We start from the raw sequence: 72089 nt of genomic DNA, 5'->3' as shown, positions 1-72089 counted from the left end.
CTGTAGATAGGCTGTGCTGACAGAGGTGTCCATGGAGAAAACAAATCGACCGGAGAAGCCCTGGGCATATGTTGGATTCCCAGTGTTCGTGTTGATCCATCCCATGTACTGCAGGCTCTTTCCTGGTGCCTGTCGCACCCAGTTCATTGCATAGCTGGTGAAGGTGTACCCAGATGCCTTGCAGGAGACCTTCACAGATTCCCCGGGCTTCCTCACCTCAGCCTCAGACTGCACCAGCTGCACCTGGGAGTGGACACCTGTGGAGAGGGAATAGGAGGTGATGAAGTCATGCTGACTGGCCCTGTTCCCCTCCTCTGCCAAAGGACTGGGGGAATCCCTTACCTGTAGCCAACACCACCAGGAAGAGGATTCTCCAGCTCCAGTTCATGGTGAGGTGCTGTGCTCTCATGGTATCTGCAAAGGATTGTGTGCAGCTGTTGGGTGAAGTTCTCAGGTCCCAAACATATATTTAAGAGAGTATACCTTGGCTCATTTGCATATTCACAAAGCAGAATATTTCATATCAGGAAATGGCTCATTCAGAGAGAAGACACATCAGAGGGGAAACACATTCCTGGGATGCTAAGGTCCCACATCTGAACATCTCTTTGAGGATATACACCCTTACCACATCCCCAACTCTGTGTTACCCGGGCTCTTTCCACTGAGAATGAGCCCGAGTACAGAGCTGTGGAGGCTACTGGGTAAGGCAATTTCCTTAGGAGCAGAAATGAGTGCTGATATGGAACCAGGGGACCAGGGATGGCAAACCTGATGTGTCAGTCCCTGTGGACCAGTGTCTGTGATGCCCTGTGCACCTACCTTCTCAGGTGGAGACGTGGGGTCTGGGTAGACAAACACCTGAACCTGAGCCAGGTCACCGGGATGATGTGTCTGATAGACCCAAATGCACATATTATAATGAAATGCTGGTAAACCTAACATAAGCACGTGTGTAAAAATTACATATTCCTGCAGAGTCTCTTCTAATCGTAATGTGTTCAAATGTTAACATCAAGAAGTCATCTCCGTATTTAAGATAAAAAGTCATGACCATCAAACTAAAAATAATTTAATTAATGAAAGATGTCTCATTTAATGGTAAATGACTAAACCACTTCCTTGGAAGCCATGAACAAGGTTCCACCATACCCTGTATCATTATTTTCATGGATAAAGAAGATATACATGGATATACAATGGAATGTACTTCTCCATAAAAAAATTAGCAAAGACATTGATGGAACTAGAAAGTATTATGCGAGGGTGAAATAAGTCGACCAGGGAGAGAAAATTATCATACAATTTCACTCATATGCGGAACTTAAGAAACAAAACACGATCATGGGGGAAGGGAGGGAAAAATAAAATAAGACGAAATCAGAGAATGAGACAAACCATGAGAAACTCTTAAATCTAGGAAACAAACGAAGCGTTGCTGGAGAGGAGGGGCTGGTGTCTGGGGTAAGTGGGTGATGGACATTGAGCAGGATATGCGATGTAATGAGCACTGGGTGTTATATGCAACCGAAGAGTAACTGAGCTTTACTCCAAAACTAATGATACACTATGTGTTAATTAAGTGAATTTAAATTAAAATGAAAAAACCTTTTCATTTGGAGAAGCAAAGTAACAAGTACTAAATATGTAACAACAAACCAAATCCCTATTATTCACGTGTGACATGAGGAATCTGGTTTCTGGTCAAAGCCTGGACGTCTGTAGTTTGACCGTAAGCTAAACAACTGGAAGTCACCAGCTCTTCTCAGACCCACCAGAGATGTTGTGATAGGATATCTTTGTCTGATCTGGTGGCTGTGACAAATACCACAGCCTGGGTAGTGTATAAACTGTGGAAATGAATTCCGTCAGAGTTATGAAAGATGGAAGTCTAAGGTCAAGTCATGCAGCCCATCCAGGCCACCTTGTTCAGCCTGTGCTGGGAGGGGGTTAGTCCCATTGATCTCCAAAATGTTGTGGAGAGTAGGTCCAGGCTTCTCTTTAGAGGCTCATATTGTTCTCAGGGTCTTGACGAGGAGCTCCAGGGTTATGCTGAGATGGTCAACCCATAACCACCCCCTCATCAAGTATTTCCACATCCTCCCTGATTTCTCTGGAACAAGATCTCTCCTTCCTTCCAGTAGGAACAGGCTGAGGATTTTCCAAAATTTTCAGTTCTGCTTCATACTGATTAATGATTATGTCTTCATATCATTTGTTCATACCACACTTTATCATAAGAATTCCAGAGAAGCCTTCTGATGCTTTAAGCCTTTGCTCAGAAATTCCCTCAGCCTCTTACCAAGTTGCACCTCTCCCTAATTCTTCCTTTCAGATCTCAATGCATGCATGCTCTCTACCAGTCTACAGCATAGGTCACCTCCCCTCTGTTTCCCCAACGCACATTCCTCATCTTGTCTATGACAACATCAGAATGGCCCATAATGTTTATGTCTTACCACATACAGTCCTTAAGCATTTAGATACGCTCTAGGAAGATTGGGGCTTTCATTGTAGGTCTCTTCTTTCCTTCTGGGGTCTCCCATGAATCACCCTTTATGACCCCTTCCTGGCAATGTAGGCTGCTTCTGCACACATCACAGAAGCCTGCTAGCCCTTACCCATTATTCAGATCCAAACGGCTTCCATGATTTAGGTCCTTGTTAGAGCAGCTCTACACTTCTCAGGATGGTATAGCAGAGCGCATAAACCAAGTAGCTTAGAAATAAATTTCTCACATTTCTGGAGCCTTCCAAGTGCAAGATCAAGGTATTGGCATATTCATTGTGTAGTGAGTGCCTCCATCGGGATCATTGGGCATGTGTTTAAACTGTGTCTTCATATGGTAAATGGAAGGTTTTGAGGATCCTGTGGGATCACAACAGCTCTGATTCCATTCTTTTTTTCCAATTTATTTATTTTCAGAAAAACAGTATTCCATTCTTAACCAAACATTCTCCCAGAGCCCTTACTCCTTTGCCATCTCATTGGACATTACATTAGAACACTTGAATGTGCAGGGGACACATATATTCAGATCATAGTTCAGGGAAAACTGTCACCTAACAATTGAGTTTACAAATGGGTATATGCAAGGAATCACAACTTACTAAGGCAAAAGCCACCTGAAGATATATCCACAGGACCCACAGGAAAGTAGAGAAATATCTATGGGACCCACAAGAAAATAGGAAAATTGAAAGGCAGATGGTGAATTGACGAAGGTTCAGTGTGGAGATGTCTGAGTTGAAGCTCCTGTGGAATTGGTGACAACCTTAGGGTTTCCTACAAGTTTGTGTTTTAAGTCTAGAAGCCCCACCTCATTCCCCCAGGAATGAAAGGATGAACATTTGCTGTGCTTCCGAGGTGGGGAAAGATCCTCTTAAGAAACTTGCCAGATAATTCAAGAACTGGAGGAAGTTATATGCCAACATCCAGTTCATTCTAGATTTTGCGTGGGGTAAGGGAAGTACGCCCTCCTCTCCCCTCCCCTTAGGCCTTCCTGTGTCAGCTCAGTGAAGTGTCACCTGAGATTTCTTGTGAGGGTGACATCAAGGGTCTCAGGTCAGAATAGAAAGACCAACCATAAACTACAAACACCTGTCTATACCCACACCTTATCCCCCTATGATAGGGATCTTCTATAATAATAACAACAGGAAAAAGCAAAGAGACCTAGAAAACCAGAAGTTATTTTTGATTTCTATATGGAATCCAGATCAAAATGAGTCAAAAGCAGGGGCATGAGAGGAAATGTCAATGTTGTCTCATCAGTGGTTGGTTCATTATTTTTCTTCTGAATCATATTTTGGGCCAGAGTTCCCAGGTTAGCCCCACTTTAGGGTTCTGTCATCATGGTAGACATTCGTTATTGAGCCTCACTCTGCAACTGGCACCTGCTGGGGATCAGGAAAGAGTGACAGGACTCCAGCCCCATGGGGCTCAGGGGCCAGGACAGGTTGAGGGAGAAGTTACAATGGGGCAGAGAGAGGACATGGTGACTCTCTGTGGGATAGTTGAAGAATAGCAACAGATGGGCAAGGATCCACACTGTGCCAGCCAGATCTGATGATTCATGTGGGTTTCCTGTGTGGAAGCCCAGAAACACGTTTCAGACGCATCCCCCAAGGCTGCTCTCATAGACTCCAGAACAGGACCCAGCAGTACTGCGATGGGTTTTTGTCTCTGCTTGTCAACTTTCAGGTCATCCTGCCTGTTTCTTTGGGGGAAATCAGAGAGCGTATCCCATCAGGTGGGCTGCCTTTCCACCGAAGAGATGGAGCGGTGCCTCCAGAAGGACAGTTCCTGATCACCAGTGTCCACCCACTTGGTTAATGAGCGAGGATAAACTGTACCTAGGAGGACAAGGACCCATTTTGGGTAGATGTCCTGGGGGTATTTTCTTTAAATTAAATTAATTTATTTATTTTCAGAACAACAATGCTATTCTTGGGATTTTTCCTCAGAAAAACAGTATTCATTATTTTTTCACCACACCCAGTGCTCCATGCAATCTGTGCCCTCTATAATACCTACCACCTGTTCCCCAACCTCCCACCCCTCCCCCACTTCAAACCCCTCAGTTGTTTTTCAGAGTCCATAGTCTCTCATGATTCACCACCCCTTCCAATTTACCCCAACTCCCTTCTCCTCTCTAACTCACCTTGTCCTCCACGCTATTGGTTATGCTCCACAAATAAGTGAAACCCTATGATAATTGACTCTCTCTGCTTGACCTATTTCACTCAGCATAATCTCTTCCAGTCCCGTCCATGTTGCTACAAAAGTTGGGTATTCATCCTTTCTGATGGAGGCATAATACTCCATAGTGTATATGGACCACATCTTCCTTATCCATTCATCCGTTGAAGGGCATCTTGGTTCTTTCCACAGTTTGGCGACTGTGGCCATTGTTGCTATAAACATTGGGGTACAGATGGCCCTTCTTTTCACGACATCTGTATCTTTGGGGTAAATTTTTATAACCATGTGGAGACAGTGTGTGCCCGATGAGGGCAGAGAACAGGAACAAAGCTCTCAGAAAGCCTGGGCTGTGCAGGTGCTTCTCAGGGATGATTAGAATTCCTGCAGGTCCTTTTTGGAGAAAGAGAAACAGGATATGGATGAAGTTGATGAATGAAAGTTCCCTAGGGATCGGTGAGATCTCATCTGCATGTAGACAATGTTATCTCGTTCTGGTTGGCTACATGGACAAAATGAGAAATTAGAGATCAAAGAAATAACCTTATATATCCATGAGTGAATCTAGGGAGGCTAGAGGGGAAACCCCCACTGCTCCTGGGTCTGATTTGTGTCTGTGTTTCTTGAGTGCACCGTGCTGAAGTGAGCACCCCCTGGTGTCCTGAGCACCTTTAGAGCACTGAACTATGGGATCCTTCTGTCCTAATCACTCCCTGGTGCCCTGAGAGCCCCTGTGCCCTGAGAGCCCCCTGGTGTTCTGACTGACTCCTGGTGACTTGAGCACCTGTTGGGGACCTGAGCTCCCTCTGGTGACCAGAGAGCCTCCTGAGGCCTTGAGAAGCCCTGCAGTCCAGCTACTCCTGTGTCCCTGCAGGAAAGTTTCTGTCTTGGCTCACCCCAAAGTGTACACACTGGGTACACACATTACAGTGACACACAGTGGTGTCCTCAGCTCTCAGGCTGTTCACCCGCAGAATCAGCATGTTCTTGCCATTGTCTCAGGAGATGGTGAATTGGCTCTTCACAGTGTCTTCATGGTATATGTAACTACCACCACTCACAAGACTCAGAGGGAACCTGAGTTCCCTCTGATGACCAGAGAGCCTCCTGAGGCCCGAGACCCACTGCAGCCCGTTCCCTAGAGCCTGGCAGAACCAACTCATGCCATAGTAACTGAAAGTGGACCCAGAGGCTTCACAGGAGATTTTCAGGGACCCCCAGGCTTCCCCAGGTCTCCCCCAGCCTCCACCAGCTGCACCTCCCACTGCACACCTGCAGACACAAGACATCCTGGTCGGGAAACTGTCCTTCACTCACTATTTTTCTTACTGATATCCACTTTCCTATTCAATGTCTCTTGTTCTCTGTAAATGGCCTTTTAAAAGAATCCCAAGTCATCTCTGGGATTATTTCCTTTTAACAAGGAAAATCCAGAAAAGAATAAACTCCATCATGAGCTGTCTCTGTTCAGTTCTGAACACTGAATGGAAAACATGGGAATCCCAAGACTGGGGCTCCCATCCCAGCTGCAGGCTTGGGGCTGGGCTTGTTTAATCAGCAGAAGGTGAACCCTATTTGCATGACCCTTGATTATGTAGCCAGCATGGTATCTGTACTGACAGAGAGGACAGAAACCAGAGCAGCTGTGACTGCCTTTGATTTGGTGATACTGACAGGATTTGGGAAAAGATGAAGTTTAAGTATATGATTTTCAGAGTACCTGCTTGGTTTCCATTTACCAGTTTGATTTCACAGAGTCACACATATTGGGGTGTAGGTATCATGTTTCCCCTTAAAGTGACTACACCCAGAATTGTACAAGAACACTGGGGTGAGAGTGAGCCCTGGGATTTGGACCTGTGCTCCTCTCACAGGACCTACTCCCCACCCTGCTCCCCCTGCAGGACAGAGTGCACAGGTTCATGGAGAACGTAGGATGCTGCCTGTAGTGAGGACAAGATGACTTTGTTCTAGAATTTATCTGAAATACAGAATCAGGGTGCATTCAGGTGCTCTTTCAAGTCTCTAAGGTTTCACTGTCCCTGGGTTCATCCCAAGTCATCTCTGGGATTATTTGTAATCGTTTTGATGAGTGTTCTTGACGCAGGATGGACTGCACACAGGCAGAGAGTGCAATATGAGAAACACAGGTGTCAGAGTCAACAGTACCCAGAGCAAGAAAATCCATTTTCCACAAATTTTCCTGTATTTGCAATTCTTCCTTCCTCATTCCTTCTTCGCTCTGTCCTTACATAGCTATTGACCTTCATGTTACCTCACACTAGCTTTAATTTTCTAGATTTTATAATTTTGTAATTGTGTGAAATGTACCTTTATATCTAGGGCTTCTATTGGTGAACAAAATACCTGACAATACCTCCATATTTATTATGTTTTTTTAATGATGGTCAACTTTCCAAAGATGACATAGAACACAATATGTCCACTTTTAAGCCGATGATTGGGCTTGGAATTGTTCCCATGTTTCTGTATTTTTATTTATTTATTTATTTATTTATCTATCTATTTATTTTAGTTACCATATGGACATCATTAGTTTTGATGTAGTGTTTCTGTATTTCAATATACTCACTGCTTAGATTGGAGTAGCAAGAGCTAAAGAAATAAATAGAATAAACTTCAGATCAACAAATTAATGTCAATATACCTTGTAATTGTGGCCAAGAGACAAGCAATAATCTTAAACTCTCAGGAGTAACAAGTACTCACAGGGGCTAAGAACCAGCATCTTGTCATATTGTGAATGCAGATCCCTGATGACAAATAAACTATCACCAGGTTTAGATAGAACATTTAATGGATTTCTTGACATCACGTGTGCTAATGGTGTTATAGTGTGAGGTTCTCCAGGACCACATCATTAAATCAGTCCTGTCCTCATGCATTCCTATCCTGTAGGATGGGGACAAATCATAAAAAGCCTCCCCACACCCTGGTGGTCCTTGCAGGATGGGAGGAAGATGACTCAGAGCAGGAATGCATGGAGATCCATGCATCCTGAGTCCACCACAGAAATAAAGAATTTACCTGCAGAGGAAGCCCTCAGAAGAACCATCCTGGGGTCACAGGTGGAGCCCCATAGGCTCTGGGATGGGAACAGACGTCACAACCTCAGTTCTGTTGAGCACCACACACATTTTTCACGTGGAATGAAAGCCTTAGTCTTCAGGGGAAAGTAGGGAAACAGGAAGCTGAGGACACCCAGGGACCACTGGAGCTGTGGGAGGGGACAAGAGGGAAGAACAGAATGACTGTGTACGCAGAGACAGGCAAAAATACATGGACTTGGACCACTGGTGGAGGAGGGGCAGTGACACATGAAGGCCTCCCTCGACCCAGCTACCTGGGAACACCTGAGGCTAAGGCTACTTCATCAAGTCAGAGTCCTTGTAGTCTGAAGCCTTCCACCACACTAATGACTCTCACCTGAGTAGAGCAGAGGAGTGTACTGGAGAGTGGAAGTAGATCCTACATGGGGGAGCTCAAGGAGATCACAGTGCTGATCTGGGACCAAAAACAGGAGCTCTCTGGAGGAATCTGAACTCTTGTGTGGCTACAGCAGAGACACATTTCACTGCTGCTACCCAGGCAGCCCATTTACCAGTGGAGCCAGGAAGAGAGTCACACACTCTATAGCATAGGCTTCACAAAGAGAGGGTGTGATCATCCACAGGAAGCATAAAACACAACAATATAATACCAAGTGCCCTGTGCATGGTAGACATTCATGAAACCCCACCATTACCAGGGGCTCCGTACTGTTAGGGAACCTCTCTGTTCCACCCGCCCCTCTATTCTCTTGTGGTTCAAGTCCTGAGTATGCAAGTTTGGGGACAGCAGCTCCATGTACAAATCATGTGGACATTTGTCAAAGCTGAGTCACTCCACTGTATTTGGCTGTATCAGAGCTGCTCCACTCATCATGAGTGGATTTAACTTCCCTGAAACACCTTCACTACCAGGAATGTTCATGTGTAAAGGACAGAGTAGGATGGCAGAGCTGTCAGATTTTGTCATCGCTCCAATCAGTGTCACCTCCCTGGGAACTTCCTGGGTGAACCCTCACCTCTCAGTGACACATTTACACAAGTAACGCTTTCTCTGGTCCTGCAATGACACTTCACACCTGTGTGACAGGGGCAGATCAGCCCCCTTATAACCTGTGTCCTCATCACTGCACTCAGTGGATTATATCAGTGCTCTGTGAAGACTCTTCTCTCATTGTCTTCATGAACAGAGCTGTGGATGCAGGATCTTGTCTCCTGGCTCCCCTGTAGGTTGTTAATATGAATTAAATAATAAACACACTTCCTGCCTGATAGAGGGATTGAAGACCACGAGAAGGTGGCAAATCCAGTTATGAGGACACATCTGGACCCTGTCTTAGGGCCTGGAAGATTGGACTGACCAGCTCGGGGACTGCAGACAGGAAGAGACACCCACAGCATCCGGGTCAATGGGAGTCTCAAACTCACAATTTGTTCTCTCTCTGCACAGAGGTGAGTGTCCACCCTGGCTCCAGAGTGTGTGTGGACCTGGATATAGAGCAGCTGACATCACAGGTCAGAGGGAAGGTTCACATTTATGTGGGTGTGGGTGGGTTGCTATGGGCTTCTCATCCCCAGGAACTAAACAGCTGGCATGTGGTGGGTAACAGGTGTCTGTGATGTGGACATTGTCAATGACAACTTTGTCTGGATACTAGGGTGTGTTACCTAAGTAGTTCAGAGACCCATTAAGAAAAGGACTGCTTAGGTGCGCCTGGGTGGCTCAGTGGGTTAAAGCCTCTGCCTTCGGCTCAGGTCATGTTCCCAGGGTCCTGGGATCGAGCCCCACATTGGGCTCTCTGCTCAGCGGGGAGCCAGCTTCCTCCTCTCTCTCTGCCTGCTTCTCTTCCTGCTTGTGATCTCTCTCTGTCAAATAAATAAATAAGATATTAAAAAAAAAGGAAAAGGATCACATCAACATCTGAGGGGAGAACACAGGCAGTAACCTTTTAGATCCTCAACTGCAACAACTTCTTGCAAGATGGGTCTCTAAAAGAAAGAGAAACACAAACCACACAAAACAGACAATCATATCAAAAAATGGGCAGAAGATATGACAGACACTTCTCCAATGAAAACATACAAATGGCTATGAGACACATGAAAAAATGTTCATCATTACTAGCCATGAGGGAGATTCAAATTAAAACCACATTGAGACCTCCTCTTCCAATTTCCCCCAACTCCCTTCTCCTCTCCATCTCCCCTTGTCCTCCATGCTATTTGTTATGCTCCACAAATAAGTGAAACCATATGATAATTGACTCTCTCTGCTTGACTGATTTCACTCAGCATCATCTCTTCCAGTCCCGTCCATGTTGCTACAACAGTTACTCTGGAGGTTTTTATGTTTGTTCACTAGTTTTCTTTCGCCTTGACAGCTTTTGATGGTTTTGGGGGGTTTAGAGGAAAGCCAACTGCACCCCGACCTCCCTCTCAGAGAGAAGCCTCAGTCTGCTACCCTGTGGGTGCTGCAGAGCACGTAAGATCCCCCTCAGCTGCTGGCAGAGCAGGTTCCGAGGCGCGGTCTCTGGGGACACAGGTTCTTCTGCTTGTACCCAAAACCATGGCAGCGGTGACTGTCTGGGCTGCTGTAGACCACTGGAGAGGTTCCAAGCAGTGATCGCACACTAAGATTTTCCCGCTGGCCTGAGCTGGGAGTGCCTGGTCTTTCCAGGTCGAGAACACCAGGCTGGCGCCTGCATGCTCCTCTCTCAGGGAAGGGTGTGGGGCTCACGAGTCTCAGGCTCTGATAGCACGGTGAGGCGTTCTGCTGTCTGGCCAGGGTCCTAGCCCCTCAGGGAGCCAGACCCACGTGTTCTCAGGTGCAATGGAGGCTCAGGCACCAAGACAAGGTTTCTTCACCACACTCTCTCTAGTTCGGCTCCAGAGGTGGACGTCCTTGGTCCGAGGACTTAAGCCCCTGTCCCTGCTGCCCCATTTCCCACAATTTACCCCTGCGATCCTTTGCTCCTTTTGATTGGTTTCAACCAGACTGCAAGTTAATGCTGGTCCCCAGACGCAGGGCGCTCTTGTATTGGGGTATTACTTTCCAATCAGTCTCCTCCGTTGGCTCCCTCCCCCTTTTGTTTATCTTCCGATATCAGTAGGACGTTCCCACTCTGCTTTACCTGCCCATTGGTGTCTTCTGCCCCTGTAGAGATCTAGATGTGTATAATTCTGATCTCAGACTGATTTCATGGGTGATTCAGTTGTTTGGTAGGTAATCAGTTCACTTTAGGTTACAGGTTGAAAGGGCACCTCCTCCTACTTCCCCGCTATCCTGTCTCCCCACCTTGGCTAAGTGATTTATAAAAAATGAATCAGAGCCTGGTTTCTTTCATCTCTTCTATTGTTTCCTAGTCTTTATATAATTTATTTCTGCTCTAATCTTGCTATTTCCTTCCTTCTGCTATATACAGGTTTCAACTGATTTTTTTCAAGCCCCCAAAGGTGTAATGTTTGTGATTTATTTGATATTTTCCTTGCTTCTTGAGGTCTTCCTGTATGCTGTGTATTTCTGTCTTAGGACCACTTTTGCTTCAGAGAAATTACATGATTGTGATAGAGGTTTTATACTCGTGTGTGTGTGTGTGTGTGTGTGTGTGTGTATGTGTGTGTGATATCTTCTGGCTCTGCTGGAGGATTTTGTGATCCACAGAGAGTGCCCACTGTGGTTCCTTTAAAGGTTTTGTTACCTGCATCAGGATATTTGTAATTTATTGGTATTTAAATACAAGGGGAAACTAATGTACTTGACTCTGTGTTTTTTTTTCCCAATTTATTTATTTTCAGAAAAACAGTATTCATTATTTTTTCACCACACCCAGTACTCCATGCAAGCTGTGCCCTCTATAATACCTGTGTTTTGTGCATGTTAGTATATTTGTCTTCCTGCTACAACTAAGTTTCTAAGTCAGAGAGTGAATAGGTAAGCACAGAATAATGTCAAGGAGGCTCCCTTGAGGAAACTGCTCTATGGAGAGGAAACCCCAGACCCACACAGGAAACCTGCCATAGCTTCCTCTGACCTGCTCCTGGGATTACAGACAGCATTGATGAATAGTGTGCGCCCTCTGATGGTCTGATACTCTTGTAGTTTGAGGTTTGTGTCTGGGCTCACACTGAGGGCCCCTCACTGTGTCCTTCACACAGTAATACACGGCCGTGTCCTCGGCTCTCAGGCTATTCATCTGCAGATACAGCATGTTCTTGCCGTTGTCTCTGGAGATGGTGAATCGGCCCTTCACAGAGTCTGCATAGTATGTTTTACTTCCATCATCCCAAATAGCTGCGACCCACTGCAGCCCCTTCCCTGGAGCCTGGCGGACCCAGCTCATGGCATAGTTACTGAAGGTGAATCCAGAGGCTGCACAGGAGAGTCTCAGGGACCCCCCAGGCTTCACCAGGTCTCCCCCAGACTCCACCAGCTGCACCTCGCACTCGACACCTGTAGATACAAGACATCCCAGTCAGGAATCTGTCACACACCCATGGTTTTGTTCACTCCCATCCACTCACATCCTCAATTTCTTTTGTTCTCCATAAATTACCTTTTAAAAGAACAACAAGGAAAACCCAGCCAAGCACAAAGTCCATGGTGAGTTCTCTGTGTTCTGTCCTGATCAGTAAATGTGGACACGTGGAAATCCCAGGCCTGGGACTCCTCTCCCAGCTGCATGGTCCGGGCTGAGCTGTTTTATTCAGTGGTGGGAAGACCCTATTTGCATGTCCTCTGAGTATATATTTAGCTCCAGACTAGGTTCAATTCTTTACAAGTTAAAGACAAAGATTCAATTGTTTGTAGATCACTGTTTAGACGGCACTGTGTCAGTATGTAGCATTTTAATGTATGAACAGAATTGTCTTTTCTTCTTTTTTCTATTACAGCATTTTAAAAATTGTTGTGTTATGTTACTCACCATACAGCACATCATTAGTTTTTGATGTAGTGCCATGATTCATTGTTTGTGTATAATGCCCAGTGCACCTTGCAACCTGTGCCTTCCTTAATACCCATCACCAGGCTCATACATCCCCCTACCCTCCTCCATTCTAAAACCCTCAGTTCATTTCCTGGAGACTGTAGTCTCTTATGGTTCATCTGACACTTTGATTTATCCCCTTCACCCTTTCCTTCTGCTAATGTCCTCCACGCTATTCCTTATGTTGCACAAATATGTGAAATCATATGACAATTAGCTTTCTAGTTTGACTTATTTCACTCAGCATAATCTCCTCCAGTTCTATCCATGTTGAATCAAAAACTCAGTATTCATCCTTTTTTTTAATAGGTAATATTGGCAGTATACTTTATTTTTTTAGATGCAAAAATCTAACTTTTATTATTCTGCATGCAGAAGATATGTATTTTGTTATTTCTTTGCAGTATTTTTTAAATTTTTTCAATTTATTTATTTTCAGAAAAACAATATTCATTATTTTTTCACCACACCCAGTGCTCCATGCAATCCATGCCCTCTATAATACCCACCACCTGGTACCCCAACCTCCCACACCCCCGCCACTTCAAACCCCTCAGATTATTTTTCAGAGTCCATAGTCTCTCATGATTCACCTCCCCTTCCAATTTACCCCAACTCCCTTCTCTCTAACACCCCTTGTCCTCCATGATATTTGTTATGCTCCACAAATAAGTGAAGCCATATGATAATTGACTCTCTCTGCTTGACTTATTTCACTCAGCATAATCTCTTCCAGTCCCGTCCATGTTGCTACAAAAGTTGGATATTCATCCTTTCTGATGGAGGCATAATACTCCATAGTGTATATGGACCACATCTTCCTTATCCATTCATCCGTTGAAGGGCATCTTGGTTCTTTTCACAGTTTGGCGACTGTGGCCATTGCTGCTATAAACATTGGGGTAGAGATGGCCCTTCTTTTCACGACATCTGTATCTTTGGGGTAAATACCCAGGAATGCAATTGCAGAGTCATAGGGAAGCTCTATTTTTAATTTCTTGAGGAATCTCCACACTGTTCTCCAAAGAGGCTGCACCAACTTGCATTCCCACCAACAGTGTAAGAGGGTTCCCCTTTCTCCACATCCTCTCCAACACATGTTGTTTCCTGTTTTGTTAATTTTGGCCATTCTAACTGGTATAAGGTGATATCTCAATGTAGTTTTAATTTGAATCTCCCTGAGGGCTAATGATGATGAGCATTTTTTCATGTGTCTGATAGCCATTTGTATGTCTTGATTGGAGAAGTGTCTGTTCATCTCTTCTGCCCATTTTTTGATGTGTTTGTCTGTTTCGTGTGGGTTGAGTTTGAGGAGTTCATTATAGATCCTGGATATCAACCTTTTGTCTGTACTGTCATTTGCAAATATCTTCTCCCATTCCGTGGGTTGCCTCTTTGTTTTTTTGACTGTTTGTTTTGCTGTGCAGAAGCTTTTGATTTTGATGAAGTCCCAGAAGTTTATTTTCGCTTTTGTTTCCTTTGCCTTTGGAGAAGTATCTTGAAAGAAGTTGCTGTGGCTGATACCAAAGAGATTACTGCCTATGTTCTCCTCTAAGATTCTGATGGATTCCTGTCTCACGTTGAGGTCTTTTATCCATTTTGAGTTGATCTTTGTGTACGGTGTAAGAGAATGGTCGAGTTTCATTCTTCTACATATAGCTGTCCAGTTTTCCCAGCACCATTTATTGAAGAGACTGTCTTTTTTCCACTGTATATTTTTTCCTGTTTTGTCGAAGATTAATTGACCATAGAGTTGAGGGTCCATATCAGGGCTCTCTACTCTGTTCCACTGGTCTATGTGTCTGCTTTTATGCCAGTACCATGCTGTCTTGGTGATCACAGCTTTGTAATAAAGCTTGAAATCAGGTAAGGTGATGCCGCCAGCTTTATTTTTGTTTTTCAACTTTTCCTTAGCGATTCGGGGTCTCTTCTGATTCCATACAAATTTTAGGATTATTTGCTCCAGCTCTTTGAAGAATGCTGGTGGAATTTTGATCGGAATGGCATTAAAAGTATAGATTGCTCTAGGCAGTATAGACATTTTAACAATGTTTATTCTTCCGATCCAAGAGCATGGAATGGTCTTCCATCTATTTGTGTCTTCTTCAATTTCTTTCATGAGTGTTCTGTAGTTCCTCATGTACAGATCCTTTACCTCTTTAGTTAGGTTTATTCCCAGGTATCTTATGGTTCTTGGTGCTATAGTAAATGGAATCGATTCTCTAATTTCCCTTTCTGTATTTTCATTGTTAGTGTATAAGAAAGCCACTGATTTCTGCACATTGACTTTGTATCCTGCCACGTTGCTGAATTGCTGTATGAGTTCTAGTAGTTTGGGGGTGGAGTCTTTTGGGTTTTCCATATAAAGAATCATGTCATCTGCGAAAAGAGAGAGTTTGACTTCTTCATTACCAATTTGGATACCTTTTATTTCTCTCTGTTGTCTGATTGCTGTTGCTAGGACTTCTAATACTATTTTGAACAAGAGTGGTGAAAGTGGGCATCCTTGTCGAGTTCCTGATCTCAACGGGAAGGCTGCAAGCTTTTTCCCATTGAGGATGATATTTGCTGTGGGTCTTTCATAGATAGATTGGATGAGGTTCAGGAATGTTCCCTCTATCCCTATACTTTGAAGCGTTTTAATCAGGAACAGATGCTGGATTTTGTCAAATGCTTTTTCTGCATCAATTGAGAGGACCATGTAGTTCTTCTCTCTTCTCTTATTAATTTGTTGTATCACATTGATTGATTTGCGAATGTTGAACCATCCTTGTAGCCCAGGGATGAATCCCACCTGATCATGGTGGATAATCTTTTTAATGTGCTATTGGATCCTGTTGGCTAGGATCTTGTTGAGAATCTTAGCATCCATATTCATCAGTGATACTGGTCTGAAATTCTCCTTTTTGGTAGGGTCGTAGCCTGGTTTGGGGATCAGGGTAATGCTGGCTTCATTGAAAGAGTCTGGAAGTTTTCCTTCTGCTTCAATTTTTTGAAACAGCTTCAGGAGAAGAGGTGTTATTTCTTCTTTGAAGGTTTGGTAGAATTCCCCAGGGAATCCGTCAGGTCCTGGGCTCTTGTTTTTTGGGAAGTTTTTGATCACTGCTTCAATCTCGTTATTAGATATCGGTCTATTCAGGTTGTCGATTTCTTCCTGGCTCAATGTTGGTAGTTTATATTTTTCCAGGAATGCATCCATTTCGTCTAGGTTGCTAAGCTTATTGGCATATAATTGTTGATAATAACTTATGATGATTGTTTCTACTTCCTTGGTGTTCGTTGTGATCTCTCCCTTTTCATTAATAATTTTATGAATTTGGGCTTTCTCTCTTTTCTTTTGGATTAGTGTGGCCAGTGGCTTATCAATTTATTGGTTCTTTCAAAAAACCAGCTTCTAGTTTCATTGAAATGTTCTACTGTATCTCTTTTTCTCCCTCATTGATCTCAGCTCTAATCTTGATGATTTCCCTTCTTATGTGTGGAGTTGGTTTGATTTGTTGTTGATTCTCCAGTTCTTTAAGGTGTAGAGAGAGCTGATGTGTTCTAGATTTTTCAATTTTTTTGAGGGAGGCTTGGATGGCTACGTATTTTCCCCTTAGGACTGCCTTTGCTGTGTCCCATAGGTTTTGGACCGAAGTGTCTTCATTCTCATTGGTTTCCATGAATTGTTTCGGTTCTTCTTTGATCTCCTGGTTGATCCAAGCATTCTTAAGCAAGGTGGTCTTTAGCTTCCAGGTATTTGAGTTCCTTCAGAACTTTTCCTTGTGATTGAGCTCCAGTTTCAAAGCATTGTGATCTGAGAATATGCAGGGAATAAACTCAGTCTTTTGGTATCGGTTGACTCCTGATTTGTGACCCAGTATGTGGTCTATTCTGGAGAAGGTTCCGTGTGCACTTGAGAAGAATGAGTATTCTGCTGTTTTAGGGTGGAATGTTCTGTATATATCTATGAGGTCCATCTGGTCCAATGTGTCATTCAATGCTCTTGTTTCTTTATTGATTTTCTGCTTCGATGATCTGTCTAATTCTGAAAGAGGCATGTTAAGTTCTCCTACGATTAGTGTATTCATATCAATATGACTCTTTATCTTGATTAACAGTTATCTTAAGTAATTGGCTGCTCCCATATTGGGAGCATAGATATTTACAATTGTTAGATCATCTTGGTGGATAGTCCCTTTAAGGATTATGTAGTGTCCTTCTGTATCTCTGACTACAGTCTTTAGTTTGAAGTCTAATTTATCTGATATGAGAATCGCTACCCCAGCCTTCTTTTGAGTCCCATTGGCATGAAAGATGCTTCTCCACCCCTTCACTTTCAGTCTGCGTGTATCTTTAGGTTCAAAATGGGTCTCTTGTAGACAGCATATGGCTGGGTCCTGTCGTTTTATCCAATCTGCCACCCTGTGCCGTTTTATGGGTGCATTTAGGCCATTCACATTGAGAGTGATTATTGATAGATACGTTTTTATTGACATCGAGTTACCTTTGAAGTCTTTCTTTCTGTAGACTGTCTCTATATTTCTGTTCAGTGCTATTCTTGGGATTTTCCTCTTTTATAGAACCTCCCTTAATATTTCCTGCAGTGTCGGCTTGGTGGTTGCATAGTCTTTTAAGCCTTGCCGGTCTTGGAAACTCTTTATCTCTCCATCCATTTTGAATGTCAGTCTTGCTGGATAAAGTATTCTTGGCTGCATGTTCTTCTCATTTAGTGCCCTGAATATATCTTGCCAGCCTCTTCTGGCTTGCCAGGTCTCTGTGGACAGGTCTGACGTTATTCTGATGGGCTTCCCTCTGTAAGTAAGGAGCCTCTTTCCCCTGGAGACTTTCAAGAGATTATACCTACAATTATAATTCCTCAATTTGACTATTAGGTGTCATGATGTTTTTTTGGAATGTATAATCTTGGGTGGAGACCGTTCAGCCTCTAGTACATGAACGCTGGTTCCATTCACGATATTGGGAAAATTTTCATGAAGGACTTGTTCCACTCTATCTTCTAGACTTCTTTCTTTCTCCTCCCCTTCAGGGATTCCAATAATTCTGACGTTGGAACGCTTCATGGCATCACTTATTTCCCTGATTCTGCTTTCGTGGTTTCTAAGCTGTTTGTTCCAGGCTTCCTCCCGATCCTTTCTCTCTATCTGTTTGTCTTCCAGATCACTAATTCTATCTTCTGTCTCAGTTACCCTAGCTTTGAGAGAGTTTAGATTGGATTGGAACTCATTGAGAGCATTGTGGACCTCCTCCCTGGTAGCTTTAAGCTCCGCCCTAACATTGTGAACATCCTGTCTGGTCGCTTTCAGTTCGGCCCTAATCAATTCTGTTTGGTCATCCATGGCTTTCTCCAACCTAGCTATTGCCTGGATAATTGTTAGCCTGAATTCTCTTTCCGACATATTGTCTATGTTGATAGCCGTTAGCTCTGTTGCAGAAGGTCCATCCTCTGTATTTTTCTTCTGTTGGGCATTCCTCCTCCTAGTCATTTTGGTGGGAGATGACTGCACAGATGTAGCTGGATGTATCAACTCTTGTGCAGTCAAGGTGCACTCTTGAACACTTCAGAGCAATCAGGATTCCCCACCCAAACAAGAGACAAAAGAAAAGAAAAAGAAAAAGAAAAAGAAAGAAAAAGGAAAAGTAGAAAAAGAAAAAGAAAAAGAAAGAAAAGAAAAAAGAGAGAGAGACAGGAAAGAAAGGGAAGATGAAAAAGAAGGTTCATCCCAGATGGGCCCCTGGGTAAGATTTATGAAGTAGACAAACAAAAGAGATAAAAAGACTGATACAAGTATATGGCAAGAGAAGGAAAAAGTATATATATGCAAGCAAAGAAAGAACCTCGTCAAAAAGAACCAACAGTGTAAAATTTATATGCTATCAAGACAAACACAAAAAAACACGGAACCACTGGTGGAAGAAGATGTGGGAGTTCTTATAAATTCTCAGTGTGTGTGAGGAAGGTTGTTTTGATTCTTCCTGGATGTATCTTGATATCTTTGTTAAAGGACTCAACTTTCCTAAGATAAAGGGGATTAAAAATTGGTTTACCTATAGGGGTAGCATTGATTGGGAAAAGGGGATTACTTTGAAGTTAACTCTATATGAATATTAGAGGATAAAAATAAAAAGGAATATACTAGACTAAACTAAAATTTTAAAAAAAGGAATTCAAAAAATAAAAATGCAAAAGCAAAACATAGGTGTATGTATCAAAAAGTTCAGGTTATATTCCTGTCTCACGTTGAGGTCTTTTATCCATTTTGAGTTGATCTTTGTGTATGGTGTAAGAGAATGGTTGAGTTTCATTCTTTTATATATAGCTGTCCAGTTTTCCCAGCACCATTTATTGAAGAGACTGTCTTTTTTCCACTGTATATTTTTTCCTGTTTTGTCGAAGATTAATTGACCATAGAGTTGAGGGTCCATATCAGGGCTCTCTACTCTGTTCCACTGGTCTATGTGTCTGCTTTTATGCCAGTACCATGCTGTCTTGGTGATCACAGCTTTGTAATAAAGCTTGAAATCAGGTAAGGTGATGCCGCCAGCTTTATTTTTGTTTTTCAACATTTCCTTAGCGATTCGGGGTCTCTTCTGATACCATACAAATTTTAGGATTATTTGCTCCAGCTCTTTGAAGAATAACAGTGGAATTTTGATCGGAATGGCATTAAAAGTATAGATTGCTCTAGGCAGTATAGACATTTTAATAATGTTTATTCTTCCGATCCAAGAGCATGGAATGGTCTTCCATATTTTTGTGTCTTCTTCAATTTCTTTCATGAGTGTTCTATAGTTCCTCAAGTATAGATCCTTTACCTCTTTAGTTAGGTTTATTCCCAGGTATCTTATGGTTCTTGGTGCTATAGTAAATGGAATCTATCAGAATATTAGAGGAGAACATAGGCAGTAATCTCTTTGATATCAGCCACAAGAACTTCTTTCAAGATACGTCTCCAAAGGCAAAGGAAACAAAAGCGAAAATAAACTTCTGGGACTTCATCAAAATCAAAAGCTTCTGCACAGCAAAACAAACAGTCAAAAAAACAAAGAGGCAACCCACGGAATGGGAGAAGATATTTGCAAATGACAGTACAGACAAAAGGTTGATATCCAGGATCTATAATGAACTCCTCAAACTCAACCCACACGAAACAGACAAACACATCAAAAAATGGGCAGAAGAGATGAACAGACACTTCTCCAATCAAGACATACAAATGGCTATCAGACACATGAAAAAATGCTCATCATCATTAGCCCTCAGGGAGATTTAAATTAAAATCACATTGAGATATCACCTTACACCAGTTAGAATGGCCAAAATTAACAAAACAGGAAACAACATGTGTTGGAGAGGATGTGGAGAAAGGGGAACCCTCTTACACTGTTGGTGGGAATGCAAGTTGGTGCAGCCGCTTTGGAGGACAGTGTGGCGATTCCTCAAGAAATTAAAAATAGAGCTTCCCTACGACCCTGCAATTGCACTCCTGGGTATTTACCTCAAAGACACAGATGTTGTGAAAAGAAGGGCCATCTGTACCCCAATGTTTATAGCAGCAATGGCCACAGTCGCCAAACTATGGAAAGAACCAAGATGCCCTTCAACGGATGAATGGATAAGGAAGATGTGGTCCATATACACTATGGAGTATTATGCCTCCATCAGAGAGGACGAATATCCAACTTTTGTAGCAACATGGACGGGACTGAAAGAGATTATGCTGAGTGAAATAAGTCAAGCAGAGAGAGTCAATTATCATATGGTTTCACTCATTTGTGGAGCATAACCAATAGTATGGAGGACAAGGGGCGTTATAGAGGAGTAGGGAATTTGGTAAATTGGAAGGGGAGGTGAACCATGAGAGACTATGGACTCTGAAAAACAGTCTGAGTGGTTTGAAGTGGCGGGGGTTTGGGAGGTAGGGGTACCACGTGGTGGGTATTATAGAGGGCACGGCTTGCATGGAGCACTTGGTGTGGTGAAAAAATAATGAATACTGTTTTTCTGAAAATAAATAAATTGGGAAAAAAAAAGTTCAGGTTAGAAAGGTATTATGGAATTTGATGTACTGTACAGCTCGCTGTGATGGTAAATAGGTTAAAATAATTACATATGTGTAAAAAAAAATGAACCGGAATAGTGGAAACGAGTGAACAATGCAAGTTTTCCTATGAAGTAGTGGTGGTTCTCTTGTAGTCCTTTTTTTTTTTTTTTCTTTCTTGGTTTGTTTTCTGGAGCAGGGGCCTGCCACGTGGGTTGTCAGTCAATGATGTTTCCTGAGTTGAGTCCTCCCGCCCCCCTTAAGGGGGTGGGCTCTGGGGAAACTGGTTTTTTTCAGGCTTTTGTTTTCTGGCGGTTTTTATGCTTGTTCACTTTTTTTCTTCTCACCTTGACCGCCTTTGATGGTTTTTAATATTAGAAGAAATCATACCGTGCCCTGATCTCCCTCTCTGAGAGAAGCCTCAGTCTGGGTGCAGAAGCTGAATAAATTCCCCCTTGGTTTAAGGAAGATGTGGTCCATATACACTATGGAGTATTATGCCTCCATCAGAAAGGATGAATACCCAACCTTTGTAGCAACATGGACAGGACTGGAAGAGATTATGCTGAGTGAAATAAGTCAAGCAGAGAGAGCCAATTATCATATGGTTTCACTTACTTGTGGAGCATAACAAATAGCATGGAGGACAAGGGGCGTTAGAGAGGAGTAGGGAATATGGGTAAATTGGAAGGAGAGGTGAACCATGAGAGACTATGGACTCTGAAAAACAATCTGAGGGGTTTGAAGTGGCGGGGGGGGTGGGAGGTTGGGGTACCAGGTGGTGGGTATTGTGGAGGGCACGGCTTGCATGGAGCACTGGGTGTGGTGAAAAAATAACGAATAATGTTTTTCTGAAAATAAAAAATTGAAAAAAAATTCCCCCTTGGCCGCTGGCAGAGTAGGTTCCAAGTTGCAGACCCTGGGGCGCAGGATCTTTTGCTTGTACCCAACGCCAAGGCAATGGCAGCTGTCTGGGAGCTCCCGACTGCCAGAGAGGTTCCAAGCAGCGATCGCACAGAGATTTTGCCGCCGGCCCGGGCTGGGAGTGCCCGGCTTGCGCGCACCTCTTTTCAGAGGCGTATATGGGTCGGGCGCGCGTCTTGGGCACTGAGAACGGGGCGCTGGCGTAAGACCCAGGCTGGGCTTTTGCGCGCCTTTGTCAGGGGAAGAGTTTGGGGCGTGCGGCTTAGGCTTTGAAACAATGGCGCGGGTCAAAGAGCGCCGGCCGGGCCTTTGTAACTCAGGGGAGCATGAGGGACGTGCGCGCATATCTCAAGCTTTGTGGTAGGGCTATCGTACGTTCTGCAGACCGGTGTGGCTCCCTTCCCCTCACAGGAACTAGAACCCACGCATTCTCGGGTGCGCTGGCGGCTCAGGGACCAAGAGCGGTTTCTCCACCACAGTCTCTCTGCCTCAGCGCCGGGGAGGCTGTCTGGGACCAGGGACTTAAGCCCCTGTCCCTAGCCGCCCCAATTCCCACAATTTCCCCCCGCAATCCTTTGCTCTTTTGGAGTGCTTTCAACCAGTCTCCAAGTTAATGCTGGTCCCCAGACGCAGGGCACTCTCGCTGGGATTGGGGTATTACTTTCCCTCCGGTCACCACTGGTGGCTCCCTCCCCCTTTTGTTTATCTTCTGATATCAGTCCGCTGTTCCCATTCCGCTTTACCTGCCCACTGGCATCTTCTGCCCCTGTAGAGATCCAGACGTGTATAATTCTGATCTCAGGCTGATTTCATGGGTGATAGAGTTTTTTGGTAGGTAATCAGCTCACTTTGGGGTACCTGCTGAAAAGGCGCCTCTTCCTATTCCCCCGCCATCTTGTCCCCCATCCCTTTCTTGTTTCTTGCGAAAGGCTTGTACCGCTATATATATTTCCTCTCAGGACTGCTTTTGTTGTGTCCCACAGATTTTGAACCATTGTATTTTCATTTTCATTTGTTTCCATGATTTTTTTTTCAATTCTTCTTTAATTTCCTGGTTGACCCATTCATTCTTTTTTTTTATAGTTAATTTTTTATTATTATATAGATTTTTTTCCCAATTTATTTATTTTCAGAAAAACAGTATTCATTATTTTTTCACCACACCCAGTGCTCCATGCAAGCTGTGCCCTCTATAATACCCACCACCTGGTACCCCAACCTCCCACCGCCCCGCCACTTCAAACCCCTCAGACTGTTTTTCAGAGACTATGGACTCTGAAAAACAGTCTGACCCATTCATTCTTTAGAAGGATGCTGTTTAGTCTCCATGTATTTGGGTTCTTTCCAAACTTCATCTTGTGGTTGAATTCTAGCTTCAGAGCATTGTGGTCTGAAAATATGCAGGGAGTGATCCCAATCTTTTGATACCGGTTGAGCCCTGATTTAAGACCGAGGATGTGATCTATTCTGGAGAATGTTCCATGTGCACTATAGAGGAATGTGTATTTTGTTGCTTTGGGATGAAATGTTCTAAATATATCTGTGATGTCCATCTGGTCCAGTGTGTCATTTAAGGCCTTTATTTCCTTGCTGATCTTTTGCTTGGATGATCTGTCCATTTCAGTGAGGGGAGTGTTAAAGTCCCCTACTATTATTGTATTATTGTTGATGTGTTTCTTTGATTTTGTTGTTAATTGGTTTATATAGTTGGCTGCTCCCACGTTGGGGGCATAGTTATTTAAAATTGTTAGATCTTCTTGTTGGACAGACCCTTTGAGTATGATATAGTGTCCTTCCTCATCTCTTATTATAGTCTTTGGCTTAAAATCTAATTGATCTGATATAAGGATTACCACTCCTGCTTTCTCCTGATGTCCATTAGCATGATAAATTCTTTTCCACCCCCTCACTTTAAATCTGGAGGTGTCTTCGGGCTTAAAATGAGTTTCTTGGAGGCAACATATAGATGTGTTTTGTTTATTTATCCATTCTGATACCCTGTGTCTTTTGATTGGGGCATTTAGCCCATTAACATTCAGGGTAAGTATTGAGAGATATGATTTTAGTGCCATTGTATTGCCTGTAAGGTGACTGTTACTGTATATTATCTCTGTTCCTTTCTGATCTACTACTTGTAGGCTCTCTCTTTGCTTAGAGGACCCCTTTCAGTATTTCCTGTAGAGCTGGTTTGGTGTTTGCAAATTCTTTCAGTTTTTGTTTGTCCTGGAAGTTTTTAATCTCTCCTTCTATTTTCAGTGATAGCCTAGCTGGACATAGTATTCTTGGCTGCATGTTTTTTTCATTTAGTGCTCTGAAAATATCATGCCAGCTCTTTCTGGCCTGGCAGGTCTCTGTGGATAAGTCAGCTGCCAATCTAATATTTTTACCATTGTATGTTATAGACTTCTTTTCCCGGGCTGCTTTCAGGATTTTCTCTTTGTCACTAAGACTTGTAAATTTTACTATTAGGTGATGGGGTGTGGCCCTATTCTTATTGATTTTGAGGGACATTCCCTGAATCTCCTGAATTTTGATGCTTGTTCCCTTTGCCATATTGGGGAAATTCTCCCCAATAATTCTCTCCAGTATACCTCCTGCTCCCCTCTCTCTTTCTTCTTCTTCTGGAATCCCAATTATTCTAATGTTGTTTCGTCTTATGGTGTCACTTATCTCTTGAATTCTCCCCTCATGGTCCAGTAGCTGTTTGTTCCTCTTTTGCTCAGTTTCTTTATTCTCTGTCATTTGGTCTTCTATATAGCTAATTCTTTCTTCTGCCTCATTTATCCTAGCAGTGAGAGCCTCCATTTTTGATTGCACCTCATTAATAGCTTTTTTGATTTCAACTTCGTTAGATTTTAGTTCTTTTATTTCTCCAGATAGGGCTTTTATATCTCCTGAGAGGGGTTTCTCTAATATCTTCCATGCCTTTTTCAAGCCCGGCTAGAACCTTGAGAATTGTCATTCTGAACTCTAGATCTGACATATTACCAATGTCCATATTGATTAGGTCCCTAGCCTTCAGTACTGCCTCTTGTTCTTTTTTTTGTGATGAATTTTTCTGCCTTGTCATTTTGTCCAGCTAAGAGTATATGAAGGAGCAAGTAAAATACTAAAAGGGTGGCAACAATCCCAGGAAAATATGCTTTAACCAAATCAGCAGAGATCCCAAATCGTGAGGGGGGAGAAAGGGGATAAAAAGAGGTTCAAAAAGAAAGAAAGAAAAAAAAAGAAAAAAGAATTAAAAAAAGAAAACAAATAAAGAAAAATATAAAAAATTAAAAATATATATATTAGATAAACTAGTTAAAGAACGTTAAAAAAGAGAAGGGTAAAAGTTAAAAAAATTTAGCAGAAGAAGAGAAAAAAATGAAAAAGAAAAAAATTAAATTAACTGCAAGACTAAAAAAATCACAGGCAGAAAGCCATGAGTTCCGTGGTTTGTTTTCTCCTCCTCTGGAATTCTGCTGCTCTCCTTGGTATTGAAACTGCACTCCTTGGTAGGTGAACTTGGTCTTGGCTGCATTTCTTGTTGATCTTCTTGGGGAGGGGCCTGTTGTAGTGATTCTCAAGTGTCTTTGCCCCAGGCGGAATTGCACCGCCCTTACCAGGGGCCGGGCTGAGTGATCTGCTCGGCTTTGCTTTCAGGAGCTTTTGTTCCCTGAGCGCTTTCCGTAGAGTTCCGGAGGACGGGAATACAAATGGCGGCCTCTTGGTCTCGGCCCGGAGGAGCCGAGAGCCCGGGGCCCCGCTCCCCAGTGCGCCCTCAGAGAACAGCTCCTAGTAACTCCGTCTGCCTAACCTCCGGCCGCGCTCGGAGATCACCGAGCTTGCGACCGGTTCAAGGCAACCCCGAGCTGCGAGCTTACTGTCGGCTCTGTCTCTGCAGCCGGCTTTCCCGTTCCAATACCCGCAAGCTCTGCGACACTCAGACACCCCCGATCCCTCTGTGACCCCGCGGGACCCGAGGCCACGCCGACCCCGCGTGGGCTTTGCCCCGGTTTAGCCTCTGTAGCGATGTCCCTCCGCGGAACAGACTTTTAAAAGTCCCGATTTTGTGCTCCGTTGCTCCACCGCTTGCTGGGAGCCGGCCCTCCCCCCGCGGTCTATCTTCTCGTCGCTTTGGATTCACTTCTCCGCTGGTCCTACCTTTCAGAAAGTGGTTGTTTTTCTGTTTCTAGAATTGCTGTTCTTCTTCTCTTCGATCTGCCACTGGATTTGCAGGTGTCTGCAATTTTTAGATAAGCTCTCTAGCTGATCTCCTGCTAGCTGAAGTAGTCTCAGCCTGCTACTTCTCCACCATCTTGACTCCTCCCCCGGATTTATCTTTATATCTTTGTTAAAGGACTCAACTTTCCCAAGATAAGGGGGGATTAGGAATTGGTTTACCTATAGCCGTTTAATTGATTGGGGAAAAGGGATTACCTTGAAGTTTAACTCTATATGAATATTAGAAAATAAAAATTTAAAAAAGGAATAAGCTAAACTAAACTAAAATAAAAAAAGAAATTTAAAAAATAGAATTGCAAAAGGAAATCACAGGCGTATGTATCAAAAAGTTCAGCTTAGAAGGTTATTATGGAATTTGAAGTACTGGACATCTCACCGTGATGGTAAATAGCTTAAAAATTATCTATATAATAATAAAAATTAACTATATAAAAATGAGCCAGAATAGTGGGATCAAATTAATAATAAAAATTGTCCTATTAAGTAGTGGTGGTTGTTCTCCTGTCATCTTTTTTTTTTTCCTTTCCTGGTTGGTTTTCTGGGGGAGGGGCCTGCCACGTGGGTTTTCAGTCCCTGAAGTTCTCTCAGTTAAGTCCTCCCGCCCCCCCTCATGGGGGTGGGTTCAAGGAAACTGGTTTTTTCAGGCTTTTGTTCTCTGGAGGTTTTTATATTTGTTCACTTTTGTTTTTCTCTCTCGCCTTGACCACTTTTGATGGTTTTTGTAGGTTTAGAGGAAAGCAAACTGCACCCTGACCTCCCTCTCAGAGAGAAGCCTCAGTCCATCTGCAGAGCCCATATAAATCCCCCCTTGGCAGCTGGCAGAGCAGGTTCCCAGTCGCGGTCCCTGGGGACTCAGGATTTTTTGCTTGTACCCAAAACCACAGCAGCGGCGGCTGTCTGGTCAGCTCCAGACCTCAGAGAAGTTCCAAGCAGCGATCACACACTGAGATTTTCCCCCTGGCCTGGGCTGGGAGTGCCTGGTTTTTCCGGTCCAAGAGCACCCGGCTGGCGTTTGTGTGCACCTCTCTCAGGGAAGGGCGCGGGGCCGACTCGGACTCTGATGGCACTGCAGGGTACTTGCGTGGGGACTGCAAAAAGGCTGTGCTTCTGTTGGCTGGCGAGGCTCCCAGCCCCTCATGGGAGCCAGGCGACACACACTCTCAGGCTTGCTTGTGGTTCAGGGACCATGACCTGGTTTTTCTGCCACACTCTCTCTGGCTCTGTGCCAGGGGTGGCTGTCCTGGGTCTGGGGACTTAAGTCCCGACCCTAACACCCCGATTCCCACAATTCCCCCCCACCCCCGGTGATCCTTTGCTCTTTTTGAGTGCTTTCTACCAGACTCCCGAGTTAATGCTGGTCCCCAGGCGCAGGGCACTCTCGTATTGGGATATTACTTTCCAACGGGTCACCTCTAGTGGCTCCCTCCCCCTTTTGTTTATCTTCTGATATCAGTCCGACTTTCCCACTCCTCTTTACCTGCCCACTGGCGTCTTCTGCTCCAGTAGAGATCCAGACGTGTATAATTCTGATCTCAGGCTGATTACGTGGGTGATTGGAGATCTTTGGAAGGTAATCAGCTCACTTTAGGGTGCAGGTCGAATGGGCGCCTCCTCCAACTTCCCCACCATCTTGTTTCCCCCAGGAAGTTCTATTTTTAATAGAACACTGTTCTCCACACTGTTCCCCACACTGTTCTCCAAAGAGGCTGCACCAACTTGCATTCCCACCAACAGTGGAAGAGGGTTCCCCTTTCTCCACATCCTCTCCAACACATGTTGCTTCCTGTCTTGCTAATTTTGGCCATTCTAACTGGTGTAAGGTGATATCTCAATGTAGTTTTAATTTGAATCTCCCTGATGGCTAGTGATGATGAACATTTTTTCATGTGTCTGTGTGTGGTGCAAAAATAATGGATACTGTTCTGCTGAAAATAAAAAATAAATTTAAAAAATACCGGTGGAATTTTGATCGGAATGGCATTAAAAGCATTGTATGGAGCACTGGGCATGGTGCCTAAACAATGAATCTTGGAACTCTGAAAAAATAAAATAAAATTAAAAAAATTATATTCACTTTAATGTGTGTGTGTGTGTGTGTGTGTGTGATCTTCACATTTGTACCCACACAACATCCTGGTGCAGGTTTCCTCTTCTTTCCCACATTGCCATTAACATTGATGCTGTGAGTACAGTTCAAGATTGAGGCTTGCATGGAGCACTGGGTGTGGTGAAAAAATAATGAATAATGTTTTTCTGAAAATAAATAAATTGAAAAAAAAGTATAGATTGCTCTAGGCAGCATTGACATTTTAACAATGTTTATTCTTCCAATCCAAGAGCATGGAATGGTCTTCCATCTTTTTGTGTCTTCTTCAGTTTCTTTCATGAGTGTTCTGTAGTTCCTCGAATACAGATCCTTTACCTTTTTGGTTAGGTTTATTCCCAGGTATCTTATGGTTCTTGGTGCTATAGTAAATGGAATCAATTCTCTAATTTCCCTTTCTTTATTTTCATTGTTAGTGTATAAGAAAGCCACTGATTTTTATACAAACGGTTTTTGGCATCAATGGAGAGGATGATGTAGATTCAATCCTTCACTCTGTTGAAGCAGTTTGTCCCATTTATTGATCTGTGTGTGTTGAAGGAACCTTGCATCTGAGGGATGATTCACACTAGGTCATCATATACGATCATTTCAGTGTGCATTTGCGTTCAGTCGGCCAGGATTTTTGTAGGTATGTTCATTGGAGATAATAACCTGAACTTTCCCTTCTTGTGCAGTCCTTGCCTGGCTTTGGTGTTGGAGTAATGCTGGCATCATACAATGAATTGGGGCATATTTATTTCTCATCAGTTTTTTGGAAGAGATTGTGATGCATTAGCCTTAATTTTTCTTTAAATATCTTAAATATTTAATATTTAAATATTTATTTAAATATCTTAAATATCTATCTTCCACAGAGAAAACCATCTGATGTTGGAAATTTTTTTTTATACAGATAGATTTGATGAAATTCTGGAATGTTCCCTCTATCCCTATACTTTGAAGCGGAAATTTTTTTTTGTTCCTTACTTTTCTTTTCTTTTCTTTCCTTTTTTTTTTTTGAGACTGAAGGTTTTATTTTATTTTATTTTATTTCTTTAATTTAAATTCAATTAAAGGAGGGGGAAAAGGTGTGGAGAAGTATGAGACACTGTTTCAACTGGTCCCCTAAAGTGAGCTGATTATCTACCAGAACACTCTGAACACCCATAAAATCAGCCTGAGATGTAGGATTATACACTTCTAGATCTCTATGGGGGCAGAAGACACCAGTGGACAGGTAAAGCAGAGTGGGAAAGTTGGACTGATATCAGAAGATAACAAATGCCAGTCAGCTGGGGAGGAGTTTGCTCCATGAGGAAGGCAAGACCACTTCCTCTGCACTCTCTCTCAGTGTGCCAGCTACCTCGCAGTCCACTTTCAGGATACTTCCTCTTCTCTGGAATGTTTGAATAATTACTGCTATACCTGATAAACACCTTTTCTCAGGAAACAGGTGGCATAGAAGTAGGAGATACTGTTCCAACCAGTCTCCTAAAGTGAGTTGATTATCTACCCAAAAAACTCTGATCACCCATGAAATCAGCCTGAGATTAGAATGATACACTTCTGGATCTCTACAGGGGCAGAAGATGTCAGTGGACAGGTAAAGCAGAGTGGGAACATCTGACTGATATCAGAAGATAAGTAAGAGGGGGGAGGGAGCCACCAGAAGTGTCCCATTGGAAAGTAATACCCCAATACAAGAGTGCCCTGTTATTGGGGGAACATCATTAACTTGGGGGCTGGTTAAAAGCACTAAAAAGAGCACAAGATATCAAGAGGAAACTGGTGGAGTTGGGCACTCCGGGGCACAGGCTTAAGCTCAGGGACCCAAGACAGACACTGCTGGCACCGTGCCAGAGAGAGTGCAGTGAAGAATCTAGGCCATGGTCCCTGAGCCTCTGGCACCCATGTGTGAGAGTCTGGGTGGATGCCATCCTCCATTCTTTAGAACCACAGGCTTTTGCACACTACACAGGCACTGCACAGCTGGGATCTGAGCTGTGTACCACACTTTCCCCAGAGAAAGGTCCGTGTGGGTACTAGCTGGAGGGCCCTAGGACCGTCAAAGCGTCTGAACACTCCCAACCTGGGCCGAAATGAAAATCTCAGTGGGCTGTCTCTAGTTGGGATCCGTAGGGCAGTCTGGACCTGGCCAAACAGCAGCCCAGCAATGGCAGCCACTGGAAATGAGCTCCCTGGATCAATATCATGGTTTTACTAGCACCAGGGTGTAGAAACAATCCAGAGCTCCTGCAACCCCTGAGAAAGTGGCTGAGAAGGAGCTCTGCTGGTGGGAGGTGGCAGAGGGGGAGTTGATGTTCTCTGGACCACCCAGATGGGAACAGACTAAGCTTCTCTCTGAAACAGAGGTCTGGGTGCAGTTTGCTTTCCTCTAAACCTCTGAAGAACTGCCAAAAGCTTCGGGGGGGTACCTGCAGAGAACAAAAGCCTGAAAAACAGGTATCCTCAGAGCGCATGATAGGGGGCAGGAGGACTCAACCTAAGCAAGGGGGCAGGAGGACTCAACCTAAGCAAAAACAACACAGAAGGCCCCTCCTCCAGAAATCCAGCCCCCCCTCAAAAGGAGAGGACAACCACAAGTGTCCCCATAAAACTGTAAAAGCCCAATACGAGGGGAAAAGAAGATATTAAGCTCCCAGTATTGGTCTAAAACTTGTGTATTTCATAGATAAAACTTTTATTTTTAATTGTTCCCACTATTCTCATTCTTTTTAAATTTAAAATTTTTTTGACCTATTGACCATTACAACGTGATGTTGAATACAAGAATTTCCATAATAACCTTTCAACTTGAATTTTTTTGATACATATACATGTGTTTTTCTTTTGATTTTTTATTAAAAAATACTCATATAGAGATAAGCTTCAAGGTAATCCTCTTTCCACAATCAATGCTACCCCTATATATAAACCAGTTTTAATCCCCCTTCATCTCCAGAAAGTTGAGTCCTTTAACAAAGAATCAAGATATACCCAGGAAGAATAAAAATAATTGTCCTCACTCACACTGAGGATTTATAACCACCCTCCCATCTTTTTCTTCTGTTAGTGTTTCTGCATATTTGTTTTTGTTCTGGTAGTATATAAATCTTATACTTACAGTTAATTTTGGCTGGGTTCTTTTTTTCTTGTCGTTTGCTTTTGTTGGTCTTTTTTTGGTCCGTTTTTGTTTGTATACATTATAAGTCTTACCTTTGGGGCCCATTCTGCCTGGATCTTCTTTTTTTTTCTTACATTTTTTTCCTGTCTCTCTTTCCCTCTCTGTTTCTTTTATCATTCCTTTTGGTGGGGACTCCTGATTGCTCAGAAGTGTTCCAGGGTGCACGTTTCTTGGATCACAGTTGATACATTCAGCTACACATCCCCTCAGCCATCTCTCACAAAAATGACTAGGAGGAGGAATGCCCAACAGAGGAAATATACAGAGACTGTGCCCTCACCATCAGAGTTATTGAATATGGACATAAGCCACATGTCGGAAAGGGAATTCAGGCTAACAATTTTCCAGGCAATGGCTAGGTTAGAGAAAACCATTAATGACAACATGGAATAGCTTAGGGCAGAAGTGAAAGCAACCAGGGATGATGTTAACAATGCTCTCAGTGAATTCCAATCTAATCTAAGTTTTCTACAGCTAGGGTAACTGAAGCTGAAGATAGAATTAGGGATCTAGAGGACAAACTGATAGAGAATAAAGATCAGGAGCAGGCCTGGAACAAACAGCTTAGAAGCCATGAAAAGAGAATTAGTTAAAGAAATGATGCCATGAAATGTTCCAGTGTCAGAAATTTTGGAATCCCTGAGGGGGAGGAGAAAGAAAGAAGACTAGACTAGAGGATATAGTTGAAGAAACTCTCCATGAAAATTTTCCCAATCTGGCGAACGGAACCTGGGTTTGTGTCTCAGAGGAGAAAGGTCTGCCCCCAAGATCACAGAAACTAGAAAGACCTCGAGACACCTGATTGTGAAACTGCGGAATCATAATTTTAGACAGAAGCACTTGAAAGCAGATAAGGGGAAGAGATTCCTTATGTATAGAGGAAGGTCCAGCAGAATAACTTCAGACTTGTCCACAGAAACCTGCAAAGCCAGAAAGGGCTGGCAATACATATTCAGAGCACTAAATGAACAGAACTTGCAGCCAAGAATACTTTATCCAGCATGACGGACATTCAAAATGGATGGAGAGAAAAAGAGCTTCCAAGACTGGCAAGGTTTAAAAGAGTATGTGACCACCAAAACAGCACTACAAGAAATATTAATGGAAAGGTCTATAAAAGAAGAAAGAGCCCAAGAGTGTCATAGAACAGAAATTTATGGAGACAGTCTATAGAAACAAGGATTTCATGGGCAACTCGAAGCCAATAAAAATGTATCTCTCAATAATCACCCTCAACATGAACACCCTGAAAGTTGCAGTGAAATGGCACAGGCTTGTAGATTGGATAAAAGGACAGGACCTGTCCATATGTTGTCTACAAGAGCCCCATTTTGAACTTACGGATGCATCCAGACTGAAAGTGAAGGAATGGAGAAGCATGTTTTATGCCAATGGGCCTCTAAAGAAGCCTGGGGTAGCGATTCTCATATCAGAGAAATTAGATTTTAAACTAAAGACTGTAATCAGAGATACTGAAGGACACTACATCATTCTTAAAGGGTCTATCCACCAAGAAGATCTCATAATTGTAAATATTTATGCCCCACCCCCTTACAGGAGCATCCAACTACATAAGACAACTGTGAATCAAGATAAAGAGACATACTGATATGAATACATTAATCATAGGGGATCTTTACACACCACTCTCAGTAATAGGCTGATCATCCAAGCAGAAAATGAATAAGGAAACAAGAGCATTGAATGACATATTGTACCAGATGGACCACATCGATATATAGAGAACATTCCACCCTCAAGCAACAAAATACTCATTCTTCTTGAGCACACATGGAACAAATCTGGACTCAAAAAAATACCAAAACATTGATATTATTCCATGTATATTCTCAGAGCGCAGTGCTTTGAAAATGGAGCTCAACCACAAGAAAAAGTTTGTAAGGAGCTCAAATACCTGGAAGCTAAGACCACCTTGCTTAAGAATGCTTGCATCAACAAGAAAGTCAAAGAAGAACTTAAGCAATTCATGGAAACCAGTGAGTATGAAGACACTTCAGTCCAAAACCTGTGGGATACAGCCAAGGAGGTCCTAAGGGGGAAGTACAGAACCATTCAATCCTCCCTCAAAAAAGAACAGAAAAATCCAGAATACACCAGCTGTGTTTATACCTTAAAGAACTGGAGAATTAACAACAAATAAGCCAACTACGCACATAAGAAGGGAAATAATCATGATTAGAGCAGAGATCAATGAGATAGAAACTAGGCATACAGTAGAACGCATCATTGAAACTAGAAGCTGGTTTTTTGAAAGAATCAATAAGATCAATGAAACACCGCCAAATTAATCTAAAAGAAAAGAAAGGAGACCCAAATTAATAAAATTATGAATGAAAAGGGAGAGATCAGAACTAACATCAAGGAAATAGAAATAATCACCAGAAATTATTATCAACAGCTATATGCATAGTTAAGCAACCTTGATGAAATGGACGCATTCCTGGAAAACTATAAACTTCCAAAACTGAATCAGGAAGAAACTGACAACCTGAATAGACCAATATCTAGTAATAAGATTGGAGCAGTGATCAAAAACCTTCCCAAAACCAGAGCCCAGGACCTGTGGATGCCCTGGGTAATTCTACCAAACTTTCATAGAAGAAATAAAACGTATTCTCCTGAAGCTGTTTCAAAAAAACTGAAGCATATGGAAAACATCCAGACTCTTTTTTAAAATTTTTTATTTTTTTTCAGACTCTTTTTATGAAGCCAGCATTACCTTGATTCCCCAAACAGACAAAGACTGCACCAAAAAGCAGAATTTCAGACCAATATCCCTGATGAATATGGATGCTAAGATTCTCAACAAGATCCTAGATAATCAGATCCAACTGTACATTAAAAAAATTATCCACCATGACCAGGTGTGATTTATCCATGGGATGCAGTGGTGGTTCAACATTTACAACTCAATTAATGTGATAGAGCAATTCAATTAGAGAAGAGAGAAGAACCATATGGTCCTCTCAATTAAAGCAGAAAAAGCATTTGAGAAGATACAGCATCTGTTCCTGATTAAAACACTTCAAAGTATAGGGATAGAGGGAACATTCCACAATTTATCAAATCTGTCTATGAAAAACCCACAGAAAATATTATCATCAATGGGGAAAAGTTAAGAGCCTTCCCTTTGAGATCAGGAACACGACAAGGATGCCCACTCTCACCACTCTTGTTCAACATAGTATTAGAAGTCCCAGCAAGAGCAATCAGACAACAAAGAGAAATAAAAGGTATCCAAATTGGCAATGAAGAAATCAAACTCTCTCTCTGTGCAAAGGACATGATACTTTATATGGAAAACCCTAAAGACTCCACCCCCGAACTACTAGAACTCATACAACAAGTGAGTAGTGTGGCAGGATACAAAATAAATGTACAGAAATCAATTGCTTTCTTATACACCAACAATAAAAATACAGAAAGGGTAATTAGAGAATGGACTCCATTTACTATAGCATGAAGAACCATAAGATACCTGGGAATAAACCTCACCAAAGAGGTAAAGGATCTGTACTCAAGGAACTACAGAACACTCATGAAAGAAACTGAAGAAGACACAAAAAGTTGGAAGACCATTCCATGCTCTTGGATCGGAAGAATAGACCCTGTTAAAAAGTCTATCCTGCCTAGAGCAATCTATACTTTCAATGCCATTCCAATCAAAATTCCAGCAGCGTTTTCCCCAATTTATTTATTTTCAGAAAAACAGTATTCATTATTTTTTCACCACACCCAGTGCTCCATGCAAGCTGTGCCCTCTATAATACCCACCACCTGGTACCCCAACCTCCCACCCCCCCGCCACTTCAAACCCCTCAGACTGTTTTTCAGAGTCCATAGTCTCTCATGGTTCACCTCCCCTTCCAATTTACCCAAATTCCCTACTACTCTCTAACACCCCTTGTCCTCCATAGGAGCTGGAGCAAACAATTGTAAAATATGTATGGAATCAGAAGAGACCCTGGATCATTAAGGAAATGTTGAAAAAGAAAAACAAAACTGGGGGCATCACATTACCTGATTTCAAACTCTACTACAAAGCTGTGATCATGAAGACAGCAGGGTACTGGCATAAAAACAGACACATAGACCAGTGGAACAGAGTAGAGAGCCCAGATATGGACCCTCAACTTCATTGTCAAATAATCTTTGACAAAGCAGGAAAAAAATATACAGTGGAAAAAAGACCATCTCCTCAATAAATGGTGCGGGGGAAATGGGACAGCTATATGTAGAAGAATGAAACTCAGCCACTCTCTTACACCATACACAACGATAATCTCAAAATGTATAAAAGACCTCAACATGAGACAGGAATCCATCAGAATACTAGAGAAGAACATAGGCAGTAACCTCTTTGACAATGGCCACAGCCACTTCTATCATGACATTTATACAAAGGCAAAGGAAACAAAAGCAAAAATGAACTTTTGGGACTTCATCAAGATCAAAAGCTTCTGCCCAGGAAAGGAAACAGTCAATAAGACAAAGAGGCAACCCATGGAATGGGAGAAGATATTCACAAATGACAGTACAGACAAAGGGCTGATAGCCAAGATCTGTAGACAACTCCTCAAACTCAATACACGCAAAACAGATAATCATGTCAAAAATGGGTAGAGGACATGAACATACAGTTCTCCAATGAAGACATACAAATGGCTATCGGACACATGAAAAAATGTTCATCATCACTAGCCATCAGGGAGATTCAAATCAAAACCACATTGAGATACCACCTTACACCAGTTAGAATGGCCAAAATTAGCAAGACAGGAAACAACGTGTGTTGGAGAGGACATGGAGAAAGGGGAACCCTCTTATACTGTTGGTGGGAATGCAAGTTAGTGCAACCACTTTGTAGAACAGTATGGAGATTCCTCAAGAATTTAAAAATAGAGCTTCCCTATGTCCCTGCAATTGCACCACTGGGTATTTACCCCAAAGATACATATACAGTGAGAAGAAGGGCCATCTGTACCCCAGTGTTTATAGCAGCAATGGCCATGGTCTCAAAACTGTGGAAAGAACCAAGATGTCCCAACTTTTGTAGCAACATGGACGGGACTGGAAGAGATTATGCTGAGTGAAATAAGTCAAGCACAGAGAGTCAATTATCATATGGTTTCACTTATTTGTGGAGCATAACAAACAACATGGAGGACATGGGGAGTTAGAGAGGAGAAGGGAGTTGGGGGAAATTGGAAGAGGAGGTGAACCATGAGAGACTATGGACTCTGAAAAACAATCTGAGGGGCTTGAAGTGGTGAGGGGTGGGAGGTTGAGGGAATCAGGTGGTGGATATTAGAGAGGATACGGATTGCATGGATCACTGGGTGTGTGCAAAAATAATGAATACTGTTATGCTGAAAATAAATAAAATCCCCCCAAAATAAAAAAATACTGAAAAAAAAGAACTAAGATGTCCTTCAACAGATGAATGGATAAGGAAGATGTGGTCCATATATACTATGGAGTATTACGCCTCCATCAGAAAGGATGAATACCCAACTTTTGTAGCAACATAGACGGGACTGGAGGAGATTATGCTGAGTGAAATAAGTCAGTGCAGAGAGTCAATTATCTTATGGTTTTGCTTATTTGTGGAGCATAAGGAATGACATGGAGGCCATGGGGAGATGGAGGGGAGAAGAGTGTTGGGGGAAATCGGAGGGAGAGACAAACCATGAAAGACTGTGGACTCTGAGAAACAAACTGAGGGTTTTGGAAGGGAGGGGGGTGTGAGGTTAGGTGAGTCTGCTGGTGGGTATTATGTAGGGCAGGTATTGCATGGAGCACTGGGTATGGTGCATAAACAATGTATCTTGGAACACTGAAAAAAATTAAAATTAAAAACATTGAATAAAATCCAAAAATATATGAAATATATAGACAGTAGGAAATAAAAAGGGTGCAAGTAAAGAGTGGCTGTAACTTTCATTCTGGACCAAATAGAGTGCTTCATTGTTCCTGGGTGAATTTTGACCCGTATGTTAGAGGACACTAAATCTCCAAAATCACTAGAAAATTAAAGGATGGATATATAAGAAGGTAAAACTGAATAGAGTGAACAACTTTCTAAGATAAAGCATGTACTTGTTAAAAATATAGGTTTGTGGGGGGGGACAAGATGGCGGGGTACTAGGAAGATTCGTCTTTTCAGCTGGTACCCCAAAGTGAGCTGATTACCTACCAAAGAACTCCGATCACCCATGAAATCAGCCTGAGATCAGAATTATACACATCTGGATCTCTACAGGGGGAGAAGACGCCAGTGAGCAGGTAAAGCAGAATGGGAACAGCGGACTGATATCAGAAGATAAACAAAAGGGGGAGGGAGCCACCAGAGGCGACCAGTGCAAAAGTAATACCCCAATCCGAGCGAGAGTGCCCTGCGTCTGGGGACCAGCATTAACTTGGAGACTGGTTGAAAGCACTCCAAAATAGCAAAGGATTGCAGGGGGAAATTGTGGGAATCGGGGCGGCTAGGGACAGGGGCTTAAGTCCCCGGTCCCAGACGGCCTCCCTGGTGCAGAGGCAGAGAGAGTGCGGCGGAGAAACCAGCTCCTGGTCCCTAAGCCACCAGCGTGCCCCAGAGCGCGGGGGTTCCTGCTCCTGAGAGGGGATGGGAGCTGCACCAGTCTGCAGAACGCGCGCTAGCCCTACCACAAAGCTTGAGATGCGCGGGCACGTCCCTCCAGCTTTCCTGGGTTTCTAAGGCCCAGGGGCGCTTCTTGACCTGCGCCATTGTTTCAAAGTCTAAGCGGCGCGCGCGCGCGAAACTCTTCCCTGGACAGAGGCGCGCAAAGCCCAGCGTGCGGCTTACGGAGCAGCGCCCCGTTCTCAGTGCCCCAGACGCGCGCCCGACCCACAGCCGCCTCTGAAAAGAGGTGCGCGCAAGCCGGGCACTCCCAGCCCCCGCCGGCGGCAAAATCTCAGTGTGCGATCGCTGCTTGGAACCTCTCTGGCGGTCAGGAGCTCCCAGAAAGCCGCCACTGCCTTGGCTTTGGGGACGAGCAAAAGATCCTGCGCCCCCAGGGTCTTTAACTTGGAACCTGCACTGCCAGCGTCCAAGGGGGAATTTATTCAGCTTCTGCACCCAGACTGAGGCTTCTGAGACGGAGATCAGGAAGTGTTCCAGGGTGCACCTTGACTGCACCAGAGTTGATACATCCAGCTACATCTGTTCAGTCTTCTCCCACCAAAATGACTAGGAGGAGGAATGCCAAACAGAAGAAAAATACAGAGGATGGACCTTCTGCAACAGAGCTAACGGCTATCAACATAGACAATATGTCGGAAAGAGAATTCAGGCTAACAATTATCCAGGCAATAGCTAGGTTGGAGAAAGCCATGGATGACCAAACAGAATTGATTGGGGCTGAACTGAAAGCGACCAGACAGGATGTTCACGATGTTAGGGCGGAGCTTAACGCTACCAGGGAGGAGGTCCACAATGCTCTCAATGAGTTCCAATCTAATCTAAACTCTCTCAAAGCTAGGGTAACTGAGACAGAAGATAGAATTAGTGATCTGGAAGACAAAAAGATAGAGAGAAAGGATCAGGAGGAAGCCTGGAACAAACAGCTTAGATCCCACGAAAGCAGAATCAGGGAAATAAATGATGCCATGAAGGGTTCCAACGTCAGAATTATTGGAATTCCTGAAGGGGAGGAGAAAGAAAGAAGTCTAGAAGATATCGTGGAACAAGTCCTTCATGAAAACTTTCCGAATCTCGCGAATGAAACCAGCGTTCATGTACTAGAGGCTAAACGGTCTCCACCCAAGATTATACACTCCAAAACAACATCACGACACCTGATAGTCAAATTGAGGAATTATAATTGTAGGTATAATCTCTTGAAAGCCGCCAGGGCAAAGAGGCTCCTTACTTACAGAGGGAAGCCCATCAGAATAACGTCAGACCTGTCCACAGAGACCTGGCAAGCCAGAAGAGGCTGGCAAGATATATTCAGGGCACTAAATGAGAAGAACATGCAGCCAAGAATACTTTATCCAGCAAGACTTACATTCAAAATGGATGGAGAGATAAAGAGTTTCCAAGACCGGCAAGGCTTAAAAGACTATGCAACCACCAAGCCGATACTGCAGGAAATATTAAGGGGGGTACTATAAAAGAGGAAACATCCCAAGAATAGCATTGAACAGAAATATAGAGACAGTCTACAGAAAGAAAGGCTTCAAAGGTAACTCGATGTCAAAAAAAACGTATCTATCAATAATCACTCTCAATGTGAATGGCCTAAATGCACCCATAAAACGGCACAGGGTTGCAGATTGGATAAAACGACAGGACACATCCATATGCTGACTACAAGAGACCCATTTTGAACCTAAAGATACATGCAGACTGAAAGTGAAGGGGTGGAGAAGCATCTTTCATGCCAATGGGACTCAAAAGAAGGCTGGGGTAGCGATTCTCATATCAGATAAATTAGACTTCAAACTAAAGACTGTAGTCAGAGATACAGAAGGACACTACATCATATGCACCAAGATGATCTAACAATTGTAAATATCTATGCTCCCAATATGGGAGCAGCCAATTACTTAAGAAAACTGTTAATCAAGATAAAGAGTCATATTGATATGAATACACTAATCGTAGGAGATCTTAACACGCCTCTTTCAGAATTAGACAGATCATCGAAGCAGAAAATCAATAAAGAAACAAGAGCATTGAATGACACATTGGACCAGATGGACCTCATAGATATATACAGAATATTCCACCCTAAAACAGCAGAATACTCATTCACCTCAAGTGCACACGGAACCTTCTCCAGAATAGACCACATACTGGGTCACAAATCAGGACTCAGCCGATACCAAAAGACTGAGATTATTCCCTGCATATGCTCAGATCACAATGCTTTGAAACTGGAGCTCAATCACGAGTAAAAGCTCATAAGGAACTCAAACACCTGGAAGCTAAAGACCACCTTGCTCAAGAATGCTTGGATCAACCAGGAGATCAAAGAAGAACTGAAACAATTCATGGAAACCAATGAGAATGAAGACACTTCGGTCCAAAACCTATGGGATACAGCAAAGGCGGTCCTAAGGGGAAAATATATAGCCATCCAAGCCTTGCTCAAAAAAATTGAAAAATCCAGAACACACCAGCTGTCTCTACACCTTAAAGAACTGGAGGATCAACAACAAATCAAACCAACTCCACACATAAGAAGGGAAATCATCAAGATTAGAGCTGAGATCAATGAGGGAGAGACCAGAGGTACAGTAGAACGTATCAATGAAACTAGAAGCTGGTTTTTTGAAAGAATCAATAAGATCGATAAGCCACTGGCTACACTAATCCAAAAGAAAAGAGAGAAAGCACAAATTCATAAAATTATGAATGAAAGGGGAGAGATCACAACTAACGCCAAGGAAGTAGAAACAATCATCAGAAGTTATTACGAACAGTTATATGCCAATAAGCTTAGCAACCTAGATGAAATGGATGCATTCCTGGAAAAATATAAACTACCAAAATTGAACCAGGAAGAAATCGACAACCTGAATAGAACGATATCTAATAACGAGATTGAAGCAGTGATCAAAAATCTCCCAAAACACAAGAGCCCAGGACCTGACGGATTCCCTGGGGAATTCTACCAAACCTTCCAAGAAGAAATAACACCTATTCTCCTGAAGCTGTTTCAAAAAATTGAAGCAGAAGGAAAACTTCCAGACTCTTTCTATGAAGCCAGCATTACCCTGATCCCCAAACCAGGCAAGGACCCTACCAAAAAGGAGAATTTCAGACCAATATCACGGATGAATATGGATGCTAAGATTCTCAACAAGATCCTAGCCAACAGGATCCAACAGCACATTAAAAAGATTATCCACCATGATCAGGTGGGATTCATCCCTGAGCTACAAGAATGGTTCAACATTCACAAATCAATCAATGTGATACAACAAATTAATATGAGAAGAGAGAAGAACCACATGGTCCTCTCAATTGCTGCAGAAAAAGCATTTGACAAAATCCAACATCCGTTCCTGATTAAAATGCTTCAAAGTATAGGGATAGAGGGAACATTCCTGAACCTCCTCCAATCTATCTATGAAACCCCCACAGCAAATATCATCCTCAATGGGAAAAAGCTTGCAGCCTTCCCATTGAGATCAGGAACAAGACAAGGATGCCCACTTTCACCACTCTTGTTCAACATAGTATTAGAAGTCCTAGCAACAGCAATCAGACAACAGAGAGAAATAAAAGGTATCCAAATTGGCAATGAAGATGTCAAACTCTCTCTCTTCGCAAATGACATGATTCTTTATATGGAAAGGCCAAAAGACTCCACCCCCAAACTACTAAAACTCATACAGCAATTCAGCAGCGTGGCAGGATACAAAGTCAATGTGCAGAAATCAGTGGCTTTCTTATACACTAACAATGAAAATACAGAAAGGGAAATTAGAGAATCGATTCCATTTACTATAGCAACAAGAACCATAAGATACCTGGGAATAAACCTAACTAACGAGGTAAAGGATCTGTACTTGAGGAACTATAGAACACTCATGAAGGAAATTGAAGAAGACACAAAAAGATGGAAGACCATTCATTCTCTTGGATCGGAAGAATAAACATTGTTAAAATGTCTATACTGCCTAGAGCAATCTATACTTTTAATGCCATTCGATCAAAATTCCACCGGCATTCTTCAAAGAGCTGGAGCAAATAATCCTAAAATTTGTATGGAATCAGAAGAGACCGCGAATCGCTAAGGAAATGTTGAAAAACAAAAATAAAGCTGGCGGCATCACCTTACCTGATTTCAAGCTTTATTACAAAGCTGTGATCACCAAGACAGCATGGTACTGGCATAAAAACAGACACATAGACCAGTGGAACAGAGTAGAGAGCCCAGATATGGACCCTCAACTCTATGGTCAATTAATCTTCGACAAAACAGGAAAAAATATACAGTGGAAAAAAGAGAGTCTCTTCAATAAATGGTGCTGGGAAAACTGGACAGCTATATGTAGAAGAATGAAACTCGACCATTCTCTTACACCGTACACAAAGATCAACTCAAAATGGATAAAAGACCTCAACGTGAAACAGGAATCCATCAGAATCTTAGAGGAGAACATAGGCAGTAATCTCTTTGATATCAGCTACAGCAACTTCTTTCAAGATACGTCTCCAAAGGCAAAGGAAACAAAAGCGAAAATAAACTTCTGGGACTTCATCAAAATCAATCAAGACATACAAATGGCTATCAGACACATGAAAAAATGCTCATCATCATTAGCCTCAGGGAGATTCAAATTAAAACCACATTGAGATATCACCTTACACCAGTTAGAATGGCCAAAGTTAACAAAACAGGAAACAACATGTGTTGGAGAGGATGTGGAGAAAGGGTAACCCTCTTCCACTGTTGGTGGGAATGCAAGTTGGTGCAGCCTCTTTGGAGAACAGTGTGGAGATTCCTCAAGAAATTAAAAATAGAGCTTCCCTACGACCCTGCCATTGCACTCCTGGGTATTTACCCCAAAGATACAGATGTCGTGAAAAGAAGGGCCATCTGTACCCCAATGTTTATAGCGGCAATGGCCACAATTGCCAAACTATGGAAAGAACCAAGATGCCCTTCAATGGATGAATGGATAAGGAAGATGTGGTCCATATACACTATGGAGTATTATGCCTCCATCAGAAAGGATGAATACCCAACTTTTGTAGCAACATGGACGGGACTGGAAGAGATTATGCTGAGTGAAGTAAGTCAAGCAGAGAGAGTCAATTATCATATGGTTTCACTTATTTGTGGAGCATAACCAATAGCATGGAGGACAAGGGGCGTTAGAGAGGAGTAAGGGATTTGGGTAAATTGGAAGGGGAGGTGAACCATGAGAGACTATGGACTCTGAAAAACAGTCTGAGGGGTTTGAAGTGGCGGGGGGGTGGGAGGTTGGGGTACCAGGTGGTGGGTATTATAGAGGGCACGGCTTGTTTGGAGCACTGGGTGTGGTGAAAAATTAATGAATACTGTTTTTCTCAAAATAAATAAATTGGAAAAAAAATCTGTCCACAGAGACCTGGCAAGGCAGAAAAGGCTGGCAAGATATATTCAGGGCACTGAATGAGAAGAACATGCAGCCAAGAATACTTTATCCAAAAAAAATATATATATATATAGGTTAGAAAAATACAAGTCATAGTGGCCTATGAAGAAAGAGCTGGTTTAATAGACATTTTGCTGGACACAGCCACTTTTCTGCATGTGTATTCTTACGTCTCAGGTTGATTTCATGGGTGTTCAAAATAGTTTATAGATATGCAGCTAAATTCAAGGGACTTGCTTTAACTGGGTCCCCTACACCTCCCCATCCTGCCTAGATCTCTCTGTTCCTTAGTTTTGGTCTACATGTTAGAAGGCACTAAATGTGAAAACATTAAGGAAACCAGAACTTATTTTATATATAAATTGATTAGAGAGAAAAATTGGGTCATGTGGGGCATAAATCTATAAAATGAAGATTTGAAATTTAGAAACTGAAGCTAGGAAATAAGACTCTCTTTGAAATGGGAACACGGTATAACCAGAAAAAGCTAGGACAAGAAAAGAGAGAAAAAAAGAAATGTAAACTTTTAACCTGAGTATAAGCAAGTCCTGAGGGACACTTGGAGCTCCCTATGTAATTTTCCCCTGGTGCTGGAGTTTCCTGTTCCTGTGGGAAGTAACCTTATCCTTCACCTGTTCTTCCAGTCTGTCTTCTGGGGGAGGGGCCTGCTGCTTGGCTTCTCAGGCATCTTTGTCCTGTTGGAGTTGCCCTACTCTTGTCAGGGTCATTGGCTGAATGGGAGCTGATCCTGTGTCTGGTCATTTTTCCCTGGTGGCTTTCTGCTTCTCCTCAGAGTGTCAGAGCAAACATGGCAAACACGTGGGAATCTCCAGCCCAGAGCCACCATGTGGTGGCCCGGACCCCCACCCCCACCTCAGGTCAATCCATCTCCACTTCTATGTGTACCCAAATCCACAGACTTGAGTTATTCATGCCCACTGCAACTCTCTGGGGAAAGTTCCAGGGACCCATGAGTGTCTCCGTGCTTTCTGACTTTGCAATTGTTAGCGGGTTTGGTCTCGTGAGTGCACCACCTTGAGCACCTTCTAGGTCATGCTGGGTGCTGACCCAGTGTCCTGTCTGGGGTCACATCATTCTGAGAGCTGTTGCCCAGTTGTGGATGTAGCCACTTTGTGCACCCAGCCATGGGCTCACACATGCACCCTCTCGCGTGGCTCCCAGCTCACGGCCAGGAGCCTCTCCCGTGTCCTTTCGTGGGCCACACCACCCTGAGAGCTGTTGCCCTGTTTTGGTCACAAATCATTTTCTATCTCTTCTGGGATGTTAAGCAGCCTAAACCTTCTAGTCCTTTTCAGGGTGGTCAGGCACAGAGCAGTCTCCCAACTGGCCTGACTTGTGGGTTATGGTGACTGAAGCTGGGAGTCCCTGCTGAGCTTGCGGACTGTAACCTGTCTCCCTGTGCCACTGCTTGGGCAGTCTATTGGATAGGCTTCCCCATTACGTGTGGTTTCCTGTGATCTGAGATCCCAGTGATCCACCCAGAATTCTCTCCTATTCATCCCTGTGCTCCATTTCAGTAAGGGAGGTCTCTCGCTGGAGCAGATTTCGCAGGTCCTGATTTTTTTGCTCCCGGTGGCTGGCTTATGGAGACTCCCTGCAATCTCCATTTATCTTCCGATATTTCCCCCAAAGATTTACCTTTCTCCACTTCCTACCTCACAAAAACCAGTCATTTTGCTGCTTGTAAAAATCCAGATAATTGTTCTTACATCTGAGCTTGAATTCGTGTGTGTTCAGAATGGTTTCATGGACATCAGCTAAATTCAAGGGACTGGAAGGAGGTCCCTTCTCTGCTGCCATCTTGCTCCTCATCTCCTGAAACACAGACTAGATCAGGTTGATTTCTTTCCTTTTATTTTGTTTTAAATTTTTATTTTATTTTTTATTTTTATGTATTCCTAAGTTAACTTATTTTAAAAGATTGTATTTATTTATTTATTTATTTATTTATTTATTTTCCCCAATTTATTTATTTTCAGAAAAACAGTATTCATTATTTTTTCACCACACCCAGTGCTCCATGCAAGCTGTGCCCTCTATAATACCCACCACCTGGTACCCCAACCTCCCACCCCCCCGCCACTTCAAACCCCTCAGACTGTTTTTCAGAGTCCATAGTCTCTCATGGTTCACCTCCCCTTCCAATTTACCCAAATTCCCTACTCCTCTCTAACGCCCCTTGTCCTCCATGCTATTGGTTATGCTCCACAAATGAGTGAAACCATATGATAATTGACTCTCTCTGCTTGACTTATTTCACTCAGCATAATCTCTTCCAGTCCCGTCCATGTTGCTACAAAAGTTGGATATTCGTCCTTTCTGATGGAGGCATAATACTCCATAGTGTATATGGACCACATCTTCCTTATCCATTCATCCGTTGAAGGGCATCTTGGTTCTTTCCATAGTTTGGCGACTGTGGCCATTGCTGCTATAAACATTGGGGTACAGATGGCCCTTCTTTTCACGACATCTGTATCTTTGGGGTAAATACCCAGGAGTGCAATGGCAGGGTCGTAGGGAAGCTCTATTTTTAATTTCTTGAGGAATCTCCACACTGTTCTCCAAAGAGGCTGCACCAACTTGCATTCCCACCAACAGTGGAAGAGGGTTCCCCTTTCTCCACATCCTCTCCAACACATGTTGTCTCCTGTTTTGTTAATTTTGGCCATTCTAACTGGTGTAAGGTGATATCTCAATGTGGTTTTAATTTGAATCTCCCTGAGGGCTAATGATGATGAGCATTTGTTCATGTGTCAGATAGCCATTTGTATTTCTTGATTGCTGAAGTGTCTGTTCATATCTTCTGCCCATTTTTTGATGTGTTTGTCTGTTTCGTGTGGGTTGAGTTTGAGGAGTTCATTATAGATCCTGGATATCAACCTTTTGTCTGTACTGTCATTTGCAAATATCTTCTACCATTCCGTGGGTTGCCTCTTTGTTTTTTTGACTGTTTCCTTTGCTGTGCAGAAGCTTTTGATTTTGATGAAGTCCCAGAAGTTTATTTTCGCTTTTGTTTCCTTTGCCTTTGGAGACGTATCTTGAAAGAAGTTGCTGTGGCTGATATCGGAGAGATTACTGCCTATGTTCTCCTCTAAGATTCTGATAGATTCCTGTCTCACGTTGAGGTCTTTTATCCATTTTGAGTTGATCTTTGTGTACGGTGTAAGAGAATGGTCGAGTTTCATTCTTCTACATATAGCTGTCCAGTTTTCCCAGCACCATTTATTGAAGAGACTCTCTTTTTTCCACTGTATATTTTTTCCTGTTTTGTCGAAGATTAATTGACCATAGAGTTGAGGGTCCATATCAGGGCTCTCTACTCTGTTCCACTGGTCTATGTGTCTGTTTTTATGCCAGTACCATGCTGTCTTGGTGATCACAGCTTTGTAATATAGCTTGAAATCAGGTAAGGTGATGCCGCCAGCTTTATTTTTGTTTTTCAACATTTCCTTAGCGATTCGGGGTTTCTTCTGATTCCATACAAATTTTAGGATTATTTGCTCCAGCTCTTTGAAGAATGCCTGTGGAATTTTGATCGGAATGGCATTAAAAGTATAGATTGCTCTAGGCAGTATAGACATTTTAACAATGTTTATTCTTCCGATCCAAGAGCATGGAATGGTCTTCCATCTTTTTGTGTCTTCTTCAATTTCTTTCATGAGTGTTCTATAGTTCCTCAAGTATAGATCCTTTACCTCTTTAGTTAGGTTTATTCCCAGGTATCTTATGGTTCTTGTTGCTATAGTAAATGGAATCGATTCTCTAATTTCCCTTTCTGTACTTTCATTGTTAGTGTATAAGAAAGCCACTGATTTCTGCACATTGACTTTGTATCCTGCCACGCTGCTGAATTGCTGTATGAGTTCTAGTAGTTTGGGGGTGGAGTCTTTTGGGTTTTCCATATAAAGAATCATGTCATCTGCGAAGAGAGAGAGTTTGACTTCTTCATTACCAATTTGGATACCTTTTATTTCTCTCTGTTGTCTGATTGCTGTTGCTAGGACTTCTAATACTATGTTGAACAAGAGTGGTGAAAGTGGGCATCCTTGTCTTGTTCCTGATCTCAACGGGAAGGCTGCAAGCTTTTTCCCATTGAGGATGATATTTGCTGTGGGGGTTTCATAGATAGATTGGATGAGGTTCAGGAATGTTCCCTCTATCCCTATACTTTGTAGCGTTTTAATCAGGAACGGATGTTGGATTTTGTCAAATGCTTTTTCTGCATCAATTGAGAGGACCATGTGGTTCTTCTCTCTTCTCATATTAATTTGTTGTATCACATTGATTGATTTACGAATGTTGAACCATCCTTGTAGCCCAGGGATGAATCCCACCTGATCATGGTGGATAAACTTTTTAATGTGCTGTTGGATCCTGTTGGCTAGGATCTTGTTGAGAATCTTAGCATCCATATTCATCCGTGATATTGGTCTGAAATTCTCCTTTTTGGTAGGGTCCTTGCCTGGTTTGGGGATCAGGGTAATGCTGGCTTCATAGAAAGAGTCTGGAAGTTTTCCTTCTGCTTCAATTTTTTGAAACAGCTTCAGGAGAATAGGTGTTATTTCTTCTTGGAAGGTTTGGTAGAATTCCCCAGGGAATCCGTCAGGTCCTGGGCTCTTGTTTTTTGGGAGATTTTTGATCACTGCTTCAATCTCGTTATTAGATATCGGTCTATTCAGGTTGTCGATTTCTTCCTGGTTCAATTTTGGTAGTTTATATTTTTCCAGGAATGCATCCATTTCATCTAGGTTGCTAAGCTTATTGGCATATAACTGTTCGTAATAACTTCTGATGATTGTTTCTATTTCCTTGGTGTTAGTTGTGATCTCTCCCTTTTCATTCATAATTTTATGAATTGGGGATTTCTCTCTTTTCTTTTGGATTAGTGTAGCCAGTGGCTTATCGATCTTATTGATTCTTTCATAAAACCAGCTTCTAGTTTCATTGATACGTTCTACTGTATCTCTGGTTTCTCCCTCATTGATCTCAGCTCTAATCTTGATGATTTCCCTTCTTATGTGTGGAGTTGGTTTGATTTGTTGTTGATCCTCCAGTTCTTTAAGGTGTAGAGACAGCTGGTGTGTTCTGGATTTTTCAATTTTTTTGAGCAAGGCTTGGATGGCTATATATTTTCCCCTTAGGACCGCCTTTGCTGTATCCCATAGGTTTTGGACCGAAGTGTCTTCATTCTCATTGGTTTCCATGAATTGTTTCAGTTCTTCTTTGATCTCCTGGTTGATCCAAGCATTCTTGAGCAAGGTGGTCTTTAGCTTCCAGGTGTTTGAGTTCCTTCGGAACTTTTCCTTGTGATTGAGCTCCAGTTTCAAAGCATTGTGATCTGAGCATATGCAGGGAATAATCTCAGTCTTTTGGTATCGGCTGAGTCCTGATTTGTGACCCAGTATGTGGTCTATTCTGGAGAAGGTTCCGTGGGCACTTGAGAAGAATGAGTATTCTGCTGTTTTAGGGTGGAATGTTCTGTATATATCTATGAGGTCCATCTGGTCCAATGTGTCGTTCAATGCTCTTGTTTCTTTATTGATTTTCTGCTTCGATGATCTGTCTAATTCTGAACGAGGCATGTTAAGATCACCTACGATTAGTGTATTCATATCAATATGACTCTTTATCTTGATTAACAGTTTTCTTAAGTAATTGGCTGCTCCCATATTGGGAGCATAGATATTTACAATTGTTAGATCATCTTGGTGGATAGTCCCTTTAAGGATTATGTAGTGTCCTTCTGTATCTCTGACTACAGTCTTTAGTTTGAAGTCTAATTTATCTGATATGAGAATTGCTACCCCAGCCTTCTTTTGAGTCCCATTGGCATGAAAGATGCTTCTCCACCGCTTCACTTTCAGTCTGCGTGTATCTTTAGGTTCAAAATGGGTCTCTTGTAGACAGCATATGGATGGGTCCTGTCGTTTTATCCAATCTGCAACCCTGTGCCGTTTTATGGGTGCATTTAGGCCATTCACATTGAGAGTGATTATTGATAGATACGTTTTTATTGACATCGAGTTACCTTTGAAGTCTTTCTTTCTGTAGACTGTCTCTATATTTCTGTTCAATGCTATTCCTGGGATTTTTCCTCTTTTATAGCACCCCCCTTAATATTTCCTGCAGTATCGGCTTGGTGGTTGCATAGTCTTTTAAGTCTTGCCGGTCTTGGAAACTCTTTATCTCTCCATCCATTTTGAATGTCAGTCTTGCTGGATAAAGTATTCTTGGCTGCATGTTCTTCTCATTTAGTGCCTTGAATATATCTTGCCAGCCTCTTCTGGCTTGCCAGGTCTCTGTGGACAGGTCTGACGTTATTCTGATGGGCTTCCCTCTGTAAGTAAGGAGCCTCTTTGCCCTGGCAGCTTTCAAGAGATTATACCTACAATTATAATTTCTCAATTTGACTATCAGGTGCCGTGATGTTTTTTTGGAGTGTATAATCTTGGGTGGAGACCGTTCAGCCTCTAGTACATGAATGCTGGTTTCATTCGCGAGATTCGGAAAGTTTTCATGAAGGACTTGTTCCACGACATCTTCTAGACTTCTTTCTTTCTCCTCCCCTTCAGGAATTCCAATAATTCTGACGTTGGAACCCTTCATGGCATCACTTATTTCCCTAATTCTGCTTTCGTGGGATCTAAGCTGTTTGTTCCAGGCTTCCTCCTGATCCTTTCTCTCTATCTGTTTGTCTTCCAGATCACTAATTCTATCTTCTGTCTCAGTTACCCTAGCTTTGAGAGAGTTTAGATTGGATTGGAACTCATTGAGAGCATTGTGGACCTCCTCCCTGGTAGCTTTGAGCTCCGCCCTAACATTGTGAACATCCTGTCTGGTCGCTTTCAGTTCGGCTCTAATCAATTCTGTTTGGTCATCCATGGCTTTCTCCAACCTAGCTATTGCCTGGATAATTGTTAGCCTGAATTCTCTTTCCGACATATTGTCTATGTTGATAGCCGTTAGCTCTATTGCGGAAGGTCCATCCTCTGTATTTTTCTTCTGTTGGGCATTCCTCCTCCTAATCATTTTGGTAGGAGAAGACTGAATAGATGTAGCTGGATGTATCAACTCTGGTGCAGTCAAGGTGCACCCTGGAACACTTCCTGATCTCTGTCTCAGAGAGAAGCCTCAGTCTGGGTGCAGAAGCTGAATAAATTCCCCCTTGGACGCTGGCAGTGCAGGTTCCAAGTTAAAGACCCTGGGGGCGCCGGATCTTTTGCTCGTCCCCAAAGCCAATGCAGTGGCGGCTGTCTGGGAGCTCCTGACCGCCAGAGAGGTTCCAAGCAGCGATCGCACACTGAGATTTTGCCGCCGTCTGGGCTGGGAGTGCCCGGCTTGCGCGCACCTCTTTTCAGAGGTGGCTGTGGGTCGGGCGCGCGTCTGGGGCACTGAGAACGGGGCGCTGCTCCGTAAGCCGCAGGCTGGGCTTTTGCGCGCCTCTGTCCGGGGAAGAGTTTCGTGTGCCCGCGGCTTAGACTTTGAAACAATGGCCCGGGTCAAGAAGCGCCCCCGGGGCCTTAGAAACCCAGGAGAGCTGGAGCGATGTGCACGCGCATCTCAAGCTTTGTGGTAGGGCTAGCGCGCGTTCTGCAGACCGGCGCAGCTCCCATCCCCTCACAGGAGCCGGAACCCCCGCGCTCTGGGGCGCGCTGGCGGCTTAGGGACCAGGAGCCGGTTTCTCCGCCCCACTCTCTCTGCCTCCGAGCCGGGAGGCCGTCTGGGACCGGGGACTTAAGCCCCTGTCCCTAGCCGCCCCGATTCCCACAATTTGCCCCCGCGATCCTTTGCTCTTTTGGAGTGCTTTCAACCAGTCTCCGAGTTAATGCTGGTCCCCAGACGCAGGGCACTCTCGCTCGTATCGGGGTATTACTTTCGCACCGGTCGCCTCTGGTGGCTCCCTCCCCCTTTTGTTTATCTTCCGATATCAGTCCGCTGTTCCCATTCCGCTTTACCTGCTCACTGGCGTCTTCTGCCCCTGTAGAGATCCAGACGTGTACAATTCTGATCTTAGGCTGATTTCATGGGTGATCAGAGTTCTTTGGTAGGTAATCAGCTCACTTTGGGGTACCAGCTGAAAAGATGCCTCTTCCTAGTACCCCGCCATCTTGTCCCCTCCTGTATTTATTTATTTAACAGAAAACTCAAGTAAAGGGAGCAGGAATTCAATTTAGTTAACAGATAGTGCATTCCTGGTTTCAGAGGTAGAATTTAGTGATTCATCAGGTGCATATAACACCGAGTGCTCATTCATCAAGTGCCATCCTTAATGCCATGAGGCAGTTATCCCATCCCCCACCCCAGCCACCTCTAGTTTGAACACAAAATTTTGAGTATTATTTCAGGATTTATATTGGGAAATGTTCCTCCTAGAATTCTAGTTTTAAGTATTTATTTTCTCACATTATCTCCTTAAATTTCACTTTAAAATTATGTTCATTTAGCCACCATATAGTACATCATTGGTTTTTGATGTCGTTCAACAATTCATTATTTGCATGAAACACGCAGTGCTTACTCATCATGTGTCATTGCCCATCACCGAGTTTCCCCATCCGGCCCCTCCTACTGCTCCCAAACCCTATTTGTTCCACAGAAAATCATACTGATTTCTGATATCATTTATTTTGGGTTTCTTCTTTTCCTTTTGATAAATCTAGGCAGAGGTTTCTCAATTTTATTGTTTTTGTTTTCCAAAAAACTAGGCCTTGCTTTTTTGTTCTGTTCTGTGTTTTTATTCTTTTGTTTTTTATATCACTTATTACTGCTCTAATCTTTACTATTTCCTTCCTTCTCCTGTATTTAGGCTTTAGTCATCAACCTTCTCTAGCTCCTTCAGGTGTAACGTTGGAGTGTTTCTTTCAGATTTTTCTTGCTTCTTGAGGTCTTCCTGTATGCTGTGTATTTTTGTCTTAGGACCACCTTTGCTGCAGAAAAATTAGGGCAAAGTGAAAAAGGTTTCATGCGTGTGTGTGTGTGTGTGTGTGTGTGTGTGTGTGTGATGTCCAGTCTACACATCACACCTGGAGGGGCTCCACTGCTTTCCCATGTTGTCTCTAACACCGATGCTCTGAGCATTGTTTCAGACAGTCATGTCCCAACAAAGACGTTTTCTTCTTTTGCTTTCGATTGTTGATGCCTCTGGTGGCCCCACGTCCAGCATGCACTTTATGCTGCTTCTAGCGAGTTTGCACGTTGAGGAGGGTGGACCTGTGCTGCACAGTGAGAGCAGCTGGGAGTCCTGTAAAGGCACACTTGATGAGCACCAGTTTATCTGTGATGCATGGGTATTTAGGGACAAGAATAAACAACGTGAGTGACGCTGTATTTTGTGCACTTTGGTATAATTGTTTTCCCATTAGAACACATTTTCAAAGCCAGAGAGTGAAGAGGTAAGCACAGAAGCATGTGTGCAGAGAAGGTCCCTGAGGGAAAGTGTTCTCTGGAGATGAATCGCTAGATCCTGACAGGAAACCTGCCCATAACCCTCATCTGCATCTGCTCCTGGGCTTAAAGACAGGATTGGTGAGTGGTGTGCACCCTCTGGTGGTCCAGATCCCGTCCCGTATTTATCCGATGATACCCTTGCAGTTTGAGGTTTGTGTCTGGGCTCACACTGAGGGCCCCTCACTGTGTCTCTCGCACAGTAATACAGGGCCGTGTCCTCGACTCTCAGGCTGTTCATCTGCAGATACAGCGTGTTCTTGCCATTGTCTCTGGAGATGGTGAATCGGCCCTTCACAGAGTCTGCGTAGCTTGTGTAACTTCCATCATAGCTAATATATGCGACCCACTGCAGCCCCTTCCCTGGAGCCTGGCGGACCCAGCTCATGCCGTAGTTACTGAAGGTGAATCCAGAGGCTGCACAGGAAAGTCTCAGGGACCCCCCAGGCTTCACCAGGTCTCCCCCAGACTCCACCAGCTGCACCTCACACTGGACACCTGCAGACACAAGACATCATGATCAGGAATCTGTCACACACCCATGGTTTCCTTCACTCATACCCACTCACATCCTCAATGTCTGTTGTTCACCATGAATTACCTTTTAAAAGAGCAACAAGGAAAACCCAGACAAGCACAAATTCCATGGTGAGTTCTCTGTGTCCTGTCCTGAGTACTGACTGGAACACTTGGGAATCCTGGTGCTGGGCTCCTCTCCCAGCTGCAGAGTCAGGTTTGGGCTGTTTTAATCAGCAGATGGTGGACCCTATTTGCATATCCTCTGGCTATATATTCAGCTTGGGATCTATTCTGACAGAGAGGCTGTGACCCACGCAGTTGTGAATACCTTTTAGTGCTAATATAAATTTTGAAGAAAATGTTTTTTATTATATAACTTTCCGGGGTGTATACTTGTGTTCGTAAGGTGTTCATGAGCATATATGGGGTGAGAGTGACCCCAGGATCTAGGTCAGTGCTCCCCCGACAGGAATAGCTGCCCCTCACCCCGAATCATCGGTAGAACAGAGTGTCAGGCTATGAGGAATGTGGAACCCCTCCTCTAATGGAGATGGATTGATTTTGCTTATTTTATACTTTGCCATAAATACAGAGAAAATCAGCATCGTGTAGGTGTATTTTCATATCTGCAACATTCACTCTCTCTACGTCCCTTTAAAATCAGCTTTGTTATTACCTATAATAAATTCAATGTGTATATGCGACACAAGATGAACGGCCCATATACGGAGTGTGTGATATGATAAACACAAGTGTCACAATCAACATTATTGACAGTGAGTGCCTCAATTCTCCCTAAAGTTTCCAGCATTTCCCCTGGAATTTCTCCTTCCCTTTCCCTTGTTCACCCTGTCTCCAGATAGCTATTGTTCTTTCTCTTGTCACCTTATACTAGCTTTAATTCTGTAGAATTCATAAATGGGACATTGTACTCTATGTACTTTCTCTATAGGGCTTCTTTGCCCCAGAATCAATCCTTGTGGATACAGTCGTGTTGCTGTCTGTATCAGGAATCACTGGTTTTAATGACTGACAGCTCTGAAGGCAGAAGTTGGAAGCAGCAGCCGGAGGAAGATGTGAAAGAGCAGAAAGAAGCCACTTGCTTCAGGCTCAACCACACACCCTCTTTTTTTTTTAATTGATATATTTTAAAAATTTAATTAAATAATTAATTTATTTATGTTAACATACACTGTTACATTAATTCCAGGTGTACAGTATAGTGATTCAGCAATTTCATACATCACTTGGTCCTGGGATCCACACACCCTCTTGACCCAGGAGTTCTTTGTCCCAAACAAGGGAACTCCTGTGTTGTTCAGGAACCGTTTCTGCTGGCTGTGGAGAAGAGAACCAAAGACAGTAAGAGGTGGAGCAGAGAAGGTTGAGTTAGAAGCTCAGAAAGACCTGTCCATGGAAGATGCGAGGCACCAGGTGGAAGCACAGCATGGGAGGAGCTGTCCTGCTGCAGAAGAAACCTGTGCACGAACAAATCCGACACTCAGGCACCAGCCTGTGGATTTCATGTCAAGTGGCCAGACTCTGACTATGCCCATAACTCCCACATTCTCCACTCAGCTCCACTGCTAAACTCAGCTGTGAGCTGCAGGCACCACCTGGGAACAGTAGCTGCTCTTTGCCTCAAACCAGGAGCCTTCTTTCCTTGTCACTAGTGCATGGAGAGGACCCATTTCTGCAGCCACACCTGCCCACACTCCCACAGAGTGTGGACAGAGTGGACATGTGTGGAATCTCCTTTTGTTGAGAATAGTTTTCCTGCATTACAGAGGCTCATTAGGAGGCTCAGCACATGTGTGTCTCCTACTGACTCCAAGGACTTACTTACATTGAGCCATTGTGCACCTTGACTGTGGGTATTAACTGTGACTAGAATGTAGCCTCTGTCAAAACAGTGCATATTTATTGCTACTCTGCCACACTCCTGGTTTTCTATTTTAATCAGAAAATAAGAACCATTATGATTTCCTGAAAACATGGTCTCTGTTTGAGACTCTGTCTGTTTCTTTGTACAAAGTGCATTTAGAACAAAGGAGTGGAACTCCAATGGGAATGCGTCAGGAGCTGCACAACCAGGAAGAAGACTGTGTTACCCCACATGGAGCCTCCTGGCAGCCATGTCATGCTTTGGGACAGAACTGGTGAGAAGCCACATTGTTCCTTGTAGGTGCTGACAATAACAGGGAACACCATGCTATACAGACATGCATCAGTTCCATTAACTGGAGTGGAATCCAGATAGTTGATTCCCTTCTCTGATTTTGTCTCCCAATGTTTTCAACTCTGTTAAGCCCCTTTATTGGTCACCTTCTTAGGGGGAAATGAGTAGTTTGAGAGGAGGAGTGTCCATGAGCGTTGGAAAGCACAGGTTCTGTCCTTAGAGGAATGTGTGCTATAAGGGTTTCCTGTCCTTGCCCGTTTTGTTAACTTCCTCCCAGGATCCACTCAGGAAGGCAACCATGTGTGCTGGGCCTTCACACAGTCTGTGCCTTCTTCCCTCAATGTGCTTTTTCTCATCTGCTAGACATCGTCCTGAGACAAGGTTCAGCTCAGCTAAAAACTTCCTCAGAAGTCCTTCCTTGACCATGTGGCCTCTTCAGGTAAGATGATCACTTACTTTTTCGTGGCTCCCAATGTTCCCCGTGTGCATCTCCCTCAGAACACATATACCACCATGGTACTTGTTCACAAGCAGGTAGAAGCAGAGATGCCTACAATTTTCTTAGTCCTTGAAGACAAGAGGTATCTTCGTCACCTCTGCAGTGTGTGTCGCTGGTGCAGAATTCATTCAGCCCATGTGGAATAGTGCTTTTCCTGCAGACTGGCCATTGCTTATGGACTCTACTCTTTAGATGTACCTGCGCTTGTGGGGGTAACAGAACAGCATCCATATTCTTCCCAGGCCAGTTCTAGGCACCATGTAAGGTAGTCAACCTATCAGACATTCATTCCACTAGTTCATGCAGTGAACATTATGAAGAGGCCATTGTAGTCTCAGTGATGATGACAAAAAAAAAAAAGACATGATTTCCAGACCCCTACCATTCTGAAGACCCACAAATGAATACAAAATGCAGATCCTTTATTCTTTACTCAGAAGTCTAGTGGGTTCTATTACTGTTTGTGTAGTTCATTAACTAATATTTATTTGGTTCTAACTGCACAAACTGTAGCCCTCCCTGGTCTCTGTGATTACAGCAGTGAACACAAATAGAAGAACTTGGAGAACAGTGTGGAGATTCCTCAAGAAATTAAAAATAGAGCTTCCCTATGACCCTGCAATTGCACTCCTGGGTATTTACCCCAAAGATACAGATGTTGTGAAAAGAAGGGCCATCTGTACCCCAATGTTTATAGCAGCAATGGCCACAGTCGCCAAACTATGGAAAGAACCAAGATGCCCTTCAACGGATGAATGGATAAGGAAGATGTGGTCCATATACACTATGGAGTATTATGCCTCCATCAGAAAGGACGAATATCCAACTTTTGTAGCAACATGGACGGGACTGGAAGAGATTATGCTGAGTGAAGTAAGTCAAGCAGAGAGAGTCAATTATCATATGGTTTCACTCATTTGTGGAGCATAACCAATAGCATGGAGGACAAGGGGCGTTAGAGAGGAGTAGGGAATTTGGGTAAATTGGAAGGGGAGGTGAACCATGAGAGACTATGGACTCTGAAAAACAGTCTGAGGGGTTTGAAGTGGCGGGGGGGTGGGAGGTTGGGGTACCAGGTGGTGGGTATTATAGAGGGCACGGCTTGCATGGAGCACTGGGTGTGGTGAAAAAATAATGAATACTGTTTTTCTGAAAATAAATAAATTGGGAAAAAAAAAGAAGAACTTGCCTTCATGGGGCTTACCTTTGAGGAGGGAAGACAGACCACAAACCAGCAACAACCCTCTCTACATGGTAAAGGATTCTCTGAGTGACTCTGGTGTGGGGAATAGTTAGGAGTGAGACAGGGACATGGGAGGTTGGAATCTGCAAGGTGAGGAGATTCTTTCTGGTGTCCAAGTGAAAACTGATAGGAGCTCTGTCCAGCAGCGAAGGGGTGAGAAATGGTTGGATTCTGAGTGCATCTTGAACTTGTCACCGGCAAGACTTGCTGACTAATTGGCCATGAGTGAGAGAAAGTGGCAGTTAAGGGGAGCACCCAGCTATCAGCCTCAGAGTTTGAGGTCTCCATCCTTCATCCTGTGAGAAGGGCAGTTCCACCCCAGTCCTCGTATCTCTTGTGGACTCCTGGAGGGTTTGTTCACTGTGTCTCATTATCTCTGGCTTTTCTGTTTCTCCTTTTGTCCATGTTATGGTCCTTCCTGTCTGTCTATCCTCTCTAGCATTCTTGTCCCCACCCTGCACCTTGTATTAACAGTTCTCTGATGTGTCACTATCATTCATGTATTTCCATCTGGCTTAATTTTTGCAGCATAATTTGCCCAGTTTTTATTTTGCTTCATTCAGGTAGGAGAAATGCAGCCTTTATGTTGAGGTTTCTGGAAATAGTGTCCTTGAGAAGTACAGATGGGAAGGATACTTCTACTCCATTTTCTCCGTTCCAAACTACCCCCTCCAGACACAACCATGATGAGGTGGTCATGCGTCACAGTGCAGAGGGTTTACATTACTTCAGTGTAAATAGCTTAGAATTGAGACACGGGTATCCACTGCTTCCTGCTTCCCAGAGACCCTCTGCTTCTTAGTGACCATCTATGTCTCCTCATCATGGTGTGCCTAGAATTGGGTTCTCTTTCTCAGGACCATGTTGATTGCCTTCATTTATGGTGCAGCCTCCCCTTTGTTCTGAAGCTCAAAATCTGCACTTTTATCTACTAGAGGATGTCAGAGTCTTCTTCTTTTAGGCCATATTCTAGAGGGAGCTTGTCCTGACACACTCAGAGGTATTCTGAAAATTTCCTGAACAATGAGCACACCCTCTGATAGAAATTTACTGACTTTTCCTAAGAAATACATCTGTTACTCTAGCTTATCCATTTTGCAAAGCTCCTAGTTCATGCACATATATAGATTGTCAGAATTCCCACAATTTCTGGGTAGGACCCTCTGTTGTTGCAAACTTGACTGCTCTTTTGTTCTATCCAGGCGTTCTCCACAGTGTGTCCCTGCAAACTGGTGTTTTGCTTGATAAACAGGTCTCCACTGGAGCTGCTCCAGTGTTTAATGGAGAGGAGACCTGAACACCTCATTGGAACACAAGATAAGATGTGGCTGATGACGTGAGACAGGAAAAGTACTGTGGGGGTGCAGAGATTCCTGTTGGAGGTGAGATTTCAGTTCTTAAAGATTTTTTTTCTTTTTAAAGTAAAAACTACCAAGATACAATGTGTTTGAAACAATTAATATAATATAAACCCTAAAAAAGAATCATTGGTTTTAATGATTAGCACCTGTCCAAAGAATGGACATAGTAGGATTTTATTTTTTTAAGAAGTTGTTTGGGGGTCGAATTGTTTCCAGTGTCTGATATTACAATAAATTTGCTTCTCTCCCTAGATATGTAGCTGAGGAGCTCAGATAATGTATTATTTATATGCTTTCCACAACAACCATGAACCTGAGGAAGATGCAGAGGAATAATTTTGCATCATATGCAAGTTTCTCTACTCTGTTCAGTTTCTACTTTACATAGGTGTTTTTGAAAGCTCATTGTCAATTATGGAAATACAGATAAAACATAACTAAAATTAGGAAGTACTGTGAAGATGCTAAAAGGACATGTGTAATATGTTTATGTCATAAGTTTAAGGCATTTTTGGAAAAGCTTGATGCCCATAATTATTCTAGGGGCTAACCATGGAGCAGAAACCCAGGGTATCATTTGTAACAATGGATTAAAGAATCAGCATATAATTCAAATCCCTGTCCATTAGGGGAGTTGGTGAGTCTAATTTTATGTGGCAATGGTATCAGCCTATGGACACAATCTTATGTCTGATGTGGGATCGGTGTCTCTGTGGCAATGAGAGATTCTGGTCAGGGAGACAGGAAAAGGTCTGTTGGGACATACCTTCTTCTCCCAAAGTTACTTTCAAAGGAATCTCTCCCTTCTCCCAGTCCCTTTGGTTCTGCCTGTCACCTTTGGGAATGCTGCCACTATGTCCACCCATGACGGGGGTTACCTGGCATCTGGAAATGCAGTAAAATTGATTTTACATCAAGGTACTGGAGGCAGTCTGGCTGTCACTTCCCACAGATCTTCTGCAGTCTCTCACCTCTTTGGTGTCACCAGGTGGTATCAAAGCCTTTAGTTAAATGTTCTGTTGTAGCACGGTGCAAGGTAGAGACAAATTAGTTACAACTTTGATTCAGTACTTGGAAGGAAACTCAGAAATAAAGTCAGAGTATTTCCTTCCTATGTGTCATCATCAGCAACAAAGTCCTGGGGAACCTGGGAGGTGGGACATTGCGAGAAACCAGTCTTCAGGGGCCCATAGAACACCAGTAGATGGACTTAATCCCATGTCCAGCCTCCATGGCATGGGCATATATTTTTTTTATTTTTTGAAAATGACATTTTTTTTGTTTTTAATTGTTATATATTCTTTTCTTTTTTTTCAATTTATTTATTTTCAGAAAAACAGTATTCATTATTTTTTCACCACACCCAGTGCTCCATGCAAGCCGTGCCCTCTATAATACCCACCACCTGGTACCCCAACCTCCCACCCCCCCGCCACTTCAAACCCCTCAGACTGTTTTTCAGAGTCCATAGTCTCTCATGGTTCACCTCCCCTTCCAATTTACCCAAATTCCCTACTCCTCTCTAACGCCCCTTGTCCTCCATGCTATTGGTTATGCTCCACAAATAAGTGAAACCGTATGATAATTGACTCTCTCTGCTTGACTTACTTCACTCAGCATAATCTCTTCCAATCCCGTCCATGTTGCTACAAAAGTTGGATATTCGTCCTTTCTGATGGAGGCATAATACTCCATAGTGTATATGGACCACATCTTCCTTATCCATTCATCCGTTGAAGGGCATCTTGGTTCTTTCCATAGTTTGGCGACTGTGGCCATTGCTGCTATAAACATTGGGGTACAGATGGCCCTTCTTTTCACGACATCTGTATCTTTGGGGTAAATACCCAGGAGTGCAATGGCAGGGTCGTAGGGAAGCTCTATTTTTAATTTCTTGAGGAATCTCCACACTGTTCTCCAAAGAGGCTGCACCAACTTGCATTCCCACCAACAGTGGAAGAGGGTTCCCCTTTCTCCACATCCTCTCCAACACATGTTGTTTCCCGTTTTGTTAATTTTGGCCATTCTAACTGGTGTAAGGTGATATCTCAATGTGGCTTTAATTTGAATCTCCCTGAGGGCTAATGATGATGAACATTTTTTCATGTGTCTGATAGCCATTTGTATGTCTTGATGGGAGAAGTGTCTATTCATATCTTCTGCCCATTTTTTGATGTGTTTGTCTGTTTCGTGTGGGTTGAGTTTGAGGAGTTCATTATAGATCCTGGATATCAACCTTTTGTCTGTACTGTCATTTGCAAATATCTTCTCCCATTCCGTGGGTTGCCTCTTTGTTTTTTTGACTGTTTCCTTTGCTGTGCAGAAACTTTTGATTTTGATGAAGTCCCAGAACACTCATGAAAGAAATTGAAGAAGACACAAATAGATGGAAGACCATTCCATGCTCTTGGATCGGAAGAATAAACATTGTTAAAATGTCTATACTGCCTAGAGCAATCTATACTTTTAATGCCATTCCGATCAAAATTCCACCAGCATTCTTCAAAGAGCTGGAGCAAATAATCCTAAAATTGGTATGGAATCAGAAGAGACCCCGAATCGCTAAGGAAATGTTGAAAAACAAAAATAAAGCTGGTGGCATCACCTTACCTGATTTCAAGCTTTATTACAAAGCTGTGATCACCAAGACAGCATGGTACTGGCATAAAAACAGACACATAGACCAGTGGAAGAGAGTAGAGAGCCCTGATATGGACCCTCAACTCTATGGTCAATTAATCTTTGACAAAACAAGAAAAAATATACAGTGGAAAAAAGGCAGTCTCTTCAATAAATGGTGCTGGGAAAACTGGACAGCTATATGTAGAAGAATGAAACTCGACCATTCTCTTACACCGTACACAAAGATCAACTCAAAATGGATAAAAGACCTCAACGTGAGACCGGAATCCATCAGAATCCTAGAGGAGAACATAGGCAGTAATCTCTTTGACATTAGCCACAGCAACTTCTTTCAAGATACGTCTCCAAAGGCAAAGGAAACAAAAGCGAAAATATATTCCTTTTTTTAAATTAAATTTATGTATTTTTTTTTCCCATGAAGGAGGTGCTGCTCCATTTATTTTAGGTCTTCTCTTTCCAATTTATTTATTTTCAGAAAAACAGGATTCATTATTTTTTCACCACACCCAGTGCTCCATGCAAGCCGTGCCCTCTATAATACCCACCACCTGGTACCCCAACCTCCCACACCCCCACCACTTCAAACCCCTCAGAGTGTTTTTCAGAGTCCATAGTCTCTCATGATTCACCTCCCCTTCCAATTTACTCCAACTCCCTTCTCCTCTCTAACACCCCTTGTCCTCCATGCTATTTGTTATGCTCCACAAATACGTGAAACCATATGATAATTGACTCTCTCTGCTTGACTTATTTCACTCAGCATAATCTCTTCCAGTCCCATCCATGTTGCTACATAAGTTGGGTATTCAACCTTTCTTATGGAGGCATCATACTCCATAGTGTATCTGGACCACATCTTCCTTATCCAATCGTCTGTTGAAGAGCATCTTGGTTCTTTCCATAGTTTGGCGACCGTGGCCATTGTTGCTATCAACATTGGGGTACAGATGGCCCTTCTTTTCACGACATCTGTATCTTTGGGGTAAACACCCAGGAGTGCAATGGCAGGGTCATAGGGAAGTTCTGTTTTTAGTTTCTTGAGGAATCTCCACACTGTTCTCGAAAGAGGCTGCACCAACTTTCATTCCCACCGACAGTGGAAGAGGGTTCCCCTTTCTCCACATCCTCTCCAACACATGTTGCTTCCTGTTTTGTTAATTTTGGCCATTCTACTTGGTAAGCTGATATCTCAATGTGGTTTTAATTTGAATCTCCCTGATGGCTAGTGATGATGAACATTTTTTCATGTATCTGATAGCCTTTTGTTTATTTATTTTTATTTTTTTAAGATTTTTTTCTTTTTTTTTTTTTTTGACAGACAGAGATCACAAGTAGGCAGAGAGGCAGGCAGAGAGCCCGATGTGGGGCTCGATCCCAGGACCCTGGGATCATGACCTGAGCTGAAGACAGAGGCTTTAACCCACTGAGCCACCTAGGTGCCTGATAGCCATTTGTATGTCTTGATTGGAGAAGTGTCTGTTCATATCTTCTTCCCATTTTTTGATATGTTTGCCTGTTTCATGTGTGTTGAGTTTGAGGAGTTCATTATAGATCCTGGATATCAACCTTTTGTCTATACTTTCATTTGCAAATATCTTCTCCCATTCCGTGGGTTGCCTCATGTTTTCTTGACTGTTTCCTTTGCTGTGCAGAAGCTTTTGATTTTGATGAAGTCCCAAAAGTTCATCTTCGCTTTTGTTTCCTTTGCCTTTGGAGACGTATCTTGAAAGAAGTTGCTGTGGCTGATATAAAAGAGATTACTGCCTATGTTCTCCTCTAGGATTCTGATGGATTCCTGTCTCGAGTTTCATTCTTCTAGTTATAGCTGTCCAGTTTTCCCAGCACCATTTATTGAAGAGACTGTCTTTTTTTCCACTGTATATTTTCTTCTGTTTTGTCGAAGATTAATTGACCATAGAGTTGAGGGTCCATATCTGGGCTCTCTACTCTGTTCCACTGGTCTATGTGTCTGTTTTTATGCCAGTACCATGCTGTCTTGGTGATCACAGCTTTGTAATAAAGCTTGAAATCAGGTAAGGTGATGCCACCAGCTTTATTTTTGTTTTTCAACATTTCCTTAGCGATTCGGGGTCTCTTCTGATTCCATACAAATTTTTGGTATTTATCCCAAAGGTACAGATGTCATGAAAAGAAGGGCCATCTGTACCCCAATGTTTATAGCAGCAATGGCCACAGTCGCCAAACTATGGAAAGAACCAAGATGCCCTTCAACGGATGAATGGATAAGGAAGATGTGGTCCATATACACTATGGAGTATTATGCCTCCATCAGAAAAGATGAATACCCAATTTTTGTAGCAACATGGACAGGACAGGAAGAGATTATGCTTAGTGAAATATGTCAAGCAGAGAGAGTCAAGTATCATATGGTTTCACTTATTTGTGGAGCATAACAAATATGGAGGACAGGGGTGTTAGAGAGGAGAAGGGATTTGGGGTAAATTGGAAGGGGAGGTGAACCATGAGAGACTATGGACTCTGAAAAACAATCTGAGGGGTTTGAAGTGGCGGGGGTGGGGTATGGGAGGTTGGGCGCACCAGGTGGTGAGTATTATAGAGGGCACGGATTGCATGGAGCACTGGGTGTGGGTAAAAAATAATGAATACTGTTTCTCTGAAAATAAATAAATTGGAAAAAAAAAGTGTCCTATGAAGTAGTGGTGGTTGTTCTCTTGTCATCTTTTTTTTTTTCCTTTTCCTAGTTGGTTTTCTGAGGGAGGGGCCTGCCACGTGGGTTTTCAGTCAATGGTGTTCTCTGAGTTAAGTCCTCCTGCCCCCCTCAAGTGGGTGGGTTCTGAGGAAACTGGTTTTTTCAGGCTTTTGTTCTCTGGAGGTTTTTGTAATTGTTCATTTTTGTTTTTCTCTTTCGCCTTGACCGCTTTTGATGGTTTTTGTAGGTTTAGAGGAAAGCAAACGTCACCCTGACTTCCCTCTCAGAGAGAAGTCTCAGTCTGGCTGTGGAGCCGAAATAAATCCCCCCTTGGCAGCTGGCAGATCAGGTTCCCAGTCGCGGTCCCTGGGGACTCAGGATTTTTTGCTTGTACCCAAAACCCAGGCAGCAGCGGCTGTCTGGGCAGCTCCAGACACCAGAGAAGTTCCAAGCAGCGATCGCACACTGAGATTTTCCTGCTGGCCCGGGCTGGGAGTGCCTGGTCTTTCCGGTCCAAGAGCACCCGGCTGGCGTTTGTGTGCACCTCTCTCAGGGGAGGGCGCAGGGCAGGACTCGGACTCTGATGGCACTGCAGGGCACTCGCGTGGGGACTGCAAAAAGGCTGTGCTTCTGTTGGCTGGCGAGGCTCCCAGCCCCTCATGGGAGCCAGGCGACACACACTCTCAGGCTTGCTTGTGGTTCAGGGACCATGACCTGGTTTCTCTGCTGCACTCTCTCTGGCTCTGCACCAGGGGTGGCTGTCCTGGGTCTGGGGATTTAAGCCCCGACCCTAACACCCCTATTCCCGCAAACCCCCCCCCCCCAGTCCTTCGCTCTATTTGAGTGCTTTCTACCAGACTCCGGAGTTAATGCTGGTCCCCAGGCGCAGGGAACTCTCATATTGGGGCATTACTTTCCAAGGGATCGCCTCTGGTGGCTCACTCCCCCTTTTGTTTATCTTCTGATATCAGTCCGACTTTTCCACTCTGCTTTACCTGCCCACTGGCGTCTTCTGCTCCAGTAGAGATCCAGACGTGTATAATTCTGATCTCAGGCTGATTCCGTGGGTGATTGGAGTTCTTTGGAAGGTGATCAACTCACTTTAGGGTACAGGTTGAAAGGGTGCCTCCTCCTAATTCCCTGCCCCTTGTCTCCCCTGAGGAGTTCTTAACAGACGAATGGATAAGGAAGATGTGGTCCATATACACTATGGAGTATGATGCCTCCATCAGAAAGGATGAATACCCAACTTTTGTAGCAACATGGACGGGACTGGAAGAGATTATGCTGAGTGAAATAAGTCAAGCAGAGAGACTCAATTATCATATGATTTCACTTACTTGTGGAGCATAACAAATAGCATGGAGGACATGGGGAGATGGAGAGGAGAAGGGAGTTGGGGGAAATTGGAAGGGGAGGTGAACCATGAGAGACTATGGACTCTGAAAAACAATCTGAGGGTTTTGAAGGGGTGGGGAGTGGGAAGTTGGGGAAACCAGGTGGTGGGTATTAGAGAGGGCATGGATTGCATGGAGGACTGGGTGTGGTATAAAAAACAATGAATACTGTTACGCTCAAAAGAAATAAAAAAAATTAAAGTTGTATCTAGGAAGTAGTGGTGGTTGTTCTCTTGTGGTTTTTTTTTTTGGCTGGCTTTCTGTGGGAGGGGCCTGCTGTGTGTCTTTTCAGGAAGTCTTGCTATAGCTGAGTCCTTCTGTCCCCTCTCAAGGTTGGGCTCTGAGGAAACTGTCTTTTCTGGCTTTTGTTCTCTGGAGTTTTTTTTTTCTCCCTTTGTGGATTTTGGCATTTCTTTGGAGGTCTAGAGGAAAACAAACTGCACCACGACCTCTGCTTCAGAGAGAAGCCTCGGTCTATTCCTCTCTGGGTGTTCCAGAGCATATATATTACCCCCCCTACTATTGGAAGAACACGTCCCCAGCCACTGTCTCAGTGGTCAGAAGAACACCCGCTTTTACCCAAAGCCATGAGAAATACTAGTCCAGAGAGATGGCTTCCTGTGGCTGCCTCTGCCATGGCTGTGCAGGTCCAGACCTCCAGAGAGGTCCCAAGTGGAGATAGCACACTGAGATTTACATGCTCTCCCAGGCTGGGAGTGTTCAGACTCTCCTGGTCCTAGAGAGCACTGTCTAGGATCTCTCTCAGGGAAGGGTGTGGAGCATGACTCAGACCCCATTCGCAGAGTGTGCATGCAGAGTACAAAAAGCGGTGGTTCTAGAGAGCTCCAGCTGGCATCGACATGAGACTCTCTCACGTGAGCCGCCATCCAGATGCTTTCATGCATGTTGGCAGTTCAGGGACCAAGGCCTGGTTCTCTGCTGCACTCTCTCTGGCTCAGCACCAGGGGTAGTGGTCCTGGGTTCATGGTCCTAAACCCCTGTCCCTAACCACCTGATTCAACCAAATTCCCCTTAAGATCTTTTGCTCTTTTTGAGTGCTTTCAACCAGACTCCAAGTTAATGCTGGTTCCCAATCACAGGGCACTCTCATTTTGGGGTATTAATTTCCAATGGGTCGCTTCTGGTGTCTCCCTCTCCCTCTTCTTTATCTTCCAATATCAATCCGATGTTCCCCCTCCACTTTACCTGTCCACTGGCCTCTTCTGCCCCCATAGAGATCCAGAAGTTTATAATTCTAATCTCAGGCTGATTTCATGGGTGATCAGAGTTCTTTGGTAGATAATCAGCTCACTTTAGGGGACCGGTTGGAACAGCATCTCCTATTTCTCCGCCATCCTGTCTCCTGAGAAAAGGTGTTTATCAGGCGTGAGAGTAATTATTCAAACATGCCAGAGAATAGTAAGTATCCTGAAAGTGGACTGCGAGGTAGCTGGCATGCTGGGAGAGAGTGCAGAGGAAATGGTCTTGCCTTCATTATGGGGCAACCTCCTTCCCAGGCTGACTGGCAGCTGGAGGAGTGCGCCCTCTTGCTGCGGCTTTAGAAACAGCCCAGGAAGAAGCGAAACAAAGCTAATTAAGCCTAATCTATTCATTAGAAGGGTAACAATTAAGATCAGAGCAGAGATCAGTGAAATAGAAAGCAGAAATACAGTAGATCACATCAACGAAACTAGAAGCTGGTTCTTTGAAAGAATTAGTAAGATAAATAAGCCACAGGCCAGAATTATCCAAAAGTAAAGAGAAAGGACCGAAATTATTAAATTATTAAAGTATTAAGTTATGTAAATTAAATTAGTAAATTATTAAATCACGAATGAAAGTGGAGATATCATGACTAACACCAAGGAAATAGAAACAATCATCAGAAATTATTGTCAACTGCTATATGTCAATACATTAAGCAACCTAGAAGAAATGGATGCATTCCTGGAAACCTATATATTTCCAAGACTGAAACAGGAAGATATTGACAACCTGAATAAACCAATAACCAGTAACGAGATTGGAGCAATGATCACAAACCTCCCAAGAACAGGAGTCCAGGACGTGCTGGACTCTGTGTGGAAATCTACCAAATATTCAAAGAGGAAATAATACCTATTCTCCTGAACCTTTTTCAAAAAGTAGAAACAGATGGAAAGCTTCTGTACTTGTATTCTATGAGGCCAGGACTACCTTGACCCCAAACTAGGCAAAGACCCCATCAATTAGGAAAATTTCAGACCAATATCCCTGATAAATATGGGTGCCAAAATTGTCATGTAGATCCTAAATAATTGCATAATAGTACATTAAAATGATTATCCATCATGACCAAGTGGGATTTTCCCTGGGCTGACAGGTCCATTCAACATTTGCAAACCAGTCAGTGTGATAAAACAAATTAATAAGAGAAGAGAGAAGAACAACATGGTCTTCTCAATTGATGCAGAGATAGCATTCAGTAAAATACAGCATCCTTTCCTGATTAAAACTCTTCAGAGTGTGGGATAGTGGAAACATTCCTCAATTTCATAAATTCCATCTATGAAACACCCACAGCAAATATCATTCCTTTAAGATCAGGAACATGACAAGGTTGCCCCCTTTAGCCACTATTGTTCAGCATAGTGCTAGAAGTTCTAGCAACAGCAATCAGAAAACAAAAAGAAATAAAAGGCATTCAAATGGGCAAAGAAGGAGCCAAACTCTCTTCACAGATGACATGACACTTTATGTGGAACCCAAAAGACTCCAGCCCCAAACAACTAGAACTCATACAGCAATTCAGTAACATGGCAGGACCCAAAACCTATGCACAGAAATAAGTTGCTTTTGTATACACTAACAATGAACCTGTGGAAAGAGAAAATAGAGAATTGACTCCATTTACAATAGCACGAAAATAATAAGATAACTTGGAATACACCTAACCAAAGAGGTAAAGGATCTATACTCCAGAAACCACAGAACACTTATGAAATAAATGGAAAAAGACTCAAAAACATGGAAAAAACATTTTATGTTCATGGTTTGGAAGAATAAGTATTGCTAATATTTCTATGTTGCCAAGAGCAACCTATACTTTCAATGCCATCCTGATCAAGTGCTGGAATAAAGAATCCTAAAATTTGCACAGAACCAGAAAAGATCCTGAATCAATAAGGAAATGTTGAAAAAGGATAAAAAAGCTGGGATCATCACGTTGCCTGATTTCAAACTATTTTACAGTGTAGTGATCACCAAGACAGCAACCTGAGGGTTTTGAAGGGGCAAGGGTGGGACATTGGGTGAGCATGGTAGTGGGTATTATGGAGTGCACATAATGCATGGAGCACTGGGTGTGGTACATAAAGAGTGAATTCTGGTACACTGAAAAGAAACTAAAAAAAAAAAAAGAAGCATGGTACTACAAAAAGAGACTTAAACCAATGGAACAGAGTAGACAGTCCAGACATGAACCCTCAACTCTATGATCAAGTAATTGACAAAGCAGGAAAAAATATCCAAAGGAAAAAAGACAATCTCTTCAATAATTGGTGCTGGGGAAATTACCTATATACAGAAGAATGAAATTCGACCATTTACTTACACCATACACAAATATAAACTCAAGATGGATGAAAGACCTCAATATGAGGTAGGAATCATCAAAATCCTAGAGGAGAACATAGGCAGTAACCACTCCGACATTGGCCAAGCTAATTCTTTCAAGACATGTCTCCAAAGGCAAAGGGTCAAAAGCAAAAATGATGTTTTGTGACTTCATCAAGATCAAAAGCTTCTAAGGAATAGCATGGAGGACATTAGAAGAAGGAGGGGGAAAATGAAGTTGTGGGAATCAGAGGGTGAAATGAACCACGAGACACTATGGATACTGAGAAATAAAGTGAGGGTTTTAGAGAGGAGGATGGTGGGCTTTGGGTTAGTCTGGGATGGGTATTAAGGAGGGCACATGCTGCATGGAGCCCTGGGTGTTATATGTGAACAATGAGTCTTGGAACACTACATCAAAAACTAATGACGTACTGTATGGTGACTAAAATAACATAACAATGAAAAATAAAAAATAAGTGCCTGGCCCTCATAAATAATCATAATAAAAAATAAGTGCATGGCTAAAGACATCATAGAGTGTCTTTAGCTTTGTTGTCTCTGTCACCTCCTCAGTCCAGCACAGATGAGCCTTCTACAGGTTTCTGACACAGGCAGGATGTGGGTTCTCACATCGTGTCTCTTGCACAGTAATACACGGCTGTGTCCTCAGAGTTCAGGCTGTTGATCTGTAGATAGGCTGTGCTGACAGAGGTGTCCATGGAGAAAACAAATCGACCGGAGAAGCCCTGGGCATATGTTGGATTCCCAGTGTTCGTGTTGATCCATCCCATGTACTGCAGGCTCTTTCCTGGTGCCTGTCGCACCCAGTTCATTGCATAGCTGGTGAAGGTGTACCCAGATGCCTTGCAGGAGACCTTCACAGATTCCCCGGGCTTCCTCACCTCAGCCTCAGACTGCACCAGCTGCACCTGGGAGTGGACACCTGTGGAGAGGGAATAGGAGGTGATGAAGTCATGCTGACTGGCCCTGTTCCCCTCCTCTGCCAAAGGACTGGGGGAATCCCTTACCTGTAGCCAACACCACCAGGAAGAGGATTCTCCAGCTCCAGTTCATGGTGAGGTGCTGTGCTCTCATGGTATCTGCAAAGGATTGTGTGCAGCTGTTGGGTGAAGTTCTCAGGTCCCAAACATATATTTAAGAGAGTATACCTTGGCTCATTTGCATATTCACAAAGCAGAATATTTCATATCAGGAAATGGCTCATTCAGAGAGAAGACACATCAGAGGGGAAACACATTCCTGGGATGCTAAGGTCCCACATCTGAACATCTCTTTGAGGATATACACCCTTACCACATCCCCAACTCTGTGTTACCCGGGCTCTTTCCACTGAGAATGAGCCCGAGTACAGAGCTGTGGAGGCTACTGGGTAAGGCAATTTCCTTAGGAGCAGAAATGAGTGCTGATATGGAACCAGGGGACCAGGGATGGCAAACCTGATGTGTCAGTCCCTGTGGACCAGTGTCTGTGATGCCCTGTGCACCTACCTTCTCAGGTGGAGACGTGGGGTCTGGGTAGACAAACACCTGAACCTGAGCCAGGTCACCGGGATGATGTGTCTGATAGACCCAAATGCACATATTATAATGAAATGCTGGTAAACCTAACATAAGCACGTGTGTAAAAATTACATATTCCTGCAGAGTCTCTTCTAATCGTAATGTGTTCAAATGTTAACATCAAGAAGTCATCTCCGTATTTAAGATAAAAAGTCATGACCATCAAACTAAAAATAATTTAATTAATGAAAGATGTCTCATTTAATGGTAAATGACTAAACCACTTCCTTGGAAGCCATGAACAAGGTTCCACCATACCCTGTATCATTATTTTCATGGATAAAGAAGATATACATGGATATACAATGGAATGTACTTCTCCATAAAAAAATTAGCAAAGACATTGATGGAACTAGAAAGTATTATGCGAGGGTGAAATAAGTCGACCAGGGAGAGAAAATTATCATACAATTTCACTCATATGCGGAACTTAAGAAACAAAACACGATCATGGGGGAAGGGAGGGAAAAATAAAATAAGACGAAATCAGAGAATGAGACAAACCATGAGAAACTCTTAAATCTAGGAAACAAACGAAGCGTTGCTGGAGAGGAGGGGCTGGTGTCTGGGGTAAGTGGGTGATGGACATTGAGCAGGATATGCGATGTAATGAGCACTGGGTGTTATATGCAACCGAAGAGTAACTGAGCTTTACTCCAAAACTAATGATACACTATGTGTTAATTAAGTGAATTTAAATTAAAATGAAAAAACCTTTTCATTTGGAGAAGCAAAGTAACAAGTACTAAATATGTAACAACAAACCAAATCCCTATTATTCACGTGTGACATGAGGAATCTGGTTTCTGGTCAAAGCCTGGACGTCTGTAGTTTGACCGTAAGCTAAACAACTGGAAGTCACCAGCTCTTCTCAGACCCACCAGAGAGGTTGTGATAGGATATCTTTGTCTGATCTGGTGGCTGTGACAAATACCACAGCCTGGGTAGTGTATAAACTGTGGAAATGAATTCCGTCAGAGTTATGAAAGATGGAAGTCTAAGGTCAAGTCATGCAGCCCATCCAGGCCACCTTGTTCAGCCTGTGCTGGGAGGGGGTTAGTCCCATTGATCTCCAAAATGTTGTGGAGAGTAGGTCCAGGCTTCTCTTTAGAGGCTCATATTGTTCTCAGGGTCTTGACGAGGAGCTCCAGGGTTATGCTGAGATGGTCAACCCATAACCACCCCCTCATCAAGTATTTCCACATCCTCCCTGATTTCTCTGGAACAAGATCTCTCCTTCCTTCCAGTAGGAACAGGCTGAGGATTTTCCAAAATTTTCAGTTCTGCTTCATACTGATTAATGATTATGTCTTCATATCATTTGTTCATACCACACTTTATCATAAGAATTCCAGAGAAGCCTTCTGATGCTTTAAGCCTTTGCTCAGAAATTCCCTCAGCCTCTTACCAAGTTGCACCTCTCCCTAATTCTTCCTTTCAGATCTCAATGCATGCATGCTCTCTACCAGTCTACAGCATAGGTCACCTCCCCTCTGTTTCCCCAACGCACATTCCTCATCTTGTCTATGACAACATCAGAATGGCCCATAATGTTTATGTCTTACCACATACAG

At 43.2% G+C, this 72089-nt stretch overlaps 4 gene segments (V, D, J or C); all 4 read right to left on the bottom strand.

Annotated features, from left to right (window-relative positions):
• The window catches only part of LOC122893828, a 510-nt gene extending 75 nt beyond the window's left edge, over nucleotides 1-435 (bottom strand). Inside the window, 2 exon segments of the V gene segment in view lie at nucleotides 1-257; nucleotides 343-435. The exon segment at nucleotides 1-257 is cut by the window's left edge and continues 75 nt beyond it. Coding sequence covers nucleotides 1-257; nucleotides 343-409 — 324 coding nt within the window.
• An 11377-nt stretch (nucleotides 436-11812) lies between these two features.
• LOC122894056 lies at nucleotides 11813-12430 on the bottom strand. The segment is given in 2 exon segments: nucleotides 11813-12219; nucleotides 12323-12430. Coding segments are annotated over 2 exon segments (453 nt in total).
• A 39761-nt stretch (nucleotides 12431-52191) lies between these two features.
• On the bottom strand, nucleotides 52192-53559 carry LOC122894055. The segment is given in 3 exon segments: nucleotides 52192-52309; nucleotides 52862-53324; nucleotides 53428-53559. Coding segments are annotated over 3 exon segments (627 nt in total).
• A 15987-nt stretch (nucleotides 53560-69546) lies between these two features.
• On the bottom strand, nucleotides 69547-70056 carry LOC122893827. The segment is given in 2 exon segments: nucleotides 69547-69878; nucleotides 69964-70056. Coding segments are annotated over 2 exon segments (384 nt in total).
• Between the last annotated feature and the right edge of the window lie 2033 nt (nucleotides 70057-72089).

This window comes from Neovison vison, chromosome 13 (assembly GCF_020171115.1).
Source record: "Neovison vison isolate M4711 chromosome 13, ASM_NN_V1, whole genome shotgun sequence".
Taxonomy (NCBI): Eukaryota; Metazoa; Chordata; class Mammalia; order Carnivora; family Mustelidae; genus Neogale; species Neogale vison.
The sequence above is the reverse complement of the archived record's forward strand: the minus strand, read 5'-3'. Positions and strand labels throughout refer to the sequence as shown.